At 44.2% G+C, this 71699-nt stretch overlaps 2 protein-coding genes across 2 annotated transcripts in view; both read right to left on the bottom strand.

Moving 5' to 3' along the window:
* Window positions 1-12090, bottom strand: part of LOC101116248 (short palate, lung and nasal epithelium carcinoma-associated protein 2B-like) — a 13394-nt gene extending 1304 nt beyond the window's left edge. Inside the window, exons 1-7 of the mRNA XM_027976447.3 lie at window positions 12062-12090; window positions 11105-11267; window positions 6078-6201; window positions 5165-5266; window positions 4063-4197; window positions 1829-1910; window positions 780-843 (exon numbers count right to left, since the gene is read on the bottom strand). Of these exons, the coding sequence (XP_027832248.1) occupies window positions 780-843; window positions 1829-1910; window positions 4063-4197; window positions 5165-5266; window positions 6078-6201; window positions 11105-11249 (652 nt within the window). The 5' untranslated portion in view covers window positions 11250-11267; window positions 12062-12090. The remainder of the gene's footprint in view (window positions 1-779; window positions 844-1828; window positions 1911-4062; window positions 4198-5164; window positions 5267-6077; window positions 6202-11104; window positions 11268-12061) is intronic.
* Window positions 12091-34287: 22197 nt separating this feature from the next.
* Window positions 34288-45749, bottom strand: LOC101107619 (short palate, lung and nasal epithelium carcinoma-associated protein 2B-like). Its single transcript, XM_027977082.2, has 9 exons — window positions 45721-45749; window positions 44762-44922; window positions 43041-43173; window positions 41670-41771; window positions 40526-40684; window positions 37103-37184; window positions 35990-36053; window positions 35038-35108; window positions 34288-34466 (listed from the first exon to the last, which is right to left on the bottom strand). Exons 2-8 carry the CDS (start codon window positions 44907-44909, stop codon window positions 35065-35067), a joined length of 732 nt encoding a protein of 243 aa, XP_027832883.2. The 5' UTR covers window positions 44910-44922; window positions 45721-45749; the 3' UTR covers window positions 34288-34466; window positions 35038-35064.
* Between the last annotated feature and the right edge of the window lie 25950 nt (window positions 45750-71699).

Here is a 71699-nt window from a genome sequence, read left to right as displayed (position 1 = left end):
GGACTCTGACACTGTCATTCACCCATTTCTGTTGCCCCACAGACCCAGCAACCCCAGTCATGCCAGAGACCCAAGTCAAGGAAAGCCCTCAGGGACTGGAGGTGAAGCCACAGCTCCTCATAAGAAGGGAGCAGGAAGGGGCCGTGTTTATTAGCAATGCCTACTAGGCGCTAGTGGTAAAGAACCTGCCTGCCTGTGCAGGAGATGTAAGAGACCCGGGTCGGGAAGATCCCCTGGAGGAGGGCATGGCAACCCACTCCAGTATTCTTGCCTGGAGAATCCCATGGACAGTGGAGCCTGGTGGGCTACAGTCTGTAGGGTCACAGAGAGTTGGACATAACTGAAGTGACTTTGCACGCATGCACTGAATATTAGGCTCTTTCTGATTTTTCTTTAAATCCACTCATCAGCTCAGCAGTGATTACAATCTCCTTTCACCTGGGAGGAAGCCGAGGCTCAGAGAGGTGGAGTCAGTTGACTGCAATCCCACAGTTGCTGAGAGCAGATCCAGGATTTGAACCCAGATCCGGCCTGTCCTCTCTCTCACATCATTCTGGGCAGCAGGGTCTGCCGGTCTGACAAAGGAGGGCAGTAGAGACCCCTCAGTCTGCAGGGACCCCTCCAGCCACACTCTCCAGATTTGCTCAGGACAAGGGGTCCTGAACTTCTCCAGGGTCTCCTGACCAGATCTGCAGGTGGGATATGCATAGAGCAGGGTACCTGACCCTTGGAAGGCTGCAGAGGGAGCCCTCTCACCTCTTTCCCAGGCTGTGACTTACCGATGACTTCCTTAATAAAACTCACGTCCAGGGAGCTGATGATGGTGTAGATTCGTGGGCACACCTGAGGCCACAGGGAATCAGGTAGAGAGAGACACAGTGAGAGATGGAGAGAGGAAGGCAGGAAAGAGGTTGGGATGGGGAGGAATGAGAGGAGAGATGGGAGAGGAAGAGGACCGATCATTATCCACAGGACATATCCTGCCTGCCTCCTGCGGAGATGCTCACTACTTGGGACCTTAGAATTTTTGAGTCTTAGGATTCTAGAGCAATGAAAACCAGAGGATGTTAGAATCCTAATAACTCAGAACATTAATATCCTAGGACCTTAAGAATCTAGATGGTGAATATCCCAGAACTCTTATGCTCTGGAAACCTTGACCTTTGGAACACTGGAATTTTAAATGACACTCTGGGAACCATAGAGCAGTGTTTCCCATGATTTTGTGTGCATACAATCCCCAGGAAATCTCATTAAAATGCAAATTCTTGGGTCAGCTGGTCTAGGGTAGGACCTGAGAGTTTGCAGTTATAGCAAGTGCCCAGATGAGGTCAGTGCTGCTGGTCTGAGGACCACAGTTTGAGCAGCGATCCTCCAGTTCAGTAAATCACAGAGCCACTTGGAGGATTTCTCTTCTATAACCTGAGATTCCCAGTTCCTTTCCAGAGTGACTAATCTTTAGGATTTTCTGGTACATGGTACATATGGGTATGTGTATGATGCACAGTAAATTTACTTAAGGTATGTATAGTTTTTTTATTTAAAAAAATTACATGAAATTGTGTTAAATAAAGACAAATAGTGCTAAAAGGCCTACTGGCCATACATGTATACGGCAAATTGTTTAAGTGTGGGACCCAGTGATTTTAGCTAATGTCAGGCCCCTGCTCACCTCCTCCACAGGCCAGGAGGGGAGGCAGCAGCTGACAGCCCAAAGTGAAGTAGGTCCCTCAGAAATGAAGATGCCCAGAGAGTATAGCCTGCCTAGGAATGTCACATCTGCCCCCCACCAGGCCTGGCTCTGGGTCCCCAGGAGTGGAGGACTCACCATGGACTGCACTACGAAGGTCTCCACCTCTTTCACAAATGTGACAGCGGTGTTGTTGATTTCCTTGAGTGATCCAAAGGGGCTAGAGGAGAAACTGATAAAGATGAGTGAAGCTGTCAGAGCAGCCAAGAAGAGGGAGTGGGAAGAGGGCGGGAGATAGAAGAACACCTTGAAGTCAGATGACTTGAGCCTCTACCCAGGGGCATCAGCACTTAGAACCCCATGGCTGACTAGTAGCTCATCCCAAGAGCTCCAGAGAATCTCATCACAACCTTGAGACTTGATACATCATCTCTCTATTCATCTGTTTGTCTATCCATCCTTCCATTCATTCATTCAACACATATTTATACAACATCAACTGTGTGCCAAGAACCAAGCCAGACTGTGAACACAGGGATGAGCAAAACATAAGCAGCTTCCAACCTGGTACCAAATATGAAACAAGTTTTCCTAAGGCTGGCTCCTTCCCATCTTCAGCCCCCAGCAAAACTGTCACCTCCTTAGGGCAGCCCTCCCTGACTGCTGCCTAATGGAAGGCTTTGTGTCATAGTCCCCTGTTAAGTGTGCTGCTCTGTCCAGGGATGATTGCCATCTGACATTTTCCTCATGGGCTGTTTATTGTTGGACCGAATGCTTGTCTTTTTGTCATTCCCTTAGGAGAATAAGCTCCATGAGAACAATTTCTTTGCCTGCAATCACCAATACATTCTCCAGAGCTCAGAATGGTGGCTGTCTAGCATGGAGGAGATGTTCAACATATTTTTGGCTGAAGGAATAAATGAAATAAACCTACAGTTAAATATATAATGACAATTGGTGGCAGGTATTCAGAAGGGCAAGAGCAGATTCTTACAAGAGAGAAGAGGAGGAACTTTGTTTTAGACCCTGAATGATGAGAGAGTCATTGATGTGGGATGGGGGAATAGATGTTCAAGGTGCCAGAGCAACACACGCACGGGTCTTGAGGTGGAAGGAGTTTGTCTGAGGCACAGAGCAAAAGCTAGTGTGTCTAGGGAAGGGCGGGCAAGGTGGAGAGCACAGTGATATGAGGGTGGATCCAGATCAGGCCAGAGCCTAGATGGCCCTGGGGAGGGCTTGGGATTTTACTCAAGGTGGAGAGAAAAGCCCCAAAAGGATTTGGAGCAGCAGAGTGGAATGCCATTTTACAGATACGGACACTGAGACCCAGAAGGCAAGATGATTTCCCTGGGACTATAGGCTAGGCAGTGTCCAGCAGGGCTCAGGCATTTGGATTTATGGCTCAGTCTTTCCAAGTGATGGTAGGCTGCATAAGCTTTGTTTGGTTCTAGGGTCTTTAGGCAACCTGTGATCAGATCCCTTGTTGGTGCAGGATGGATTGACTTCTGCTCATGTCTCAGCCTTGTTCCCTACCAAGACCAACCTGCCCCAGCCTTCAGCTTCCAGACCACTTGTCCTCTCCCAGCTGTGACCAGGGTCAGCCTTTCTCCTTCCACCCTCTTCCCTGGGCTAAACCTGCTCTTTCAAGCACACAGTTTCAGATGTAGATTTTGTGAGTTGCCAGGGATCAATGGTTTAAATGGAGAGGATTCAGTTTTCAAGATTTCATTTTGGGAATTTCTCAGTGGGTGGAGGGTGATTTGGGGACAATCTGAAATTAGAGCCCATGGTAGGCATTTGCTACTTCTCTTGCCCGTTCTCAACTGGAGACAAGAAGGTAAACACAGTGAATTATTATTACTATTGAGAGACATTATATAATAACAAAAAGGTCAGGTCCTCAAGAAGACATAACAATACTAAATGTGCATGCACTTTGAGACTCAAAAAGCATAAAGCAAAAACAGATAAAACAGAAAGGTGAGATGTGCAAATTCAGTTATGATTGGCGAGGTCAACATTCCTGTCTCAGAAAGAGGAAGAACCAAGAGACAGAAAGTCAGCATGGAAATTATTATTACTGAGAGCTTAGTATATGCCAGGCTGTATGCTAAACCACTTGCATTTTCTCATTTGGTCAACCCAGTAGTCTATGAATTAGATATTACTATCACCCTCAGTTTAAAGATATGAAAACCAGAGCTCTTAGAGCTAAAATGATTACAAAACCACAAGTTAGTGGCAAAGCTAATTTGACTTCAGAGTCTGCCCTCTTTACCATATTCTGCTCCCTCCCAGATAAGGAACAGGGCTGAATTTATGGTTCCCAACTCCTCTGGGATCTCCACTCTTTTGAGATCAATGGATCTGACCTTTTCAGTGAGGGGAGTATGATCCTGGCTGGTATGTGGGTGCATCCTTCAATAATAACAACACCAGTTTCAATGGTGACAGTTCTCTGGAGGACCAAGTTGAGGGTCAGGTCAATAATCGTGCCCCACGGAGGCCTGCAGGGAATAAAATTTACAATGAACAGAGGTGGAGAAGTCCCTTCACATTGCTCCTGAGTCCCTCTCTCTGTGGACATTATATAGGATATCTATGGGCAATGTCAATATTGTCTATATTCTTTATGGAATTGATATTCTTACATTAGGAGTTTCTTCTCCTGGCCACATGGGTTGGACTCATTTCAAATTTCATATAACACTGATGATTAAAATAAAAATAATAGTTAATATTTCTTGAGCACAAATTCTGTGTTAAGTATTTTAAAAAAGCATTTTACCTGGATTAACCCATTTAATCATGACAGCAATACCATGAAGGAAAAGTCTATTACTATATCTATTTTCAGAACATGGAAACACTTGGTATAGAGAGGTTAAATAACTATTTCAAGATCTCATAGCTAATGAATAACGAAATCATTCATTTATAGTGAGTGATTATAAATTCACTTATACTTAATGAATTTATAAAAATTATTACTTAATTTATAAAAACTCTTCTACACATCCTCATTTTCCTATCTCTTTGTATATGGGAGTAATTAAAATGCTTTAAAATTCTGTTTTCCATATGATATTCACATACCCTTTGTTACACACTATATGTTACTATATGATCCAAACTTGTCACTGCTATTTAAAGAGAATCTTGGGAGACAAAATAATGCTGCAGAAAACTTTGCCAAAGAGTTATAAATGTTCATGTCTTCTCAATTTTCAACTGTTATATTAGATAAGTGTTATGATTTTAGAAATGTATTTTATTGGGGATTTAAAAAAAATTGGTTGTCACCAATGTTTCTTAGAACATTTCAAAGCTAAGGATTTAGGAGTTGCAAAAGCCTCCTTATTGTACAGATTGGGAGACCAAGGCAACAGTGTGGAAAAGTGCCTGATTCCGATTGGAGATCTGTTGGCCATAATGCACTGCCTCTCCCAAACCCCAATTCTAATACATACTCACAGAGTCACGGTGACCTTAATGGTGATGGCGATCGTCACTTTAAAGCCGTTAGGAAGCACTTTGATTGTGATTGACTCAATTTTGATGCACCTGATTCTTAACCTGTGCAAAAATCACAATTAACCTTTGTCATTCCTCTTGGCAGCCATTGCTAGGCTCTTCTCTGTGCCAGCGTTATGCTGAACATTTGAGCCTCATAGACATTGACTGCTTTGGTCTGTATGAGAGCCCTGTTCAGGGGTTGGATTCTCTCCATTGGATGGCATGGCAGACTGAGGATCAGATAACTGTGATTTCTCTCGAGACTTCAAGGAAGAATATGTGCTAGAGATGAATTTGTTTTTTTTAAAAATTTTAATATAGTTGCTCTACAATGTTATGTTAGTTTCACATGTACAGCAGAGTGATTCAGATATATATACACATAAATAGAGATACAGATGTAGAGATACATTTTATTTCAGATTCTTTTACCCTATAGGTTATTACAAAATATTGAGTATAGTTCCCTGTGCTGTATAGTAGGTCCTTGTTGGCTATCTATTGTATGTATAGTATTATGTTTATGTTAATCCCAAACTCCTGATTTATCTTCCATACCACTTTCCTTTCTGATAACCATAAGCTTTTTATGTCCATGACTCTGTTTCTGCTTCGTATAATTTCATTTGTGTCACATTTTAGATTCCACATATAAATGGCATCATATGATATTTGTCTTTGTCTGACTTCTTTCACTTAGTATGGTGATCTCCACATCCATCCTTTCATTGCTGCATATGGCATTATTTCATTCTTTCGTATGCATTCTTTTTTTATTTGCTTTTCTGTCTTTGATCTTAAACTTACTTCCCCAAGGATATGTATTCTATTTTCTTGGAAGGAAGAACTCCAATATGAAGCATGAACTCACCAGAAACATGGGTATGCTACTTGAAAGTCTTTAGAAAACTCCTTGTCCACAATTGCTGCAGCCGTCTCTGAACACTTGGATTCCTCTAATGATGTGAAATCAACCTTCGATTCCTTAACAATAGCTGCAAAAACAGTCTCCATTTAGTGTGAACACAACTTATGAGTCAGTTCCTATGCTGCTGCTAAGTCACTTCAGTCATGTCCGACTCTGTGCGACCCCATAGACGGCAGCCCACCAGGCTCCACTGTCCCTGGGATTCTCCAGGCAAGAACACTGGAGTGGGTTGCCATTTCCTTCTCCAATGCATTAAAGTAAAAAGTGAAAGTGAAGTCGCTCAGTCGTGCCCGACTCTTAGCAACCCCATGGACTGCAGCCTAGCAGGCTCCTTCGTCCATGGGATTTTCATGCACCACATACTAAATGAGACTATTTGCCTATGTTATTTCATTCAATCTTTATAACAACTCCCTAAAGCAAGTATTATATTATCTGCACTTTCAGATGAGGAAATGAAGGATCAAAAGATGAAGGAATGGGCCAAAGTCACACAGCTAGGGAGAACTTTTTCTTTTCATGCTGCCTTTATACTTATATATATACTCATCATGCTTCAATAAAGCAATCAATCCACTTTGCAGACCATGTATATTGATTGTACTTCAGCTTCTATTAGTGAATCTCTAATGAGATAAACTTGGAATAGACTAAAATATGGAAAATCTAGAATCAAGGAAAAAACATAGCTCCAACTCATGAAAGTGGCAAATAAGATTCTCTGAATGACAGCTTTGCAACAGGCCTAGAAAGCCATAATTGATACAGAAGCAGGAGGACAGTGTCCTACTGGGGGGTCTTCAGAGAAAAGAGGGATTTGATAGAGTAAATGACATGGCAGATCTAGAATGGCACATGTGAAAAGAATTAAGAGTACATATTGTGAAAATAATTCAAATGAGAAACAAGGCAACATCTAGCTCAAGGAAAAACAAAAGGTATGTAACCATAGTAGTGCTGTTTGGCTCTGCAATGGACAGTATCCACCTAATTATAATGAGGCAAACAGAGATGGAAACCACATCTGCAAACTTCTGCTTCTGAGCTCGGTTTTATCAGCAATGAAATTGGAAACTGAGTCCCTTCTGTACCTTTGAAGGTTGCCTAAGCCTTGGCAAGATTTAAAGACAGTCATTTTCAGAAGTTAGTTTCTCCTATAAAGAATGTTTGTCAGTTTGCTGGTCATGCTTCCAGAAAATGAAAAGAAGGCCAAGTTCTCTTAAGAAATCAAAATTATAAAGAGATATGACTAACTAGAAGGTAGGTAGTTTTAAACCTACCTAGGCTTCAGTTCCATTCAGTCATTCAGTCGTGTCTGACTCTGTGCGAACCCATGAACCACAGCATGCCAGGCCTCCCTGTCCATCACCAACTCCCAGAATTTACCCAAATTCATGTCAGTTGAGTCGGGGTTGCCATCCAACCATCTCATCCTCTGTCATTCCCTTCTCCTCCTGCCCTCAATCTTTCCCAGCATTAGGGTCTTTTCAAATGAGTCAGCTCTTCACATCAGGTGGCCAAAGTATTGGAGTTTCAGCTTCAAAATCAGTCCTTCCAATGAACACCCAGGACTGGTCTCCTTTAGGATGGAATGGTTGGATCTCCTTGCAGTCCAAGGGACTCTCAAGAGTTTTCTCCAATACCACAGTTCAAAAGCACCAATTCTTCTGCGCTCAGCTTTCTTTATAGTCCAACTCTCACATCCATACATGACTACTAGAAAAACCATAGCCTTGACTAGATGGACCTTTGTTGGCAAAATAATGTCTCTCCTTTTCAATATGCTGTCTAGGTTGGTCATAAATTTCCTAAGTAAGCGTCTTTTAATTTCATGGTTGCAATCACCATCTGCAGTGATTTTGGAGCCCCAAAAATAAAGTCAGCCACTGTTTCCACTGTTTCCCCATCTGTTTGCCATGAAGTGATGGGACTGGATGCCATGATCTTCGTTTTCTGAATGTTGAGCTTTAAGCCAACTTTTTCACTCTCCACTTTCATCAAGAGGCTTTTTAGTTTTTCTTCACTTTCTGCTATAAAGGTGGTGTCATCTGCATATCTGAGGTTATTGATATTTCTCCTGGTAATCTTGATTCCAGTTTGTGTTTCCTCCAGCCCAGCATTTCTCATAATGTACTCTGCATAGAAGTTAAATAAGCAGGGTGACAATATACAGCCTTGATGTACTCCTTTTCCTATTTGGAACCAGTCTGTTGTTCCATGTCCAGTTCTAACTTGTTGTTTCCTGACCTGATTTCTCAAGAGGCAGGTCAGGTGGTCTGGTGTTTCCATCTCTTTCAGAATTTCCCATAGTTTATTGTGATCCACACAGTCAAAGACTTTGGCATAGTCAATAAAGCAGAAATATATATTTTTATGGAACTCTCTTGCTTTTTTGATGATCCAGTGGATGTGGCAATTTGATCTCTGGTTCCTCTGACTTTTCTAAAACCAGCTTGAACATCAGGAAGTTCACAGTTCATGTAATGCTGAAGCCTGGCTTGGAGAATTTTGAGCATTACTTTACTAGCGTGTGAGATGAGTGCCATTGTGCGGTGAGCACAATGTTTGAGCATTCTTTGGCATTGCCTTTCTTTGGGATTGGAATGAAAACTGACCTTTTCCAGTCCTGTGGCCACTGCTGAGTTTTCCAAGTTTGCTGACATATTGAGTGCAGCCCTTTCATAGCATCATCTTTGAGGATTTGAAATAGCTCAACTGGAATTCCATCACCTCCACTAGTTTTATTTGTAGTGATGCTTCCTAAGGCCCACTTGACTTGGTAAGGGTTAATTTCCAATTAGGTAATACAAATGACTAAGAAAATTGAATAACCCAACAGAAGAATACGCTACAAATATAAATAAAATATTTGATTTACTTAAAATATGTAAATGACTAATAAAATATGAAGAACTGTACAAAAAAGGTCTTAATGACCAGGATAACCACAATGGTGTGACCACTCACCTAGAGCCAGACATCCTGTATGCAAAGTCAAGTGGGCTTTAGGAAGCATTACTACGAACAAAGCTAGTGGAGATGATGGAATTCTAGCTGAGCTATTTCAAATCCTAAAAAGTCATGCTCTTAAAGTGCTGCACTCAGTATGCCAGCAAATTGGAAAACTCAGTAGTGGCCACAGGACTCGAAAAGGTCATTTTCATTTCAGTCCCAAAGAAGGGCAATGCCAGAGAATGTTCAAACTACCACACCATTGCACTCATTTCACATGCAAGGTAATGCTCAAAATCCTTCAAACTAGGCTTCAACAATACGTGAACCAAGAACTTCCCAATGTACAAGCTGGATTTAGAAAAGGCAGAGGAACAGAGATCAAATTGCAAACATCCATTGGATCATAAGAAAAGCAAGGGAATTCCAGAAAAATATCTGCTTCTGCTTCATTGACTATACTAAAGTCTTTGCCTGTGTGGATCACAGCAAACTCTGGAAAATTCTTCAAGATATGGGAATACCAGACCATCTTAATTGCCTCTTTAGAAACCTTTATGCAGGTCAAAAACAATAGTTAAAACCAGACATGAAACAATGGATTTGTTCAAAATTGGGAAAAGAGTACATCAAGGGTGTATATTGTCACCCTGCTTATTTAACTTATATGCAGAGTACTTCATGTGAAATGCTGGGCTGGATTAAGCTTAAGCTGGAATCAAGATTACCAGGAGAAATATCAGTCACCTCAGATAGGCAGATGATACCACCTAATGGCAGAAGTGAAGAGGAACTAAAGAGCCTCTTAATGAAGGTGAAAGAGAAGAGTGAAAAAGCTGGTTTAAAACTCAACATTCAAAAAATGAAGTTCATGGCATCTGGCCCCATCACTTCATGGCAAATAGATGGGGGGAAAATGAAAATAGTGACAGACTTTCTCTTCTTGGGCTCCAAAATTGTTGCAGACAGTGACTGCAGCCATGAAATTAAAAGATGCTTGCTCCTTGGAAGAAAAGCTATGACCAACCTAGACAGCATATTAAAAAGCAGAGACATCACTTTGCTGACAAATGTCCACATAGTCAAAGCTATGGTTTTTCCAGTAGTCATGTATGGATGTGAGAATTGGACCGTAAAGAAGGCTGAGCACTGAAGAACTGATACTTTGAAACTTTGGTGCTAGAGAAGACTGTTGAGAGTCCCTTGGACAGTGAGGAGATAAAAAAAGCCAATCCTAAAGGAAATAAACCCTGAATATTCACTGGAAAGACTGATGCTGAAGCTAAAGCTCCAATACTTTGGCCATCTGATGCAAAGGGCTAACTCACTGGAAAAGATCCCTGATGCTGGGGAAGATTGAGGGCAAGAAGTGAAGGGGGTGACAGAGGATGAGATGGTTGGATGGCATCATCAACTCAATGGACATGAGTTTGAGTAAATTCCCAGGAGACAGTAAAGGACAGAGGAGCCTAGTGTGCTGCAGTCCATGGGAGCGCAAACAGTCAGACACGACTGAGCAACTAAACAACAAAAATGATAAAATGCAAAAACAATGGGTGAATTATTTCTTAATTAGTGAAATGTTGAGATGAATTATAACTTTTCATCTGTGGAACTGTCAAAACATTTCAATTGTCCATACAGTGCTGTCAAGAAAGTAGAAGAAATGGTACTCTCACGTGTGACTGTGTTAACATAGGGGATTATTTGTCAATATCTCCTATAATTTAAAATGTGCATACGTTTTGAACTTTTGAAATGCCACTTTTAGGAAGTTATCTTATACATATATTACAAAAGTTTGCCATGATGATAATATAAGATGTAAAGTCATATTTAGTTAAGCACTGCTTACTTCTAGGAAAATAATAAACAAATAAAGCGGGAACCGATAGCCGCCTCTATCAGAATATCTCCCATAAAGAGCAGCCCCTAGTGGCAGTCTTTGGTAATACAGGCACAGTATATATAGGAGTCAAGCTCCTAGGTGCCCCTGATCATTCCTCTTGCTGACTTACATTCAAACATAGTGTCATCAGTCACAAGTCCTTCTTCAAGAGCAGATTTTAGCTTGTTCACAGCATTCTTGTCAGCATAAGACTGAGACGCTGCAGTCCCAGCGAGCAGACCGCAAAAGAGAACAAGTTTCCAAAGCTGAAACATCTTGTCCTGACACCGAGACTGTCATGGGAGGAACAGGAGTGAGAATTACCCATAGGGAAACGGGATCTTTAATGAACACCTATCACTTACACTCAACAGTGCTTGAAAGTAGATGTGGCTGTCTTCTCTCTTACAGACGGGCAGCCCAGGTCAGGAAGCTGGAGCAACTTGTACAAAGATACACAGCCACTGAGTAGAGGAGATACTATTTGGAAAGTCATGCTTGACTCCAGGTCGATGCTCTTTACACAGAGGTCATTTGCATATTCTGGCTTCTTTGCCTGGAACATTTCCCTCTTCTTTGCATTTTTACATAAATCACTTCTTACTGAGTCTCCAGCTTCAATAAGACATCATATCCTCTATAAAGCCCTCTCTAGACCCCTTCCCAGGTCAGGGGCCCCCACTCCACCATCTTGCTGCCTTCATTCTCTGATCAGAATTCTTGGTACCAATTAGTGATGACTCGCCTCCTTTCTCACTGGGCTGTGAGCTCCTTAAATAGGGGCTGTGACTAGTTGAATTCCCAACTCCTAGTAAAAAGCCTCTACCTAATACAGTACAACAAAATTAAGGTTTGAAGAATAAGAGCATGAAAAATAAATGGGCACCACATCTTGACCCCATATTGCTCACCAGTTTGAAACTTCTTCTAATATAATTGATTTTTAAATTTGCGATACTGACAATATTAGCTAATTTAAATGGCCCCATCCCTCTGCCTCTTGACTCCAGAGCCTTCTGAAGGTCTCCATGTGGGTTGACCTTTAGGGGGAAGCCCATCCTCCACAGGATTGAAGGAAAATACTTACAAAATCCTTGTTCCCCTGCACAGTCCCCTGAAATTTTGCTGGGTGGTGATGGCCCTTATATAATGGCAATGGGGTGGGAGGCTGCCCATGGACATAAGCCCCGGGTTCAGAGCCATCATGGAGACTCCAAAGAAAATAATCCCTGTCCAGAGGTATTTCCAAAACAAAGGTCATCCTGGATGCTTGAATTGGAATGGATGGATATGGAGAGGACTTTGTGCCAAGACTAAGAGCAGGTTCTCATGGAACCTCCAACTGCCAAGATAGTGGCCATTGTAGGTAGGAGGGCTGGGGTAAAGACAGAGAATGGACAAATTGGAGAATGTTATGGTAGGAGGACCCATAGTGATCATCCAGTCTAATTTTGTCATCATTCGAAAACTCAGTCCAAGAGAAGGAGAGCAACGAGCTTGAGGTCACCCAGTAAGACATGGACAGAGAACGTTCTAGAATTATGCCCCATGGAGTCAGGGTCAGGGACTAGTGAGGTCAGTTTTTCCAACTCTTCTCTGATTTTTGAGTACTCTCCACCACATCCCTCACAGTGGAGCCAGCCTCAGGGCAGATGTTTGTAATGATGCATTGCTCAATGCCACCCTCCAAAGTCTACCCAATCATTTAATTGGTAGAGTTCCCTCTGAGAGACAACAATATCTGCCTGCATAATATCTTCTGCTAAAGCATTTGGGGGACTCCCTAGTCTGTGATCTCCCTCTGCACGCTTGCCTCCAGTCCCTCTTCTCTCAATGCAGCAGCCAGAGGGGTCTCATTCGATATAAACCCAAAGTCCTCATCATGGTCCCTGTGTCATCTGCTCAATGCCACTCCAAACCATCTACCTCTCCCTCCATGGCCCCTACTGTCTTCCTTCTATTCTAGAAAGATTCGAGCTTCTTTGCTGCTTTGGGACTCTGTACAGACCATTTCCTCTTCCCAGAACTCTCCCTAGCTGTCACTGGCTCTCGACATCACTTCAAAAACTCTGTGACTGTCCACCTAAGGTGGTGCCTCCCTTTCCCTTTGACTCATCTTCTGGTTGGCTTCTTTCACAACAAATTATCATCATTTGACCTTTTCCCCTTGTTCTCTGCCCTCAGTAACTTGTTACCATCCTTTGTTCTGGGGCTTTCCTTTCATGTGGGTCCCCAAGAGCCTGATCTGGCTCTAGAATGCTCCAAGCCTCTCTGAAGCATCCTATAAAGCTGTCCACTCTCTAGGAAGAAAAGAGTCTTATCACCAGAAATGCTCAGGAACTTGACCAATGACTGCCAAGATCCTGTGTGGCTTGATATGACTCTTAGCTGTGATTCTAAACTACCTTAGTCTCTAAAAAAACCACTGTTGTACATTCGTATGACTCTTCTTCCCAGATTTTCTTTCTCCCTGAGTCTGGCTGCCACATGGACACATGGTTCCCCCAGGCTTCCTGCCTCTTCCCTTTTCTCAGCCTCCCTGCCTGCCAAGATCCCACCTCCATCTGGCCATGGCCTCCTGGAGTGACAGTGGCTGGTGCTGTTTCTCATCAGGGACCACACCTAGGACAAAGCCAGCCTCTTGTACTGATGTCAGCCTCCTCTCATGCCTGAGCTTTGAGGTGAAATTAACTAGATGTGCTTGATCACTGGTGGTGGGCCTGGGGCTGTCACACAAGTTTCTACTTTCTAAGGAACCATGTTCTCAGGGTGACTCACTCCTTTAGAGGTTCACTGGCTCTGATTCACATGAAGACAGAACTTCACCACATGATCAATGTCCCCCATCTGCTAAAGCCTTTGAGGGACTCCCCAGTCTAATGCACACTAGACTAAACCTACCAAAGTGGAGAGAAGCCGTGTCTCCCTTCTATCTGAGGTCCTCTGTCCTCTGCTCTCTACAGTGTGTGTGGAACTCTTGAACAAGCATATTAATACTTACGCATATGGAGACAGGCACATTCAACATGCATGCATGCACACCTGCAAGAACAAGCCGTATACACCAGATTCATGAAGAAAACACCTACAATTACCCCCTGACATTAGGAGTACTTTTACAGAATCATGGAAACCATGTTCCCAGAATTCTGGTGAGAAGAACTCACTACCCACAAAAGGGGCTTCCCTGGGGGCTCAGATGGTAAAGAATCCATCTGCAAGGCGGGAGACCTGGGCTGTGGGTCTCCACAGATTGCCTAGGTTTGCTTTTGTCCTCAAAGATACAATTAAGATACAATTATGTGGCAAAGTTCACTAGAAAATGAAGCCATACGAAGGGAAACAAGACACTGTACCCTTTCAATGCCTGGATCCAGCTGTGCCTGATGTCCTCTGTGCCCTAGCCTTTCCAGTTCAAATACATTTCTCCCCCCCTATCTTTTATTTTTGTTGAAGGCAGTGTGATTTGGGTCCTGCTTTTCAAACCCACAGTAAGTCCTGACTCAGCACGCTTGTAGACTCACATCTGCTTCCTCCCTTCTGATGACTACTCGAGGGTCACACGACCACACTGGAAACAGAGAGACATCAAAACCTCAGAAGATCTTAGAATTCATCAGTTTAACCTCCTTGCTGAAAAGTCTTGGGAGCTTGTGGCCCTGAGAAGGAGAAAGACTCATCCAAGACTACATCCAAGGGTTCAAAGTGATTTGAGCCCTATTTGCTTTTCTCTTTCATCTTTTTTTTTTTCGGTTTTGTTGACATCTTCTACTTTGGGCAATAGCCTTAGAGGAAAGGAAAAAAAAAGACTAACCAAAACCACCTACTAAGTTTCCTTAAATTATAGATGCCTGAGCCCTTCCCTAGGTACTTACAGTCAGGGGCTCCAGGGTGGCTGACAGAAATGGAAGTGTCTGGACTAGATGGCTCAAAGGTACTTCCGCTCTTGAGTTCTATGAGCTGTGACCCCCATGTCATCCTCTGGAACTTCAGCTCTGCCTAGACATGATCCTCACGACCCAATGTACTTATCCTGCTTCTTGTTTCATCTTTTCAGAAACCACACAGTAGGTGTTCAGTTCAGTTCAGTTGCTCAGTCATGTCGGACTCTTTGCGACCCCATGGATCGCAGCATGCCAGGCCTCCCTGTCTATCACCAACTCCCGGAGTTCACTCAGACTCACGTCCATTGAGTTGGTGATGCCATCCAGCCATCTCATCCTCTGTCATCCCCTTCTCCTCCTACCCCCAATCCCTCCCAGTATCAGAGTCTTTTCCAATGAGTCAACTCTTCACATGAGATGGCCAAAGTACTGGAGTTTCAGCTTTAGCATCATTCCTTCCAAAGAAATCCCAGGGCTGATCTCTTTAAGAATAGACTGGTTGGATCTCCTTGCAGTCCAGGGGACTCTCAAGAGTCTTCTCCAACACCACAGTTCAAAAGCATCAATTCTTCGGCACTCAGCCTTCTTCACAGTCCAACTCTCACATCCATACACTACTACTGGAAAAACCATAGCCTTGACTAGACGGACCAGTAGGTGTTACTACCCTCATTTCCCAGCTGAGGAACGTGAGGCTCAGAAGGGCAGGATGGCGTGCTCAAGGTCACACACATGGGAAGGGGCAGAGCTGGAGAGTGCACCCAGTTCTGCATCCTCTCCCACTGAGACTGGCTGTTCCAGCTTCCATCCTCTGGGGGCAGCAGTGAGTCACACTCTTTGGCCCCACTGTCCAGCACCCAGGACGGGCAGGCAGATGGCTGGCCCGGGGCTTGGCACTGAATGTCCACTTTCGCCACTGGGGCTCACAACAACCCCTTGAGGAGATTTGAAGCCCCATTTTCCAGTTGAGGAAACTGAGGTTCAGGGAAGAGAGCTGACTCACCCTGGTGTCATAAGGACAAGGCACAGCATTTGAGTCACCAGGGAAAGATCTTTCACCCAAATCACATCGAGGGCAACTGGTTTGACAGGAGCGTCTTTGGGCTTGAATACCCTGTTTATTCCTTGACCTCTGCTGTTTGATTTGGTTGTAACGCCGGGTGCATTGGGCCTGTGTCAAGCCGGAACACCCGGTCGAGGAAGCACAGATGGGTGCCCGCTGACATCAGACTGGGGGCACCGGCAGAGATCTCTGGGTCATCCAGGGTTTTTCCTCCCTTCTTCCACCTGCTTCTCAGTAAGAACCTGTAAGCCTGTCCTGGATATGGATGTGGCCAGGGCAGAGTAGGGGTAGGGCTGGAGGCTTGGGGAGCTAGTGTTCCTCATGCTGACTGTGGTCCTGCCATCAGAGCACAGAGCAGGTGCCAAAGACTGGGGCTTGGATTGTTGAGGGACCCATCCAGCAAAGCCTTGGACCCATCAGTAGACCACCCTCCCAGACTGTCTGTGCCCAGTTCTGCAAACATCTAAGGCCCCCTCTTCCCCCTGGTTGTGGTCACAGAGCTGAGGACTGTGCCAAAATCTTGTGAGGAGAGTTTTCCCAACTCAGGAACACAGTCCAGGGGACTGATTGTGATGTAGTGAGTTCAGACCTGCTGTTGGCCCCAGGCTTCAGCTGTCTCATTGTAAAATGGTGAGACAAGCCATACTTGGATCCCGGTGACTAAATGGAAATGAAAAGGGAACTGAGGAGGTGGTGCTCATACCCCAGCTTCATTGCTGGGCCAGCTGTGTTCGAATCCTTTCTCTTCTCTTGTTACAGGATGTGCAGTCTGGTCAAGGAGCTTCATCTCCCTGAGCCTCAGGTCCTCTGTGTGTGAAATGGGACTAAAGATGGGATTCTCCTCCAGGTGTGTGGTGAGGATGCGGTGGGATAATGTGTGTGAAGGGCTGAGTATGAGGTAGGCCCCTAATATGCAGTAACACCAATGATGAAATGATGATCACAGTTGTTTCTATTGTCTGGTCACTTCACCCCCTCTACCTCAGGTCTCCCATCTATACGCGGTCCCACCCTAGAGGGTTATGGAGAAGACTGAGTAATACGCTTAATGCTTAAGCAATGGCTCCTGTATTTCTTATTTTTGTGTGCAGTAAAGACTGAATAAGGTAAAAAGGGCTCAGACCTCCAGCATACCAGTAACCACAAATTCTGGCTCCCTTGGGTGATGGTACATAGCCCTTGGCAGGTATGGTTCCTCATAAGCCTCAGTTTCCCTTGCAGGGCTGAGTTAGTGACGACAGTACTGTGATATCAAATACGATCTGATTGAATATAGGGATTGGATGGAGTTTTCTGGTAAGAAGCCCTCAAAGGCTGCTCCTGGACTTGGAAGGATTGATTAGTGGTGTCTGCCACAAGTTCAGGAGGGGAGAGTGGAGGCACTGTGTGTTCGCCACTGTTGGCCCAGGTCATATCTAATTTGGACTCAGTCATATCTAAAGGGCCTCCAGCCAGCTATGGGCACATCAACACCACACGTTCATGGAGGGTGTGACTCTGGGACCTGCCTGGAGCTGCAGGAATGAGAAGGAGACCCCTATCTAGGTTCCAGTCTTGGCTCTGTTAGTAACCTGCTTTGTGACTGGCTAAGATGTTTGTTTTCCCTTAGGGTCTCTGTTTTCTCTAACTGCAAAATGAACAGAGGTTTCCTGCTAGATGGCTGATCCCTCAGGGCTTTGAGAGGTGGTCAGGAACATCTGAAGGCTGTTTTCTACATTCCCACTAGCTGGGGCACCCCACACTCTTGCTTTGAGCATGAATTACACCAGTTCCTTGGGCATAATGATAACCACGCCCTTTCTGAAGCCATAAGGGCCAAGACCACAGTCTTCCTGCTCAAGGCCCGACAGAGTAGACACTCAAATGATTATTATAGCTTGCATAAACATTTTTATTTAATGCTGAGTAATTAAAATGTACACATTTAGAAACCCATGCATTTTATTTATAACAACACAGAGGGTTTGGCTAGAGTCAGCCTTGGGTGGGATGGAGGAGGGACTTCCGTTGGCCTCTCCTTAGACACTGGGCACTTTTGTTGCATTAAGACCCATCTCTCCCTTCTCTTTGGTCCCTCCCTGTTCTGGTGACCACAGGTTTGTGTAGTGGTCAGGGGTGTGGGTGGAGAAGGCAACGGCGACCCACTCCAGTACTCTTGCCTGGAAAATCTCATGGATGGAGGAACCTGGTAGGCTGCAGTCCATGGGGTTGAGAAGAGTCGGACGCGACTGAGTGACTTCACTTTCACTTTTTACTTTCATGCATTGGAGAAGGAAATGGCAACCCACTCCAGTGTTCTTGCCTGGAAAATCCCAGGGATGGGGGAGCCTGGTGGGCTGCTGTCTATGGGGTCGCACAGAGTTGGACACAACTGAAGTGACTTAGCAGCAGCAGCAGCAGCAAGGGTGTGGGCTTGGCTGCCTGAGATTTCTCCCCTACACATGTTGCTCCTGCGGGTGTGAATGTAACCAGTAGTCCCCAGATGTTCCTGACCATCTCTCAAAGCCCCGAGGGTTCAGTTGTGTATCAGGGAACCTCTGTTCATTTTGTCATTAGAGGAAATGGAGTCCCTAGAGAAAATGAACATCTTACTCAAAGTCACAAAGCAGGTTATAAACTGAGCAAAGACTGGAACCAGATCAGAGTCCTCCTTCATCCCGCATCACTAGGCAGGTCCCAGAGTTCCAACCTCCATGAACATGTGATGTTCACATACCCATTACCAGCTGGAGGAACCATTAGAGATGACCTGGTCCTGCCTCAGCAAACATGCAGTCATTCCACTCTCGCCTCCTGAACTTGTGGCAGACATTACTAATCAATCCTGCCTTCCAAGCCCAGGAGCTGCCTGGGAGGGCTTCTCTGCAGAAAATTCCGTCTAATCCCTACAATCAATGAGGTATACTTGACATCATAGTTCTTAGAGTCTCTAACATGGTCCTGACAGGAAGCTGAGGCTTAGTGAGGAAGCACACCTTCCAAAGACTATACAGAAGCTACCAAGGGAGCCAGAATTTGTAGACAGAGGTCTACTGGAAGTCTGAGCTCATCTAGCTCATGTGATCTTTATAGCTCACAAAACAGGAAATGTAATTGCTGTTGATTAAGCATAAAATATATTGGATGTTCAATCTTCTCACTTCATTCTCTCCATAACCCTGTGCAGTGAGGTAGGAAACCTGAGGTGGAGGGGAGTGGAGTGATCAGATAACCAGGAATAATTATAATATCATCATCACTGTTGTATCTGTGTATCAGGGGCCTACCCACATTATCCAACCTCATCCTCACAGACAACCAGGAAAGAAAGTCCCATCGTTAGTTCCATTTCAGGCTAGGGGACCTGAGGTTCAGGGAGTTGAAGTCCCCTGTCCAGGTCCCACAGTCAGCAACAGGCAAAGAGAGAGGATTCAAACCCACTCTGCTTGATCCCAAAGCTGGGTCTGACTACCACTCCCTCAGTAAGCTTTTAATTTACATTTTGCCATGGGGATCCAGGCACTGGGTTGTTTACCCATTTTGCAATGGGGCAGCTGAAACCTGGGGCCACACCAGGTCTGAGGTCACCATATCACTCTCAACCCCTGGGCTGTGTTCCTGAGGTGAGGAAAACTCTCTTCACAAGATTTTGGCACAGCTCTCAGCTCTGGCCACAACAAGGGGAAGAGGGATCTTGGATGTTTGCAGAACTGGGCACAGACAGTGGGGAGGGTGGTCTGCTGATGGGTCCAAGGCTCTGCTGGATGTGGTCCTCCAGGTCCCAGCCCCAGGCTTGGGCACCTGGGCTGCCGCTTTGTCTCTGCTCTGTGCTCTGTTGGCGGGACCACAGTCAGGGTGAGGAAGGCTAACTCCTCAAGCTCCCAGCACTTCACCTCCTCTGCCCTAGCTGCATTCATCAGGTTTCCACTGAGATGCCTCTGGGGGACCAGAGGAAATGGACACCGGTGACCTGGAACTCTCTACCGGTGTTCCCAGCCTGATGCCAAGTGGGCACTTGTCTGGGCTTCCTGGATCAAGTGTTCCGGGTTGGCAGGGGCCCAAGGCACCAGGCATAACCACCAACTCAAATAGCAGTGGTCGAGAAATAAACAGGATATTCAAGTCCAAGGACTCTCCTGCCCCACCAGCTGGCCTCAATGTGATCTGACCTTCTCTTCAGAGGCAAGTGCTGGCTTCCTGTCCTTGTGAGACCTGGGCCAGTCATCTCCCTCCCTTGAACCTCAGTTTCCTCAATTGGAAAATGGGATTTTCCAAACTTCCTTTTAAGGTTGTGGTGAGTATCAGTGGTGAAAATGGACCAGAAGTGTCAAACCTAGGGCCATGCATTCACCTGCCCCTCCTGGGTGCTGGACAGTGGGGCCAAAGAGTGTGACTCACTGCTGCCCCCAGAGGATGGAAGCTGGAACAGCCAATCTCAGTGGGAGAGGATGCAGAACTGGGTGCACTCTCCAGCTCTGCCCCTTCCCATGTGTGTGACCTTGAGCACGCCATCCTGCCCTTCTGAGCCTCATGTTATTCAGCTGGAAAATAGAGGCAGTAACACCCTCTGTGTGGTTGCTGAGAAGATGAAACAAGATGAAGCAGGATAAGCATGTAGAGTTGTGAGGGTCATGTCTAGACAGAGATGAGGCTCCAGAGGATGGCGTGGGGGTCACAGCTCTTAGAACTCAAGGCAGAAAGAACCTTCTGCCATCTAGTCCTATTGTTTCCATTTCTGGCCAGACATCCCAGGGCAGTTTACCGGAGCCAGTGACCCTAAGTATCTAGGAAGGGGCTCAAGCAACTATAGTTTAAGCAAACTTATTAAGTAACATTGTTAATCTTTAAAAAAAATTAATTTATTTATTTTAATTGGAGGCTAATTACTTTACAATATTGTGGTGGTTTTTCCATACATTGACACGAATCAGCCACAGGTGTACATGTGTTCCCCCGTCCTGAACCCTCCTCCACCTCCCTCCTCATCCCATCCCCCTGGGTTGTACCAGAGCATGGGCTGTGGGTGCCCTGCTTCATGCATCAAACTTGGACTGGTCATCAGTTTCACAGGTGGTAATATATATGTTTCAATGCTATTCTCTCAAATCATGCTACCCTCACCTTCTCCCGCAGAGTCCAAAAGTCTGTTCTTTACATCTATGTCTCTTTTGTTGTCTTGCATATAGGGTCATCGTTACCATCTTTCTAAATTCCATATATATGCATGGATATACTGTATTGGTGTTTTAAAAAAGCAAAACTTAACATATGTGAAGAGAAGAGAAAAAAACAAGTGGGGTTCAAGTCACATGTACTTGGAACCCTTCTCTGCACCACAGTTTCCCTAGACTTTTCATCAAAGAGGTTAAAATGACGATCTCTAAGCTCTCCTGTGGCTTTGAAGTCTGTTATGTTTTCAATATGGTTGTGTGACCCTTGAGTAGGCATCAGAATGGAGGAGACAGATGTGAGTCTATAAATGTAAGTCAGGACTTACATTGGATTTGAATGGCAGGCTCCAACACACACTGGCATCAACAAAAATTAAAAATAGAGAGGGAGAAATGTATTTTAACTGGAAAGTTTGGGGCTTGGAGGACTTCAGTCACACTTGGATCAAGGCACTAAGAGAATACATTCTCTCATGCCCTTAGTATAGCTACTTTTTCTAGTGAGCTTTGCCAGGCGATTGTATCTAAACTGTATCTTTGAGGATAAAAGCAGACCAAGGCATAATGTGAAGACCTCAAGTCCCCCTTTGTGGGTCATGAGATCTAGCTAAGAGCTTTTCAATTTCTTTTACATTTTCAAAGGACCAGCTATTTGTTTGTTAAAGATTTTCTATTATTTTTCTCCTCTTTATTTCATTTATTCTTGCTGTAATCTTTATTGTATTATTTCATTGATAACTTTGGATTTAATTTATTCTTCTTTTTCTAGTTCCTTAAGGCACAGAACTAAGTTGTTTATTTGGGATCTTTCTTGTTTCTTAATGTGGCATTTATTGCTATGAACTTCCCTTTTAGAATTGCTTCTCCTGAATCCCTTCTGTTTTGATATATGTTTCCATTTTCATTTGCTTCAAGAAACTTTATATTCTTCTTTATTCATTTTTTTGGTTGCTCAAGTGTTGAACAATTGCTGAAATGGAAATGTTGTTTAATTTCCATGTGTTTGTGAATTTTCCAGTTTTCCTCTTACTGATTCCAGTTTTATGTCATTGTTTTCAGAGATTATACTTGATATGATTTCAGTCTTTTTGAGTTTGCTCCAACTTGTTTCCAGTCTTCCTAGAAAGTGTTCCGTGTGTGCTTGATAAGAACATGTATTCTGCTGTTGTTGAATAGAATGTTCTACACACGTATGCTAGGTCCATTTTGCCTATGTGCTTAGTCGCTCGGTCATTTCTGATTCTGTGCAACCCCATGGACTGTAGCCTGCCAGGCTCCTCTGTCTATGAGGATTCTCCAGGCAGGAATACTAGAATGGATTGCCATGCCCTCCTCTAGGGATTGAACCCAGGTCTCCCACATTGCAGGTGGATTCTTTACTGTCTGAGCCACTAGGGAAGGCCAAGAATACTAGAGTGGGTAGACGATCCCTTCTACAGGGTGTCTTCCTGACCCAAGAATACAACCTGGTCTGCATTGCAGGAAGATTCTTTAGTAGTTGAGTTACCAGGGAAGTCCCCATTTGGCCTACAGCGTTGTTCAAATCCTGTTTCCTTATCGATTCTCTATCTGAATGATCTATTCCGTTTTGAGAGTGGGATAGTGAAGTCCCCAACTACCACTGCACTGCTGTTTATTTCTCCTTGTAGTTGTTTACTTTTGCTTCATATAGTCAGGTGTTCTAATGTTAAGCACACTAACATTTGCTATTGTTATATCTTCATGCTGTATTGACCCCTTTATCACTCTATAATGAGTCTCTTTGTTTCTTCTTACCACTTTTAGTTTGAAGTTTATTTTGTCTGTTTTAAGTACAGCTAACCCTGCTGTTGATTGTTTATTTGCTAATGTTTTCTTGAAATGTCTTTTTCTATTCCTTTTACACTCAGTCTATGTATGTACTTAATGTTAAAGTGAATCTCTTGTGAGTAGTAGATTCTTGGATCTTGTTTTCTTTTTTGGGGGGGTTAGAAAATTTCTTTTCTGGATATGACTTTATTTTTTTAATATAAATTTATTTATTTTAATTGGATCTTGTTTTTTATTTATTTAACCATATTATGCATTTTACTTAGATAATTCAATCCATTTACATTTAAAGTAATTACTGACTGGTAAAGACTTTCTGTTGCCATTTTGTTAATTGTTTTGTGTTTTTTTTTGGTGGATTTATTGCTTCTTATTTCTTATCCTGCTGTCTTTTTGTGTGTGTGGGTTTTGGTAACTTTTTGTTTCAGTATGCTTTCAATTCTTTTTGTGTTCTTTTATGTAATAGCTACAGAGCTTTGTCTTGTGGTTGCTGTTGTTCAGTTGCTCAGTTGTGTCTGACTCTTTGCCCCAGGGACTGCAGCCTGCCAGGAGATGGTGAAGGACAGGGAAGCCTGGTGTGCTGCAGAATTCTATAACTGAAGTACAAGCTGTCCCTCAGAAACAAAGAAGGGATAAAGACTTTTCTGAACAAGAAAAAGCTGAGAGAGTTCATTCTCTGATTGACAGTTCATATATCTCCATTTCTTGAGGGTCATTTATTGGACTTCATTAGTTTCATTTGGTGGTACCATAGTTCACTTATGTTGTATGATCCTTCATTCCTTACACTGGAATCTGTACATTTGAATAGTCAGGCTCCTCTTCCAGATTTACAGGTCTGCTCTGGCAGAGACAGTTTTTCAACAGTCAGCTCAGCTTTGTTTTCTGAGTGTGTCTGCTGGTGATGTACTTGGCCAGAAGGAACCTGCTATTTCAGTCTATTTGGGGGTGAGGCAATGGTTTGAGCTCTGAGAATGAGGATAGGGGTGTGCCTCTGCCTGAAGACATTTGGATCCAACTGCTGGCTTGAGCTCCTACTTAGGTGAGGCTGTCGAATGAGCTCTGCAGTGGCCTGGATTCTCTGGCCAGACTTACTAGACGTTCAGGGACGTGATGTTATATGCAGTACAATATGCTGCAGGACCGGACCCACAACCTTTAGAATTTATTCTTTGAAAGCTTGAGTATGCTGAATTCCATGCCATGAAGCCATCAGTTTTCCTCTGCAAACAAGCAAAGTTGCTGACTGTGCTGTCTTCAAGGGCTACAGTACTTCGGACTGTTGAATGGGCTACACAGCTTCCCATGTGCTCTGGTTAAGTTCTGTAGTTGAACAGGCTACAGGCTGCACTCAGCAATTAGCTTTCCTGTTCCAGCACTGTGGGGGAAGTTGCTCTAATGCTGATAAAGCTTTCTCTTTATTGTTTTAATTGAAACCAACTCACACCCCATGTTTCCTGGGTGAGCAGTCACTAGCTTTGCTTTGTGAACTATGGGCTCTGCCTGCCTTTTTCTTCTTTTGTGCTTGGTAAACACAGTCTCCAATGGTTGCCACCAGCCCTTCTGGTCAGATGGAACCACAGGACATTCTTCTCAGGGGATGGAGCTGGGACTCCTCTCCCTGACTGTGCATGGACCAGCTGAGCCCAAAGGCCAGCAAAACTTCTTGTTTGAAGATGTGAACAGGCAGACTTGCTTCCCACCAAGTTCCCTGCTCAGTGTGTACCCCAAGTTTGGTTCTGCAAATGGGCGAAGCCACTGGTTGTGATTAACTTGATTGCTGCAGGTATGAACGTGGTCTGCCAAGATCCACATGTTGGTTGTTGCAAGCCCCTCCTTCCTTCTCTGTCATTGTCAGTATCCCAGTGGTGAGCCCTCATAGGTTCCCTGGCAGTCCCCATGTTGTGTGATCATAATCAGGGCATCCCACAAATTGACCACAATGCCAAAGGTGCTCTGATTGTCCCCAGTGTTCTCTTTTCTCCCTGGAGGCTCAGAGGAAGCCTCTCTATATGGTGCTGTGCTGGCCTAGAGGAGGGACATGTGGAGCTGCTTCTTACCTTTTTAAGATGGTGTCCTGGTTTTCTGTGTTGCGAGGGATGCTTCAGTTTCACCATTGCATTCTAGGATCTTCTCTGTGGTGTTCTGTTCTTAAATAATTATTAGCTGTTCTTACAAGGGGAGCAAAGTCAGGAAGGATCTTAGTCTCCATCTTGGTCACAGCAGTCCCTTACTTTTTCTATCATCTCTGCCCCACCAGCTTGTGAGGTCCTTGAGGGCTGGCACCTCCTTCTTCTAAGAAGCCCCATTACCAAGCAAAGGACGAGATGCAATACAGTCACTAACTGGTGTTGAATGGATGAATGCACTTCTTTTTGACTGTACACAGTGAGACAGTATTCTCAGGACAGTTGAGTGGGTGCTGAACAGCAAAATGCTGGCAAGGAGATTCCTTGTACCCTGGAAATGAAGGAAGAGTTGGGAGGCCCAAGGAGGAGGGATGAGGGGCTGGGGAGCTGTGATTGCTTCTATTTCTGGGATGATATGCACAGACCAGCCTGAAACTCAGTTAGCCACAGAGTGTACTAACTGCGCCACACAATGCAAGCACCCTCTGTGTGCCTCTTGTACCCAGGCCCTGCAGGGTTTGAAGAGTTGGATCACTCAGCAATGTGCTGGGCCCAGGCCAGCTTCTTCTTACCCAATGTTACAGCATAACAGAGGAGCCTGAGACTGGCATTAGCACCCAGAGTGGCTGTGTAGGGGCTGTGAGTGTGGCCTTGGCAGGCTGAGGGCTTTTCTCCTCAGCTGTGGGCCACTCTGAGCCAGTTGCTTCTCTGCTCTGGATGCTAATGCCTTGCTCAGTGCACATGGGGTGCATCAATACCCCTGCTTGTCCGAACCCTCTCCAAATCTTGCAGAATCTGGGTTTGAGGGACATACAAAGGGCAAGGAAGTTGGCACCCTCGGAAGTTATCTGAGGTCCAGGTAAGTTTGTCAAGGTCACCCCATAGTTTAGTGAACTACAAGAAAACACAGACAAGTAAAATAAAATTAGGAAAAAAAATGCATGAATAAAAAAATTAGGAAAACAATCAATGCATGAATGCCAAGAAATAGCACTCATAAAAAAAGCAAACAGAAATCTTACATTGAAACTACAATGATTGAAATGAAGAACTAAATGGAATATTTTGAAAGTATTAATAGACTTGACCACAGAAGAAAGAATTAGCACCCTGGAGGATAGGACATTAGAAATTAGCTAGTCAGAAGAGCAGAAACAAAAAGAGTAAAGAAAGCCTATAGGAATTATGGGACAGGATGAAAAGAAATAATATTCATTATGAGAATTCCAGAATGAGAAAAGGACAGAAAGTGTAATTAAATCAATGATGGCTAAACACATCCCAAACCTGGGGAAAAATGTACATCCAGATCCATGAGGTCCAAAAACCCCCAAATAGATTGAATCTGAATAGGTCTGCACCAAGACACATTATTATTATCTTCTAAAAAGTCAAAGAAAAAGAAAGAATTTTAAGAGCAGCAAAAGAAAAAAGGGGAATTGCATACAAGGGGACCCTGTATGATGATTGGTGGATTTCTCAATGGAAACTGCTCTGATCAGCAGAGAATGGGATGAGATATTCAAAATACTGAAAGAAAATAACTATCAACCAAGAATTCTATAGCTGGTGAAGCACAAGCAGTCCTTCAGAAACAAAGAAGAGATAAAGATGTTTCTGCAGAATCAGGAAAGAGTTCATCACCATGAGACCTCCCTTATAAGAAATGCTAAAGGGAGTTCCTGATGAACTATGGATGGCGGTTCGTGACACTGTACAGGAGACAGGAATCAAGACCATCCCCAAGAAAAAGAAATGCAAAAAAGCAAAATGGTTGTCTGAGGAGGTCTTACACATAGCTGTGAAAAGAAGAGAAGAAAAAAGCAAAGGAGAAAAGAAAGATATACCTATTTGAGTGCAGAATTCCAAAGAATAGCAAGGAGAGATAAGAAAGCCTTCCTCAGCAATCAGTGCAAAGAAATAGACGAAAACAACAGAATGGGAAAGACTAGAGATCTCTTCAAGAAAATTAGAGATACCAAGGGAACATTTCATGCAAAGGTGGGCTCGATAAAGGACAGAAATGGTATGGACCTAACAGTGAAAGTGAAGTCGCTCAGTCATGTCCGACTCTTTGCGACCCCATGGATTGTAGCCTCCCAGGCTCCTCTGTCCATGGGATTCTCCAGGCAAGAGTACTGGAGTGGGTTGCCATTTCCTTCTCCAGGACCTAACAGAAGCAGAAGATATTAAGAAGAGGTGGCAAGAATACACGGAAGAACTGTACAAAAAAGATCTTCACAACCCAGATAATCATGATGGTGTGATCACTCACACTCACCTAGAGCCAGACATCCTGGAATGTGAAGTTAAGTGAGCCTTAGGAAGCATCACTACGAACAAAGCTAGTGGAAGTGATGGAATTCCAGTTGAGCTATTTCAAATCCTCAAAGATGATGCTATGAAAGGGCTGCACTCAACATGCCAGCAAATTTGGAAAGCTCAGCAGTGGCCACAGGACTGGAAAAGGTCCATTTTCATTCCAATCCCAAAGAAAGGCAATGCCAAAGAATGCTCAAATTACCGCACAGTTGCACTCATCTCATACACTAGTAAAGTAGTGCTCAAAATTCTCCAAGCCAGGCTTCAGCAATACTTGAACCATGAACTTCCAGATGTTCAAGCTGGTTTTAGAAAAGGCAGAGGAACCAGAAATCAAATTGCCAACATCCACTGGACCATGGAAAAAGCAAGAGAGTTCCAGAAAAACATCTATTTCTGCTTTATTGACTATACCAAAGCTTTTGACTGTGTGGATCACAATAAACTGTGCGAAATTCTGGAAGAGATGGGAATACCAGACCACCTGACCTGCCTCTTGAGAAGCCTCTATGTAGGTCAGGAAGCAACAGATAGAACTGGACATGGAACAACAGACTGGTTCCAAATAGGAAAAGGAGTATGTCAAGGCTGTATATTGTCACCCTGCTTATTTAACTTCTATGCAGAGTACATCATGAGAAACGCTGGGCTGAGGAAGCACAAGCTGGAATCAAGACTGCCTGGAGAAATATCAATAACCTCAGATATGCAGATGACACCACCCTTATGGCAGAAAGCAAAGAGGAACTAAAGAGCCTCTTGATGAAAGTGAAAGAGGAGAGTGAAAAAGTTGGCTTAAAGCTCAACATTCAGAAAACGAAGATCATGGCATCTGGTCCCATCAGTTCATGGGAAATAGATGGGGAAACAGTGGAAACAGTGGCTGACTATTTTTTGGGGCTCCAAAATCACTGCTGATGGTAATTGCAGTCATGAAATTAAAAAATGCTTACTCCTTGGAAGAAAAGTTATGACTAACCTAGACAGCATATTAAAAAGAAGAGACGTTACTTGGCCAACAAAGGTCCATCTAGTCAAGGCTATGGCTTTTCTAGTAGTCATGTATGGATGTGAGAGTTGGACTATAAAGAAAGCTGAGCGCAGAAGAATTGGTGCTTTTGAACTGTGGTATTGGAGAAGACTCTTGAGAGTCCCTTGGTCTGCAAGGAGATCCAACCAGTCCATCCTAAAGGAGATCAGTCCTGGGTGTTCATTGGAAGGACTGATTTTGAAGCTGAAACTCCAATACTTTGGCCACCTGATGTGAAGAGCTGACTCATTTGAAAAGACCCTGATTCTGGGAAAGATTGAGGGCAGGAGGAGAAGGGAATGACAGAGGATGAGATGGTTGGATGGCATCACCAACTCAATGGACAGGAGTTTGGGTAGACTCCGGCAGTTGGTGATGGACAGGGAGGCCTGGTGTGTTGCGGTTCATAGGATCACAAAGAGTTGGACATGACTGAGCGACTGAACTGAACTTAAAGGAAGTTTTTTGAGTGGAAGTAAAGTTAGGCTAATTAATAGCATAAGAACATTAAAAATAGCATATATGTCAGCGATAGTGGTATTTATATAGTCATAGATTCAAAAAGGCAATATTGGTGCATAACTCACACAACTTTAATTAAAAGTTAAAAAAGAAGGCAGAAAGATAAGCATAACTGTAATAATTTGTTACTAGTTTTACAATATGAAAACATGTAAGTTATAAAAATAGTAACCTAAAATGTGAGGAAAGGAGAAGAAAAGCATAAAATTTATTAATCCTACTGATGCTGAGTTGTGATCAGTGTAAAATAGGACGTTTCAAGCATAAACTATTTTATGTTATCCTTATGGTAACTACAAGAGGAAGCACTGTAGTTATTCCATGAAAGAACACGGAAAGAATTCAAAACATACTGCAACCAAAAGACACCAAAACACACGCAGAAAAGATAGCAGGATAAGAAATAAGGAACATTGGATCTATGGAGGAGCAGAAAACAATTCACACGATGGGGATAGTAAGTTCTTTCCAATCAGTAATTGCTTTCAATGTAAATGGCTCAAATTCTCCAATTAAAATACTTAGAATGGCTAAATAAATAAATAAACAAATCCAACAATACATTTCCCAGGGAATGGATCAAGATGGTGGAAGATTAGGACAAATTCTTACCTTTTCCCACAAATTCATCAAAATACATCTACATGTGGAACAGTTCTTGCAGAAAATCTACTGATCTCTAGGGGAAGACCTCAGAGTTCAAAAAGGAGAAGAAAATCTCTATATATCTGGGTAGGACAAAGCAAAAAAGAAAAAGAGAGAGAGAGAGAAAGTAGTGGGGATGCAACATGTGCCCCCTGGAGGGAGCTGTGAAAGAGGAGAGGTTTCTACACACTGGGAAGTCCCATCATTGGCAGGAAGATCAGCCAGGACAGCGTGGGAGCCTTAAAGCCTCAGAGGAGAACACAGCCACTGGTTTCTGAAGGGCCAGTTGGAGAGAGACCTGCACAGGTGGTTGGCGTTGCTGCCAGACTGTTGGGGTCCTTTGATGGAATGGAACCTGGTGGTCCGGAGTCGACGATAAGAAAGTGAAAGAGAGAGCTGGAGGGAGGGAGAGAGAGAGAAAGAAGGAAAGACATGGAGATCCAAGCTCTGATGGAGCAAAGGTATTTTATTAGCAGAAATGCAGGCTTATATATCTTTAGTAAGATGATTACTCAGGATGAAATTTTATCAATAGCCACAATATGGATAGTCTAATACATACAAAGTCGCTGATGCTGAAAAGAGTCACTGAAGGGAGTTACTGAAAGGAATCCAAGCAGATACCTTTTCTCATGATCTCAGTCCTGAGAGCTGCGTGCCGCTCTACTCGTACTCGGAATAGGAACTGATAAGGAACAGAGAATTTATGAGAAATAACATGTAGGAATCTTCCTGTTAAACATTCCCTGACACCAGATTCCCCAGCCTGAGATACTCATCTGTCAGAGTGAGCGAGGGCTAGCTGCTGAGATTTGGGCTTCAGAAGTCAGCTTGGAGAATGGACATAGGTTAGTTACATGGAGACAGCCTGAGGGGACAAGGGGGAGGCGTGGTTCTTCACAACTGAGGGAGTACAGGAAGAAGCCTGGGCCTGAATGAGGCGAGGCACCATTGTTGGGAGGCCCATGAGGAGGGCGGTGGGATTGCCTTAGGAGCTTCTTTCTCCATGAGTGTGCGCTCTCAGGCAGCAGGCACCAGCCGCATGAATTCCAGGGGTAGGTGCAAGCCACTGCTTCCATCTCAGTCTCCAGAGGTGGATGTGGACTGCTGATGCCATGAGGGTCCCACGATTGGGCACCAGCTACGGCCCTCACCTCCCCAGGCACTCACCCTGTCAAGGGAATAATGGCCAACATACACTGAGGAAAGAGACAGCAAGCATCCAGCACCCGAACAGGCCTCGGACCAAGGAAAATAAGGCTACCCAAGCTACACAGGGACACTCCCATATATAAACAGCATGGGAGTGTATAGAAACATATTCAAAGTCTTGCAACCTAGAATACTCTACCCAATAAGATTATCATTTAGAATAAGAGAGAAATAAATAATATCTCAGAGAAGCAAAAACTAAAAGAACACAGCAATACTAAACCTATCCTAAAAGAAATATTGAAAGATCTTCTCAAAGTAGAAAAGAAGCAAGAAGGTACAGGAGGTAGGAAATCAAAATTGGAAGTTAAAATACTTTAGAAAGCCTGTATACAGATCTCTCCCCCTCCACCACCCCCCGCCAAAAGAAACCATTTGTGAATGTCAAGAATAGACTAAGCCCAAAGGTAACAGAAGAAAGAATCTAATAAAGATCAACTGGAGTAAAGGAAACAGTGAAGAGAAAAATTATAGAAAATATTAACCAAACTGGTAGTTGGTTCTTTGAAAAGGTAAATGAAATTGATAAACTCTTAGCTAGACTAATCAAGAAAAAAGAGAAATGAAACAAATGAACAAAATTATGAATGAAAAAGGAGACATTCCAAGAGATTCTATAGAAATTCAAAGAATCCTATGAAGCTACTATGAACAACTATAATGTTAACAAACCAGAAAACTAAAAGAAATGGAAAAATTCTTAGAAACATGCAATTTGCCATGATTGAATCAGGGAGGGATAGAAAATGTGAGTAAACTGATTACTAGTAAGGAGATTGAATCAGCAATAAGAACTCTCCCAACTAAGAGCCCAGAGCCATATGATCCAGCAATTCTGTCAATACTTCTGCAAATACTTCCAAAAGAAATGAAATCACAGACTCAGAAAGATCTCTGCACCCCTATGTTTATAGCAGTGTCCTTGGGAACACTTAAATATTTCAATAATGGATGAATGGTTAAAGAAATTATGATATATATAAATATGTATTATATATACACACAGAGTATTATTCAGCCATTAAAAATGATGAAGTCCTACTATTTGTGACTACATGGCTGGGTCTTAAAGGCATTATCCTAAATGAAATAAGTTAGAAAAAGACCTATACTATGTGATATCATTTATAACTGGAAACTAAAAACAAAATACCCAACTGATAGAAAAAGAAATCAGATGTGTGATTACCAGAGGTGGAGAGTAGGAGGAGAGGGAATTGGAAGAAGATGGTCAAAAATACAAACTTGCAATTCTGAACAGATGAATACTGGGGATGTAATGTACAACACGATGACTAGAGCTAACAGTGATGCATGATATACAGGAATGTTGTTGAGAGCAAATCCTAGGAGTTCTCATCACAATGACAAAACGTTTTTCTTTTTTTCTGAATTTTTTATTGTACCTATATGAGAAGATGAATGTTAGCTGAACCTGTTGTCATAATCATTTCATAGTACACAGAAATCAAACTGTTGCCTTCAACTTATACAGTGAAGTGAAGTCGCTTAGTCATGTCTGACTCTTTGCAACCCAGTGCACTGTGGCCTACCAGGCTTCTCAGTCCATAGGATTTTCCAGGCAAGGGTACTGGAGTGGGTTGCCATTTCCTTCTCCAGGGGATCTTACTGACCCAGGGATCGAACCCGGGTCTTCCATGTTGCAGACAGACGCTTTACCATCTGAGCCACCAGAATGTATACAGTGATGAATGTCAATTATTTCTCACAAAAAAATGGGAAAAAAGATTATTAACATGTATCAACCATTATTATGAGAGCTTACACTTCCTGAACCCTCTGTCTGTATGGGACAATGATGCCAAGGTAGCTTGGGTAGAACTAGCAGCTGGAAAACATGCTTTTAGTTGGGGAAACATCAAGGAGTGGTCCCTGCTTACCAGGAGACAGCTCCTGAGCAGAGTGGTAGGGCTGAGGATTGAAACAGATGGAGGGAGAGAAGGAATGATGTTCCAGGTAGTGGAACAGCCTGGACAAAGGCTCAGCACTGACCCAAGTGGGCTACTGCTCAAGAGAAGCCCTGAACTGTGAGACCTCCTTGTGCACTTTTGTGGGAATTGGGATTGTCACAAAATACAGATTGAGAGAAAAACTCTCATCCCTTTGCTATGGCCAGCAGGGAAGGAACCAGCTCTGGAGACTTCCAATAGAACCCAGCTTTACCTGCGACCAGCTGTGTGGTCCGGGGTAAGTCACTTCATCTCTCTGAGACTCAGCTGCCACACCTCCTCCAAGAACCATTCACTGAATCACTCAGTAGAAATCAGAACTGAGTGAGATACAGTGTATAAAGATTGAATATGGGACTTCTCAACACAGTTTGACAGTAATTCCAGTGTGTTGAGGCTGATATTCATCTTGTGCTCACCAGGTCTCAGACTATGTTTAAGCATTTTCCACACATTGACTCATTCAATTGTGCAACAGGGAGGTTTTACTGTTAAGTCCACTGGGGAGGTGAGAGATGTGTGGTTCTAGTAGGTTGCCTGAGATCACATAGCTAGCAATGGGCAGAGGCCAGGTGAAGCTCAGCTCTGTCCTACCTCTCACCTCACGCTGTGTCAGGAGCCCCAGCACAGACTGAACTGAAGTCCTTAGCTCAGGAGAGCTGGTCCAAGGCCCCCTAGCTGTCCCAGGGGCTCAAGGGCCCCCTGGGATGACTCGACCTCGTGAGGCAGCCTTCAGACAGAAGGCCCTGGAGTGAAGCAGCCACTGTGTGACCCTGGCCTCCATTAACCCAAGTCTACGGTGAGGACAACAGTGGTTCTTCCCCACAGAATTGCACACAGTGCTGAGATGGCTCCTTGGCAAAATGGGCAAATGTTTCCTGGGCCTCTTGGCAGGAAGTTAGATGGCCTCCTGGAAAGGAGAAGCCCGGGGTCCCTGAGGTGATAACCTGGGTCAGTCCTCTGCAGAGGTGATGCAGCAGTAAGTAAGGGGCACTGTATTCCCCACTCCAGGGCAAAGGGGAAACTGAGGGCATGCATGTTGGGGAGGAAGAAGGGCCAAAAAAGGACCTCAGCAGTCCTGGGTGGAAGAGACCAAGGCCAGGACAGCGGGACCTGCAGGGGCTGGGGAGAGGTGGCTGAGTACTGGGAGATGGGACATCACCTCTCTGAGCAAGTGATCCCATAGCCACGGCTTTAAATACTAGTCCGGCCGCTTGCTACCCTGTAACCTTAATATGTCTCTTGTCCTTTATGAGCCTCAGTTTCCTCATCTGTACAATGGGGACAAGAGCAGAAGGGTGTTGTGAGGAGGTCATGAGGTCAGGTGTGCTGGGGAAGGCAGCCCTCCATCATGGTGGTGCTGTAGGGAAGCAGAGTGAGGCTGTCTCTATGACACCTCAGGTCACTTTCTTGCCCATCCTGGGCCTCAGTGTTCCTGCTTGTAAGACAAGGAGCTGAGGCTGGATAATCCCCAAACTCCTTTCCTGCTTCGGATCCAGGTCTCTGCTTACCTGGTTGCACATATTCCACATTCCCCAAAATCCCAATGGAAGGAATGCAACAGGGCACACAGGAGGTGCTGAAAAGGCTTTTTATTGCTGGGGGTGGAGGGTGATAAGCATAGGATGTCCTGACTGTGAGCACGAGTGTCTGAGAGGTGTCCTTTGACTGGGCTCAGTTGTCACTCCTGGGGGATGGTGGCAGCACTGACTGTCCCAGAGGGAGACGGTACAGAGATTCACTTAAGTCCTGGAGTCTGGAAGGAGACCCCGGTGTAAGGCATGGATGCTCCAGGGCCCTTATCAGCTCCTGCATTCAGCAGGCACAGCTCCTGGAGTACTTCCTCACAAACCGTGGGAGCTCTGAGGCTTGGGGAGGGACTGGCACCTGTAGTTTGGGGTCTTTCTCTGGCACCTGGCACTGACCCCTCCTCATCCCTTCACCCTCCCAACCCCTCACCTTAGCAAAATAGCCAATGTGAAAAGACTGATCAGGGCCCAGGGGAGCCAGGGCTCAGGGCTCAGTGTATGATCAGGATCAGGGATCAGACTGAGATACGATCTGGTCTCTATCTGTGACCAGTGTCAGGGCTGAGTCAACAACTGGAGTCAAAGCTCAGTCTGACTATCTCGGGCTCTGTCAGGGAGCAGAATCGAGCACAATCCGGGTGTCTGACTAAGGCTCAGGAGGTGGTCTGTGACCGAGATCAGGGCTGAGTCTGCCACTAGAGAAAGAGGAGAAGCCAAGCTTGTTTCTGCTTCTCCACGGGACCCTGTGGGGGGCGGTCTCATCCTCTCTCAGCCCGGGGCCCTGGACCCAGTCCTCACCAGCAGGCGGGCATCCCAGTGGTTTCCTCATCTGCCCTGTCCAGTTTCCACTTGGGTGTCCTGAGGTTCACCTGAAGGAACACAATGAATAGCAGTTCTCAGGCTCCAGCACTGGAAAGCCGAACACAAATCAGACAGTGACTGCCACCCTGCAGCAGGTCAGACTTGACAGCCACGGGACTGCTTGTGTGTCACTCCATCTATCTGAGCCTCAGCTAGTCCATCTGTGAAATAAGTATCATGACACTACCCATCCCCACAGGGTCTTTGCAAGGATCCAATGAGATAGTATGTAAGAAGCACAGATCGATGGCCCAACGTACTGTGTCTGTGGCTATTTTCTAGAACTGCCTCCAGGACCCTGATGCTTCTCTCATCCCATTTTTGTTGCTCACAGCCCCAGCAACCCCAGCCATACCAGAGACCCAGATCAAGGAAAGCTCCCGCGGGCTGGGGGTGAAACCACACCTCCTCATAAGAAGGGAAAGGGAAGGGGCGGTTTTTATCATCAATGCCTACTGGATATTAGGCTTTTTCTGCTTTTTCTTTAAATCCATTCATCAGCTAAGCCATGTTTACAATCTCCTTTCACCTGGGAGGAACCTGAGGCTCAGAGAGGCGGAGCCAGTTGACCAGGACTGCACAGTTGCTAAGTAGCAGATCCAGGGTTTGAATCCAGATCTGGCCCGTCCTCTTTCTCACATCATTCTGGGCATCAGTTTCTGCCAGTGGGACAAAGGAAGGCAGTAGAAGCTCTCAAAGGCTGACAGAGACCCTCAGTCTGCAGGGATCCCTCCAACCACACTCTCCTGACTTGCTCAGGGTGAAGGGTCCTCAGCTTCACCAGGATCCCCTGACCAGACCTGCTGGTGCTGTATGCATAGAGTGGCATACCATCCCTCGTGAGGCTGCAGAGGGAGCCCCCTCCTCGCTTCCCCAGGCTGTGACTTACCGATGAGTTTCTCAACACACTCTGCATCCAGGCTTTCAAGGAGCTTGAGGAATCGTGGGCACAGCTGAGGGTCATACAGAGCCAGGGAAAGAGAGAGAGACACATGCAGAGAGAATTGGAAAGAGGGAAGGAAAGAAAGAGGTGAGGAGGTGAGGAGGGAGAGGAGAGATGGGAGAAGGAAGAGGACTGGTTATTACCTGCTATGAGCACCCTGCCGCCACCCACAGAGATGCTCACTACTTGGGGCCTCAGAACTTCTGACCCTTAGGATTCTAGCACAGTGGAAACCTAGAAGGCCCATATCTGAGATCCAGAGGACACTAGAACCCTAAAACCCTCAGAACATTATAATCCCAGTACCTTAAGTATCTAGACTGTAAGTATCCCATATCCCTGTGCTCTTAGAAACCTTGTCCTTTGACTCTGAAACCTCAAGGGTCAAATGGGGCCCTGGGAATCACAGAGAAGTGTTTCTCACAATTTTGTGTGCATACAACTCCTCGAGGATCTCGTTAAAAGGCAACTTAATGAGCAGCAGGTCTGGAGTGGCACCTAAGGGTCTGCATTCTAAAAAATGCCCAGGGAAGGTCAGTGCTGCTGGTCTGGCAACCATAGTTTTAGCAGTGACCCTCCAGTTCAGTAAATCTCAGGGCCTCCTGGAGGATTAAAAAAAAAAAAAACACAAAACCCAGATTGCAAGCCCCCTTCCAGAGTAACTAATTTAGAATCTTTGGAATTTAGGGCACATGGTACATACAGTTTTGTATACGATACATAGGAATCTGACCTATGGTGTACGTAGTTTTGGTGTTTAAATAAATAAAGTAAAGTTGTATTGAAATAAGAAAAATATTAGCTAAAAGGCCAATTGGCAGTCCATGGGTATGGCAAATGGTTCAAGTGTGGGACCCAGTGATTTCAGCTCATGTTGGGCCCCTCTTCTCCTCTCCAGGCCAGGCTGAGTGAAGTGGGGCAAAGGGAGTAGCAACTGACAACTCAAAGGGAAGTTGGCCCTTCAGAAAGGAAGGTGCCCAGAGAGTACAGCCCACCCACGGAATGACACACCTGCCCCCACCAGGTGTGGCTTTACACCCCCAGGAGTGGGTGACTCACCTCATCCTGCACTACAGAGGACACCACCCTCCTCGCAAGGTTGACTCCAAAGTCCACAACACTGTTGAGCAATCCAAAGCGTCTGGAGAAGAGAGGAAATTGATAAAGGTCAGTGAAGTTGGCAGAGCGGCCAAGGAGGAGCAGTGGGAAAGAGGGTGGAATATGGTGGAGCTCCCTGAAGTCAGGCGACTTGAGCCTCTACCCAGGGGGATCATCACTTAGAACCCTATGGTTGACCAGCAGCCCACCCCAGTAGCTCATGAGCATCTCATCACAATCCTGAGACCTCATCCATCCATCCATCCATTCTTTATCCATCCATCCATCTAGCCATCCACTCATTTATTCGTCAGTACATATTTATAGATCACCAACTATATGCTGGGAACCAAGCCTGACTTAGGACACAGTGATGAACAAAGCACAAGCAGCTCCTAATATGTTACCTAAATATTAGATTGGTTAAAATGTTCATTTAGTGCTTTCTGTAACATCTTATGGAAAAACCCAAATAAATTTTTTGGCTAACCCTGCATTAAACAAGTTTTCCTAAGGCTTGCTCCTTCCCACTATCGGCTCTCAGCATAACTCTCACCACCTCAGGGCAGCCCTCTCTGACTGCTTGTCTAAGGTAGGACTTTGTATCAGTTTGTATCACAGCACTCTGTTAAGTGTGCTGCACTGCTCAGGGATCTTTGCCATCTGACATTTCCCGAGTGAGTTCTTTATTACTGGACTGAATGCTCTCCTGTCTGCCTTCCCCTCAAGAGCATAAGCTCCATGAGAGCACGGTCCTTGCTTGCAGTCACCATAAATTCTCCAGAGCTCAGAAAGGCAGCTGCTTGGCATAGAACAGATGCTCAACATGTTTTTGGCTGAAGGAGGACATGAAATAAACATACAACTAAATACATAATGACAACTTATGACAAGTATTGAGAAAGGTATGAGTAGATTTTCCAAGAGAGAAGAGGAGGAACCTTGTTTTAGACTCTGAAGGATGAGATGTACAATAAGACGGAATGTGGGAAAGGTGTTCGAGACTAGGTTCCAGAGCAGCCTGTGCACAGGCCTTGAGTGGAAGGAGTTTTTCTGAGACTCAGAGCAAATGCTAGTATGTCTAGAGCAGAGTGAGCAAGGGAGAGATCACAGTGATATGAGGGTGGATTCAGATCAGGCAGAGCCTCAGTGGCCTTGGGGAGAGCTTGAGATTCCACCCATGGCGGAGAGAAAACCCCCAAAAGGATTTGGAGCAGCAGAGTGGAATGCCATTTCACAGATATGGACACAGAGACCCAGAAGGCTGGATGATTTCCCTGGGGCTATAGGCCAGGCAGTATCTAGCAGGGCTCAGGCATTTGGGCTTATATTAGTCTTTCCAAGTGATGATAGGCTGCAGGGCCTATCTTTGGTTTTGGGGGGTCCCTATGCAACCTGTGATCAGATCCCTTGTTGGAGCAGGATGGACTGACCTCTACTCATGGCTCAGCCTTGATACCTGTCAAAGCCAACCTGGCCTGTCTTCAGCTTCCAGACCACTCCTCCTCTCCCAGCCAGGAGCAGGGTCAGCCTTTTTCTCTCTACCATCTTCCCTGGGCAAAACCTGCTTTTTCAACCACACAGTTTAAGATCTAGATTTTGTAGGTTACTGGAGATCAGTGACTTAAATGGAGAAAACATTTCAAGGTGTCATTTTTGGAATCCTCATTGAGTGGAAGATGATTAAGGTACAATCTGAATTTTCCCTGCTAGAACCTGTAGCAGGGAAAATTCTTAAAGATATGGGAATACCAGACCACCTGACCTGCCTCTTGAGAAACCTATATGCAGGTCAGGAAGCAACAGTTAGAACCGAACATGGAACAACAGACTGGTTTCAAATAGGAAAAGGAGTACGTCAAGGCTGTATATTGTCACCCTGCTTATTTAACTTATATGCAGAGTACATCATGAGAAATGCTGGGCTGGAAGAAGCACAAGCTGGAATCAAGATTGCCAGGAGAAATATCAATAACCTCAGATATGCAGATGACACCACCCTTATGGCAGAAAGCAAAGAGGAACTAAAAAGCCTCTTGATGAAAGTGAAAGAGTAGAGTGAAAAAGTTGGCTTAAAGCTCAACATTCAGAAAATGAAGATCATGGCATCTGGTCCCATCACTTCATGAGAAATAGATGGAGAAACAGTGGGAAACAGTGGAAAACAGTGTCAGACTTTATCTTGGGGTGCTCCAAAATCATTGCAGATGGTGATTGCAGCCATGAAATTTAAAGACACTTACTCTTTGGAAGGAAAGTTATGACCAACCTAGATAGCATATTGAAAAGCAGAGACATTACTTTGCCAACAAAGGTCCGTCTAGTCAAGGCTATGGTTTTTCCAGTGGTCATGTATGGATGTGAGAGTTGGACTATAAAGAAAGCTGAGCGCCGAAGAATTGATGCTTTTGAACTGTGGTGTTGGAGAAGACTCTTGAGAGTCCCTTGGACTGCAAAGAGATCCAACCAGTCCATCCTAAAGGAGATCAGTCCTGGGTGTTCATTGGAAGGACTGATGCTGAAGCTGAAACTCCTATACTTTGGCCTCCTCATGTGAAGAGTTGACTCATTGGAAAAGACCCTGATGCTGGGAAAGATTGAAGGCAGGAGGAGGAGGGGATGACAGAGGATGAGATGGCTGGATGGCGTCACCGACTCGATGGACATGAGTTTGGGTAAACTCTGGGAGTTGGTGATGGACAGGGAGGCCTGGTGTGCTGCGATTCATGGGGTCGCAAAGAGTCGGACATGACCGAGCAACTGAACTGAACTGAACTGAGCAGGGTTTACTCTTTTTGCCTGTTCCTAACTAGAGGCAAGAAGGTAAACACAATATATTATTATTATTATTATCATTATTTGAGGGACATTATATAATAAGAGAAGGGTCAGTTCTTCAAGTAGATGTAACAATGCTAAATGTGCATGTAACAGAGCTTCAAAAACCATGAAGCAAAAACAAATAAAGATTAAAGGTGAAATACACAAATTCACGGTTATGGTTTGAGAGGTCAACACTCAGGTCTTAGTAATGAGAAGACTCGAGAGACAGAAAATAAGGATAGATATTACTATTACTGAAAGCTTAGTATGTGCTTGGCCAAATATTCTCTAAGTATGCTATGCATTTTCTCATTTGGTCAACATAGTAGCCTATGAGTTAGGTAATGTTACCAACCTTAGTATACAGATATGATAGCTAAAGCTTCTATAGGCTAAATTGATTACAAGACCCAAGTGAGTGGCAAAGCTAGCTTGACTCCAGAGTCTGAACTTTTTTTTTTTTAGCCATACTCTGCTCCCTCCCAGGTAAGGAATAGGGCTGAAATTATGGGTCCCAGCTCCTCTGGAATTCCTTGCTCTGCTGAGATGTGTTGGCCTGACCTGTGCAGCACCGTGAGTGAGATGCTTTCTGGGTTGTTGGTGCATTCTCCCACGACCACCCTGGAGCCACCAGTCTCGGTATCAGTGTCAGTTTCAATGCTGACAGTAGTTTGGATGTCCACATTGAGGGCCAGGTCGACAATCTCACCCAACAGAGGCCTACAGGGAATAAGATTCACAGTGAACAGAGGTGGAGAAGTCTCTTCATGTTGCTTACACGAGTCTCTCTCTCTAGATGGCCATTGCATGGGATATCTATGGATAAAGTCAATAGTGCATAAATTTTTTATGAAATCTACATTCTTACATTAGGTATTACTTTTCTGGCCCCATGGGTTTGGCTCGTATGAAATTTTTATACAGTATCTCACCGATAAATAAAATAAAAATAATAGTTAACATTTCTTGAGCACAAACTGTGTTAAGTATTTCACAAAAGTCTTTTACTTGAATTAAGTGATTTAATCTTAACAGCAGTACCGTGAGGGGAAAAACACTATCATTATCTGTATTTTCGGAGTGAGGAAATGTTTGGTATAGAGAGGTTAAGTAACTATCCCAAGATCTCATATCCAATAAATGATGAAATCGCAGTACACTTGATTTATAAAGACTCTTCTACACATCTGCATTTTCCTTTTCTTCGTAGTTAAAAAGTAATTAAAATACTTAGGAATTATTGTTTCTAATATAACTTCTATAATTAATGAATTAATAAAATTCCTAATATAATTATAGTTTCCATATAATTTCACATACCTTTCATTACATACTGTACACTACTATATGGGCATACTGGTGACTGCTATTTAAAGAGAATCTTGAGAGACACAATGATGCTGGAGGAAACTTTGCCTAAGAGTTATAAATGTTCATGTCTTCTCAATTTTCAGCCATTATGATTAGATAAGTTTTATGATTTTGGAAATATATTTCATGGAGGATTTAAAAAAAGAGAGATTTAGTTCTGGGCAGTGTTTCTTAGAACATGTTAAATGTTAGGATTTAGGAGTTGCAAAGGCCTCCTTGTTTTACTGATTGGGAGACCAAGGCAGCAGGGTGGAAAAGTGCCTGATTCCAGACTGGAGACCTATTGGCCATACCTCACTGCCTCTCCCAACCCTCAGATGCTAAGGCTACTCACAGGTTCACGGTGATGTTAGCAGTGATGGGGATCTTCACGTCAGCACCGTTGTCAGAAGCTTCGAATGTGATATCCGGGACTTGGACATTCCTGATTCTCACCCTGTGTAAAAACCACAATTCACCATTGTCACTCCTGACAGCCATTGCTTGGCTCTTCTCTATGCCAGCTTTGTGCTGAGTTTTGAGCCTCATGGACTTTGCCTGCTTTGGTCTTCATGAGAGCCCTGCTCAGAGGCTGAATTCTCTCCATTGGATGGCATGGCAGACTGAGGATCAGACAGCTGTGATTTCCTCAAGACGCCAAGGGTGAATATGTGCCAGAGCCAGTATTTGCTTTTTTGTTTTTGCTTTTAGCTGAAGTGTAGCTGCTTTACAATGTTGTGTTAGTTTCAGGTGGACAGCAGAGTGATCCAGGTAGACATATGTATGTTTATAGAGGTATCTTTATTTCAGATTCTTCTACCTTACAGGCTATTACAGAATATTGAGTATAGTTCCCTGTGCTATATAGTAGGTCCTTGCTGGTTGTTTACTGTATATATAGTAGTGTGTATATGTTAATGCCTGGAGTAGGAAATGGCAGCCCATTTCAGTATTCTTGCCTGCACAGTCCCATGGACAGAGGAGCCTGTTGGGCTACGGTCCATAGGGTTGTAAGGAGTTGGACATGACTGAAGCAACTTAGCATATGTTAATGCCAAACTCCTAATTTCTCCCCCACATTGCTTTCCCTTCTGGTAACCATGAGTTTGTTTCTATGTCTACAAGTCTGTTTTGTATAAGATCTTTTGTATCATATTTTAGATTCCATATATGAGTGGTATCATATGGTATATGTTTTTCTTCTGCCTGACTTACTTCATCTAGTATGATAACCTCTATGCCCATCCTTTCGTTGCTGCAGACAGCATTATTTCATTCTTTTTATGCAGAGACAGAATTTGAACCCAGAACTGCTGACTCCCAAATGTTATGTGTGGAGCCACCTATGTGGTATGAATTCTAATTTTCTCTCTCCTGAGGCCATTCAGACTCTTATACTCAGCTATATTCAGAGAAGAAAAGTCTTATTCCTTAGAAAAGGGACTTTAGGCATCAGCAAACAGATAGAGGTGAGGGAGAAGAGAATCTTCATCGTGACCCTGAAATCACAGAATGGGAGGGTCCAGACCCATGAGATGCTCACAGGCCCTGCAGCCCTGACTCTAATTTCCCCAAGATCTGGCAGAGCTGGCCTCAGACCACTTCTGCTCTGCAAAAACACACAAGGTTTGTTCATCTTTCTTTCTCTTATATTAAACTTATCTCCCCAAAGATATGTATTCTCTTTTCTGGGAGCAAAGATCTCCAACATGAAGCATCAACTCACCCTGTAAGGCTGTACACTACTTGAAAAATTCTAGAAATGAGTTGTTCCAACAAATTCTCTGTTTCCTGGGTCTCCTCCACCACCTCGTCTGAACACCTGGATTCCAATTCAGTCTTCAAATTCTGAAAGATAGCTGCAAAAACAATCTCCGTTCAGTGTAGTACACAACTTAAGAAGCAGTTCCTAGGCACCAGGTACTAATGAGACTACTTTCCTAGATTATTTTATTTCATTTCATAACACCTTCATAAAGTAGATATTACTATTACCTGTGATTTCAAATGAGGAAATAAAGGATCAAAAGATTAAGAAATGGGCCAAAGTTGCACAGCTAGGAGACCTTGTTCCTAGTATGCTGCCTTCATGCTAATATATGCTCATCATTTCAACAAAGCGATCAATCCGCTATTGAGCAGGGAATAGATATTGATTGCACATCAGATTCTAGTAGTGAAGATAAAGGAGATGCTGATACAAACTGAGCATAAAATAAGAAATGGAAAATGTAGAATCAAAGAAAAAATATGGCTCCAAATTATTAAAGTGGCAAGTAGGAGTCCTGGATAGCAGGCCTAGAAAGCAGTGATTCATTCAGGAGCATGAGGACAGACAGTCCTAACAGAGGGTCTTTCAGAGAAAAGAGGGATTTGATAGAGGAAGTGGCATGGCAGATGTAGAATGGCACAGTTGAAAAGAGTTCAGAATATACGTGTAGAAAAGAATTCAAATGAGAAACAGGAAGGCAACAACGAGCTCAGAAAAAACCACACAAAAGGCTACAGGAAAAGATATGCAATCAGAGTACTCCAATTTGGCTCTGTAATAGACAATATCTACCTAATTATAACAGAGGCGGAAACTCCGTCTGGTCCTATAGATAATCCAGACACTTCTGCTTCTGAGCTCAGTTTTGTCAGCACTGAAACTGGAAAGTGGGTCCCTTTGAAGTTTGCCCAAGCCCTGGCAAGGTTTGAAAGGCCGTCATATACAGAAATTAGTTTCTCCTATAAAGAATGTTTCTCAGGGTGCCGGTAATATTTCCGGAAATTGAAAAGAAGGCCAAGTTCTTTCAAGAAATCAGAATTACAAGGACGTATGATTAACTAGAAAGGTAGGTAATTTTAAAGCTACCTAGGCTAGGTAGGAATTCTTTTCTAGTTAGTTAATACAAAGTACTAAGAAAATTGAATAGCCCAGCAAGAGAATATGCCACAAATATAAATAAAACATTTAAGTTAAACCTGTAAATGACTAATAAAATATGAAAAATATGAGTGAATTTTTCATAATTAGAAAAAAGGAAAGTGACATGAATTATAACCTTTCTTCTGTGAGATTGGCAAAAAATTCAGCTGTCCAAAACAGTGCTGTCAGGGAAGCGGAATAAAAGGTAATCTCACAGACTCTTGGAGAAAATATTAGCATAGGGTATTATTTGTCAATATCTACTGTAATTTCAAATATGCATACTTTTGAACTTTTGAAATGTCACTTTGAGGAATTAATCCTACGAATATATTAGCAAAGTTTACCACGATATAAGATGTAAAGTGATATTCAGTTAAGTGTTGTTTGTTTCTAGAAAAATAGTAAACAATTAGTCACCTCTCTTAGTAAACAACCCATAAAGAGGGCCCCTGCTATATAGCCTCTGGTAATACAGGCACAGTATTCGGCAGGAAGCTCCCAGGTGCCACTGACCATCACGATTGTTGACTCACTTTCAAGTGCACTGTCGAAGGTGTCAAGTCCTCTCTCAAGGCCAGATTGCAGCTTCCTCAGAACATCATTTCCACGAATGTCAAGAAGAGATGCTGAGGTCCCAGCAAGCAGGCCGCACAAGAGAACAAGTTTCCAAAGCTGAAACATCTTGTCCTGACACCTGGACAGTCATGGGAGGATCAGGAGTGAGAATTAGCCACGGGGAAACGGTATCTTTGATGAGCACCTATCACACTGACACTCAGCAGTCCTTGACGATAGACGTGGTTATCGCCTCTGTTTCAGATGGGCAGCCCAGGTCAGGAAGTTAGAGCAACTTGCCCAGAGATAAACAACTAGTGAAAGAAGGAGATACTATTTGAAAAGTCATGCCTGACTCCAGGTCAGAGCTCTTTACCACATGCCGGCTTCTCTGCCTGGAACATATGTCTCTTCTTTTCATTTTAACCTGAGTCACTTCCTACTGACTCCAAATTCAGTAAGATATCATGTCCTCTAGGAAGATCACTCTAGACTCCCCAGAGTCTAGGTTAGGGGGCCCCACTCCACCATCTTGCTGCATTCATTGTATGACCACAGTCCTGGGTACCAGTTAGGGAAGACTTGGCTGCCTTTCCCATCATGCTGTGCACCCCTTAGGGGAGGGATTGTGATGTATCTCACTATTGAATTCATTACACATAGTAAAAAACCCTGATCCTTGCTCAGTACAACAAAATAAAGTTTGCTGAATAAAAGTATGAGTAAATAAATGGGCACCACATCATGAGCCTGCTTTGCTTGTCAGTTTGGCACTTGTCCTAATTGAATCTATTTCTTAATTTGCTCTAATCAAGATAGAAATGAACTGAATTAGACCAATCCCTCTGCCTCAAGCCCCACAGCCTTCTGAAGGCCTTAGGTGGGGTGACATTAGGTGGAAAGCCCGCCGGTCATGGGTTTGGAGGAAAATACTTACGGAGTCCTTGCTCGCCTGCACAGCCTCCTGAATTCCGCTGGGTGTTGAGGCCCTTATATCTTCCAGAGAGCGATGGGCAGGGAGGCTGCCCCCGGAAACAAGCCCTGTGTCCAGAGCCATCCAAGGAGACTCCAATGAAAATAACCCCTGTCCAGAGTGAATGCAGAGAGACTTCCGAAGCAAAGGTCACCCAGGATGATTGAATTGGAATCGGTGGATATGGAGAGGACTTTGTGCCAAGACTAAAAGCAGGTTCTCATGCTGCCAAGACAGCGGCCATTGCAAGTGGGGGCTGGGATAAAGACTGAGAATGGATGAAGTGGAGAATATTCTGGTAGAAGAACTCATGGTGATCATCCAGCTAAATTCCATCAGGATTTGGAAACGCAGGCTCAGAGGGAAATTATGATACTATTCGATCAGTATTTGGAAATCAGCTTGAGGTCTTCCAGAAAGACAGGGACAGATATGGGGCTAGAATTGTGGCCCACAAAGTCAGGGTCAGTGACCAGTGAGGTCATTCTTTCCAAACCTTCTCTTATGTCTGAGTGCTCACCATAAAATCCCTCACAGTAGAGCTGGCCTTAGGGCAAATGTTTTCAATTGTTCAGGACCACCCTCTTCCCTGTCTACCTACATCATTTAGCCAGTAGAGTTACTTCTGTGAGTGAGCAAAATCTGCCTCTATAGGTACCCTCATGTATGCAAATTCCTATGCACACATGCCACTAACCCCTCTACTATCAATGCAGCGGCCAGAGGTTGAAGCATTCAGCTTCAAAACAGCAGCCCCAAAAAGGCCTTGTGGTACTGTTCACTGCCACCCCAAACTCATCTACCTCTTCTTCCATAGCCCTACTAAATTACTTGTGTTCCAGAAAGATATCAGCCCTTTTGCTGCCTTTGACCTCCACACAGACTGTTCCCTTTTCCCAGAATTCACCTGCCAAGTTGTCCCTGGCTCTTGACATCACCTTGCAACCTCTGTGCCGGCTCTCCTGAGGTGGTCCCTCCCCATCTTCCCCGAGCTCAGCTTCTTGCTGGCCTCTGTCACAGAAGATCATTATCATTTGACTTTTCCCCTTCTTCTCTGCCCTCAGGAAGCTGTTACCACCCTTTCCTCTAGGGCTTTCCTCTCATGTGGGTCCCAAGACCCTGACCTGGTTCTAGAATGCTCCAAGCATCTCTGTGGCATCTGATAAGGCCGTCCACTCCCTGATAATGTGGTGAGGGTCCCATCCTTAGAGATGCTTGGGAATTTGACCAGATGACTGCTAATGTCCTGTGTGACTTGTGACTGTGAGCCATGATTCAAAATTTCCTTGGTCTCTCATTTGAAGATTATTGTGGCACATTTGTATAACTCTTGCTCCCAGGTTTTTTTCCTCCCTGAGTCTGGCTGCCCCATGGGGATATGGTTCCCTCAGGCTTCCTGCCTCTTTCCTTTCTCACCGGCCTGTCCTCCCAAGACCCACACCCACCTGGCCATGGCCTCCTGGAGTCACATTGGCTGGTGCTGGCTAGTGTCTCATCATGGACCACACCCAGGACAAAGCCAGCTTCTTTTTTGTCCTCTGGGGGCAGCAGTGAGTGGCATTCATCAGCCATGATGATCAGCTCCCAGTAGGGGCAGGTGAGTGCCAGGGCCTGGGCTTGGCACTGCAGGTCCACTTTCCCAACTGGTGCTCAGGACAGCTCTGTGAGGAGGTTCAGAAAGGCCCACTTTCTGGTTGAGGAAACAGAGGTTTAGGGAAAAGAGGTGACTGGCCCAGTTCTCACAAGGACAAGGCCCAACCTTTGGGTCCCCAGGGAAGGACATTTCACTCAGATCACCTTGAGGCCAGCTGGTGGGGCAAGAGAGTCCTTGGACTTGAATACCCTGTTTATTCCTTGACCTCTGCTGTTTGAGTTGGTTGTAATGCCTGGTGCACTGGGCCCCTGTCAACCCGGAACACCCGGTCCAGAAAGTGCAAAGGCACGCCCAGTTGGCATTAGGTTGGGAGCACCCACTAGTCACCCAGGGTTGTCTCCTCCATTTGCCCACCTGCATCTCAGTAGAAACCTGGAACCCTGTCCTGGACATGATAGCAGCCAGGAAATGTAGGGGTATGTGTGGAGGTTTCGGGAGTTAGCCTTCCTCACCCTGACTCTGTTCCCACCATCAAAGCACAGGGCAGGTGCCCAGCCTAAGCCTGGGTCATGGAGAACCCAGTCCACCAGAGCCTTGGGCCTGTCAGTAGATGACCCACCCAGACTGTCTGTGCCCAGTTCTGCAAATATCTGAGGCCCTTCTTCCCCTGGTTGTGGGCACAGAGCTGAGGGCTATGCAGAAACCTTGTGCAGAGAATTGTCCCTACTCAGGACACAGCCCAGGGGACTGAGTGTGATATAGTGAGCTCAGACCTGGTGTTGGCCCCAGGCTTCAGCTGGTAAAATAGGTAGTCAAGCTGTGTTTGGATCCTGGTGGCAAATGGAAATTAAAATGGTATTGAGGTGCTGGTGATCATACCCTGGGTCTAGAGCTGGGCCAGCTGAGTGTGAATCCCCTCCTCCTGTTACTGGCTGTGCAGCCTGGACAAGGAGCTTCATCTCCCGGAGCCTGAGGTCCCCTGTGTGTGAAATGGGACTAAAGATGGGATTCTGCTCCAGGTGTGTGGTGAGGATGTGGTGGGATAATGTGTATGAAGGGCTGAGCATGAAGTAGGTCCCTGATATGCAGTGACACCAATGATGAAATGATGATGTCAGTTGTTTCTATTGTCAGGCCATTTCACTCCCCTCTACCTCAGGTCTCCCATCTATTCGTGGTCCCACCCCAGAGGGCTACGGAGAAGACTGAGAACATAAAGCACTCAACATGCTTAATGCTTAAGCAATGGCTACTGCATTTCTTACTTTTGTGTGCAGTAAAGACTGAATGAGATAAAATGGGCTCAGGCACCCAGTATACCAGTGTCCACAAATTCTGGCTCCCTTGGGTGATGCTGTATAGACGGCCTGTGACAGGTGTGCTCCTTGTGTGCTTCCTCATAAGCCTGTTTCCCTTCTAGGGCTGAGTTAGTGAAGACAGTACCATGGTCTCAAATATGATCTGATTGAATGTAGGGATTCAATAGAGCTTTCTGGTAAGACGCTCTCTCAGGCAGCTCCTGAACTTGGAGGGTTCAGGACCTGATTAGTGATGTCTGCCGCAAGTTCAGGAGGGGAGTGTGGAGGCACTGTGTGTGTGCCACTGTGGGACCAGGTCATATCCAAGAGCCCTGTAGCCAGCGATGGGCACACCAACACCACACATTCATGGACAGTGGGACTCTGGGACCTGCCTGGTGCTGGGAGAAGGTAATGGAGACCCTTATCTAGATTCCAGTCTTGGCCAGTAAATAACCTGCTTTGTCACTCTGAGTAACATGTTCATTTTCTCCCAAGGTCTCTGTTGCCTCTAACTACAAGATGAACAGAGGTCCCCTGCTAGATGGTTGACTCCGCAGGGCTCTGAGAGGTGGTCAGGAACATCTAAGGGATACTTGCTACATTCCCATCTGCTGGGCCACCCCACACTCTTGCTTTGAGCATGAATCCCATCAGCTCCTTAGGTACAGTGATAACCGCCCCCTCTCTGAAGCCATAAGGGCCAAAACCACGGGCTTCGTGCCCAGGTGCTGACACAGAGCGGATTTTCAATAAATATGTTTTAGAGCTTGCATAAGCATTTTTAATGCTGATTAATTAAAATGTACTCATCCAGTAATCCATGTGTTTTATTTGTAACAGTACAATAAGCTTGCTCTTAGGTCATCCTTGGGTGTACATCCCAGAAGTTTTCCTTGTTGGTGGTGTGACAGCAGGTAAATGTCATAACCTCTCTGAGCCCTGTTTTTTTCCTTTCAACCATGAAAATGAGCACTAGGATATCCTCTACCTTAGAAGAGCTGCTGGGGGCACTAAATGAGGAAATGTCAGTAGAAAGCCCAAACCAGCCCTGGCTGAGGAAGGTGATCCATGAATAATAGAGCTCATCATAATTACTATTGTTGCAATACATAGTAGTGAGTGGTGACCTAAGGCAGCATTCAGGAGCCCTGGAAAACAGGGAGAGAGACAAGGGGCCGTGTGTGCAGTTCTTGAAAGTATGAGGAGGCTGTAAGCAAATCAGAGTGCTGCCACTTACTAGCCTTATGATCTTTCCCTCTTAGAGACTCAGTTTTCTCACCTGTAAATAGGGCAAATGGGTGTACCTACATCACTGAACTGGTCTGAAGGGTACACAGTTAGCATGTATAAATCTGGACACATGGTCCCTAAAGATTAGCTTGCTTCCTCGTCCACTGGAGAGGGAGCCCCGCTAGGCAGGGATCTCATCTGTTTTGTTCCCTGACATGTCTCCTATGTCATAACAATGCCTTGTGATCGTAGCTGATGAACACATGCTCCCTGACGTGTTGTTGTCACTGTTACTGTAACACACAGATCGGGGACCCTGCCCCTGGGTGACCCTGAGGGAGAGCATGTTGCTGTGTTTCCAAGTACTTTCTGTGCACGTCTGCCTCTCCCCAGACACTGGGCGCTTCTGCTGCATTAGAACCCCCCTCCCTTCTCTCTGGCCACAGGTATGTGTAGTGACTAAGGGTGTGGGCAGGGCTGGCCCGAGGTTTCTCCCCTACGTACGTTGCTCCAGCTGGTGGGAATGTAGCAAGTAGCCCCCAGACATTCCTGACCACCTCTCAGAACACCAAGGGGTCAACTGTGTAGCAGGAAGCCTCTATTCATTTTGTAGTTAGAGGAAGTGGAGACCCCGGAGAAAATGAACGTCTTCCTGAGAGTCACAAAACAGGTTATAAACTGAACCAAGCCTAGAACCCAAATCAGGGCCTCTCCTCCACCGGACAGCACTAGGCAGGTCCCAGAGTCCCAACCTCTGTGAACATGTGGTGTTCATGCCCCCATCACTGCCTGGAGGGGCCACTAGAGATGACCTGGTCCTGATCTGGCGAACATGCAATTGTTCCACTCTCCCCTCCTGAACTTGGGGCAGACATCACTAATCAATCCAGCCCTCCATGCCCAGGAGTGCCTGGGAGGGTTTCTTTGCAGAAAGCTACATCCAGTCCCTACAATTAATGAGGTGTACTTGTACTTGACATCATATTTCTTGGAATCTGTAACATGGTCCTGACAGGAAGCTGAGGCTTAGTGAGGAACTGCACCTCCCAAAGCTTATACACTAGTCACCAGGGAGCCAGAATTTATAGACACAGGTGTACCGGAAGTCTGAGCCCATCTAGGTCATGTGGTCTTTATAGCGCACAAAATAAGAAATCTGGTTTTCATTGATTAAGCATAAAGCATATTGGATGCTTAATCTCCTCCCTTCATCCTCTCCATAACCCTGTACAGTGAGGTCATGTACAGATGGGACACCTGAGGTGGAGGGGAGTGAAGTGACCAGACACCAGCAATAACTATAATATCTTCATCACTGTTGTATTAGGAGCCTACACACATTATCCCTCCACATCCTCACAGCACACCTGGGAGGAGACTCCCATACTTAGTCTCATTCTGCACACTAGGGTCCTGAGGTTCAGGAAGATGAAGTTCCTTGTCCAGGCCACAAGCCAGCAACAGGGAAAGAGAGGACTAGAAAGCAGTCTGCCTGAATCCAGAACTGAGGTCTGACCACCATCCCCTTGGTACCCTTTTAATTTCCATTTCGCCATGGGGATCCAGGTACCAGGTCATTTGCCCACTTTGCAATGAGGCAGCAGAAGGCTGGGGCCAACTCCAGGTCTGAGTTCATCACATCACTCTTCACCCCCTGGGTTGCAGTCTTGAGGTGAGAACAAGTCTGTCCACAAGATTTTCCTCACATCCCTCAGCTCTGTGCCCACAACCAGGGGAAGAGGGACCGCAGATGTGTATAAAGCAGGCTCAGACAGTGTGGAGGGTGGTTGCTGATGGATCCAAGGCTCTGCTGGATGGGGTCCTCCATGTCCCAGCACCAGGCTTGGGCACCTGGGCTGCTACCTTTAACCTACTCTGAGCTCTGATGGTGGGACCACAGTTCCCGTGAGGAAGGCTAGCTCCTCAAGCCTCTAGCCCTACTTGTACTTTGTCAGAGCTGAGTTCATCAGGTTCCTACTGAGATGCAGGTGCGGGAGTGGAGAAGATGGACACAGGTGACCCAGAGGTCTCTGCTGGTGCTATAAGCCTGTTGCCAAGTGGGCAGCCATCTGGGCTTCCTGGACCAAGTGTTCCGGGTTGACATGGGCCCAATGCACCAGGCGTAACAACCAACTCAAACAGCAGATGTCGAGGAATAACATATTCAAGTCCAAGGACTCTCCTGCCCCACTAGCTGGCCTCAATGTGACCTGACCTTTCCTGCAGATGCAAATGCTGCTTTTCTGTGCTTGTGAGACCTAGGCCAGTCACCTCCCTTCCCTGAACCTCAGTATCCTCAACTGGAAAATGAGGTTTGCCATGCCTACTATGTGGGTTGTCGTGAGGACCAATGGTGAAGTGCACCTGCAGTGCCAAGCCATTCGCCCGGGCCACCGTCTCCCTAGACTTTTCAGCAAAGAGGTGAAAATGATGACCTCTAAGCTCTCCTGTGGCTTTGATATTTGTTGTTTCCAGTTTGGTTGTGTGACACTTGAGTAGGCGTCAGATTGGAGGAGGAAGACACGGTCTACAAATGTGTTGCTAGCTTTGGATCCAGGTGTCCACTGCCCTGATTGCCCGTACCTCACCTTCTCTGAAATCTCAATGGAAGGAATGCAACGGACCACACTGGATGTACAGAAATGGTTTTTTTATTGCTGGGGTGAGGGTGACAAGCATAGGGTGTCCTGACTACAAGGAGTAGTATCTGAGGGTGTCCTTTGACTGGGCTCAGTTGTCAATCCTGGGGGATGGTGGCAGCACTGACTGTCCCAGAGGGAGACGGTACAGAGATTCAGTCAAGTCCCTGGGAACCAGTCTGGAAGACAACCCCGGTGTGAGCCATGGACACCCCGGGGCCCCTACTGGCTCCTGAATTCACGAGGCACGGCTGCAGGAGTGTTTCCCCCCAAACCCTGCGAGCTCTGAGGCTCAGGGAGGGACTGGCACCTGTGGTTTGGGGTTTTTCTCTGGCACCTGGCACTGACCCCTCCGCATGCCCGCACCTTAGCAACAATGGCTAATGTGAAAAGAATGATCAAGGACCATGATGAGTCATGGTTTGGGGCTCAGCGTTTGATCAGGTTCATGGATCAGACTGAGACACAGATCAGGTCACTATCCATGACCAGTGTCAGAGCTCAGTCAACAGTGGAGCCAAAGCTCAGTCCGACTATTCTGGGCTTAGGTAGGGGCAGAACCAAGTGCCAACTGGGGGTGTGATTAAGGATCAGGACCCAGTCTGCCACTAGAGACACAAGAGGAGCCAAGCTAGACTGCTTATCTGCAGACCCCTGTGTGTGTTTCTGGAGGGTCTCATCCTCCGTCAGCCCAGGGCTCAGAGCCTACCTTCACCAGCAGGTAGGCATCACAGAGGTTTTCCTCATCTGTTCTATGGAGTTTCCAGTTGGAGTTTATAAACTTCTTCGGAAGGGACAAACAAGTAGCAGTTCTCAGGCTCCAGCACTGAAAGCTGAATAGAAATCAGACACCAGTGGCTGAAAGTCCCCAGTGGGTCAGACTTGACAGCCAGGGGACCTCTTGCATATCACTTGATCTCTCTGAGCCTCAGTTAGTTCATCTGTAAAATGGGTGTGATAACACTACCTATCCCCACAGGGTCATTGCAAGGAGCCAATGAGAGAGTATATGAGAAGAACAGAGTGATCGCCCAAGGAACTGGGTCTGTGGATATTTTCTAGAACTGCCTCCAGGACCCTGACACTGTTACTCACCCCATTCTGTTGGCCCCAGCCTCATCAACCCCAGTCTTTCCAGGGACCCAGGTCAAGGAGAGTCTCCGGGGATTGGAGGTCAAACCACAGCTCCTCATAAGAAGGGGCCGTGTTTATTAACAATGCCTACTGGGTATTAAGCTCTTTCTGCTCTTTCTTTAAATCCACTCATCAGATCTGCCGCATTTATGATTTCCTTTCCAAGGCTCAGAGAGGTAGAGCCAGTTGACCCCAAATTCACAGTTGCTAAGAGAACATTCAAGATTTGAGCCCAGACCAGGCCCGTCCTCTTTGTCACATCATTCTGGGCAGCAGGTTCTGCCATGTGACAAAGGAGGGCAGGAGAAGCTCTCAGAGGCCCACAGAGGCCATCAGTCTGCAGGGGCCCCTCTGGCCACAGTTTTCTGACCTGCTCACAAGGAAGGGTCTGCAGCTTCTCCAGGATCCCCTGCCCAGACCTGCCTGTGCTGCAGGCTAGAGTGGGGTGCCCTCTCCTATAAGGCTGCAGAGGAAGCCCCCTCACTGCTTTTCCAGGCTGTGGTTCTTAACATAATCCACATCCAGGCTTTCAAGGTAACTGCAGACTCATGGGCACAGCTGAGAGTCACAAGGAGCCAGGGAAAGAGAGCGACACATAGAGAGAAATGCACAGAGGGAAGGAAGGAAACAGTTCAGCAGCTGAGGAGAGAGAGGAGAGATGGGAGAAGGAAGAGGACTGATGAGCACCTGCTGTGAGCATCCTGTTTGCCACCCACAGAGATGCTCAGTACTGGGGCCCTCAGAACTTCTGACTCAGGATTCTAGAACAGTGGAAGCCTAGAGTCCAAATCTGAGAGCCAGAGGTCACTAGGATCCTAAAACCTCAGACTATTAGAATCCTAGAACCTTAAAGAATCTGGACTTTTAACATTCCAGAGCACTATTCCCTTAGAAACCTTGACCTCTTGAACCTGAAACTTTATAGAGTGAAATGGGGCCCTGGGAACCATAGAGAAGTGTTATTGTGTTTTTTACAGTTTTGTGCATCTACAGTTCCCTGAAGATGCTGTTAAAATACAAATTATTGAGCAGGTCTGGGGTAGGACCTAAGAGTCTGCATTTCTAATGAGTGTCCATGGGAGGTCAGTGCTGCTGGTCTGAGGAACACACTTTGAGCAGTGACTCAAGTTCAGTAAATCACAGAACAACATGGAGGATTTTAAAAAATGTAAATCCATATTCCCAGCCTCCTTCCAGAATGACTAATATAGAATATTTGGAATTTGGGGCACATGGTACATATGGTTTTTTTATATGATACATGTGAATCTGAACTATGATGTGTATAGTTTTTGTATTTAAATGAATTAAAATTGTGTTGAATGAAGGAATGACTGGCAATCCATGGTTATGGTAAATGTTTCAAGTGTGGGACCATTGATTTCAGCTAATGTCAGTCCCCTGCTCATCTCCCAGGCCATGCTGAGTGAAGGGGGCCAGGGAGCAACTGACCACCCCAAGGAAGATGATCCCTCGGAAAGGAAGGTCCTCGAGAGTACAGCCCATCCAGGAAAAGTCACACCACCCTTCACCAGGCCTGGCTCTGCACCCCCAGGAGTGGACAGTTCACCTTGTAGTGCATTACCAGGGACAGCAGCTCATTCATGACGTTGATTGCAAAGGCCACAACCCCAATGAGCAGTCCAATGCACCTGGAGAAGAAAGGAAATTGATAAAGGTCAGTGATTTCGTTGGTGCTATAGGTTAGGCAGGGTCCAGCGTGGCTCAGGCATTTGGACTCACATGTCAGTCTTTCCAAGTGCTGGTAGGCTGCAGAGCCAATCTTTTGCTTTGCAGTTCTGTAGGCAAACCTATGGTCAGATCCCTTGTTGAGGCAGGATGCTCTGACCTCTGCTCACGGCTCAGCTTTGTTCGTTGCCAAGGCCAACCTGCTCCAGCCTTCAGCTTCCAGACCATTTCTCCTCCCCCAGCCAGGAGCAGGATCAGCCTTTCTCCTTCCATCCTCTTCCCTGGGCTAAACATGTTCATTCAAGCACACAGTTTAAGATGTAGATTTGGTGGGTTACTGAAGATCAGCAGTTTAAATGGAGAGGATTCAGTTTTCAAGATCTCATTTGTAGAATTTCCCAGTGGGTGGATGATGATTTGGGGACAATCTGCAGGACCTGATCTACCCAGCAGAGTGAAAGAGATGCTGTGTTGATCGTTCCCGCATTCTTCCATGACCACTTTGGCGATATCAGGTTCTTTATCAGGTTCAATGCTGACGCTAGACTGGAGGACCAATTTGAGGGCCAAGACGACATTCTCACCCAAAACAGGCCTGCAGGGAAATCGGTTCACAGTGAACAGAGGTGGAGAAGTCTCTTCACATTTTCCACTTTAGCCTCTCTCTTGTGTGGACGTTATATGGAATGTGTATGGACAAGGACAGGCCTGGTGTGCTGCGGGCCATGGGGTCACAAAGAGTTGGGTAAGACTTAGTGGCTGAACAACAAATGGACAATGTCAATGCTATCTGTTTTCTTTATGGAATTTACATTCTTACATTAGGAATTTCTTCTCCTGGCCTCAAGGGTTTGGCTCATGTGACATTTCTATAGATTATCACAGTGATGATTAAAAAAATAATAAGAACACTTAAGGTATTTTTCCTGGATTAATCCACTTAATCTCTACAGGAAGACCATTTGAATAAAGTACTATCATTATCTCTGTTTTCAGAATGAAGAAACATGTGGTACAGAGAAGTTAATTAGCTATCTCAAAATCTCATAACTAAAGTGATAACGTCATAGTGCACTTTAATTAATAAATACTCTTCTACACATCCTCATTTTTCTATCTTTGTGTATTTCCTTTTTTAAGATGTAAATGTAGTTATTTTAATTGGAGGCCAATTACTTTACAATATTGTATTTTTTTTTTTGCCGTACATTGACATGAGTCAGCCACGGGTGTAAATGAGTTCCCCATCCTGAATCCCCCTCCCACCTCGCTCCCCATACCATCCCTCTGGGTCATCCCAGTGCACCAGCCCCAAGCATCCTGTATCATGCATCGAACCTGGACTGGCAATTCATTTCACATATGATAATATACATGTTTCAGTGCCATCCTCCCTAATCATCCCACCCTTGCCCTCTCCCACAGAGTCCAAAAGACTGTTCTATACATCTGTGTCTCTTTTGCTGTCTTGCATACAGGGTTATCATTACCATCTTTCTAAATTCCATATATATGTGTTAGTATATACTGTATTGGTGTTTTTCTTTCTGGCTTACTTCACTCTGTATTATCAGCTCCAGTTTCATCCATCTCATTAGAACTGATTCGAATGTATTCTTTTTAATGGCAGAGTAATACTCCATTGTGTATATGTACCACAGCTTTCTTACCCATTCATCTGCTGATGGACATCTAGATTGCTTCCCTGTCCTGGCTATTATAAACAGTGCTGCGATGAACATTGGGGTACACGTGTCTCTTTCAATTCTGGTTTCCTCAGTGTGTATGCCCAGTAGTGGGATTGCTGGGTTGTATGGCAATTCTATTTCCAGTGTTTTAAGGAATCTCCACACTGTTTTCCATAGTGGCTGTACTAGTTTGCATTCCCACCAACAGTGTAAGAGGGTTCCCTTTCTCCACACCCTCTCCAGCATTTATTGCTTGTAGACTTTTGGATAGCAGCCATTTTGACTGGAGTGAAATGGTACCTTATTGTGGTTTTGATTTGCATTTCTCTGATAATGAGTAATGTTGAGCATCTTTTCATGTGTTTGTTAGCCACCTGTATGTCTTCTTTGGAGAAATGTCTGTTTAGTTCTTTGGCCCATTTTTTGATTGGGTCGTTTATTTTTCTGGAATTGAGCTGCAGGAGTTGCTTGTATATTTTTGCAATTAATTCTTTGTCAGTTGCTTCATTTGCTATTATTTCCTCCCATTCTGAAGGCTGTCTTTTCACCTTGCTTAGAGTTTCCTTTATTGTGCAGAAGCTTTTAATTTTAATAAGGTCCCATTTGTTTATTTTTGCTTTTATTTCCATTACTCTGGGAGGTGGGTCATAGAGGATCCTGCTGGGATTTATGTCGGAGAGTGTTTTGCTTATGTTCTCCTCTAGGAGTTTTATAGTTTCTGGTCTTACATTTAGATCTTTAATCCATTTTGAGTTTATCTTTGTGTATGGTGTTAGAAAGTATTCTAGTTTCATTCTTTTACAAGTGGTTGACCAGTTTTCCCAGCACGACTTGTTAAAGAGATTGTCTTTTCTCCATTGTATACTCTTGCCTCCTTTGTCAAAGATAAGGTGTCCATAGGTGTTTGGGTTTATCTCTGGGCTTTCTGTTTTGTTCCATTGATCTATATTTCTGTCTTTGTGCCAGTACCATAGTGTCTTGATGACTGTGGCTTTGTAGCAGAGCCTGAAGTGAGGCAGGTTGATTCCTCCAGTTCCATTCTTCTTTCTCAAGATTGCTTTGGCTATTCGAGATTTTTGTATTTCCATACAAATTGTGAAATTATATGTTCTAGCTCTGTGAAAAATATCATTGGTAGCTTGATAGGGATTGCTTTGGATCTATAGATTGCTTTGTGTAGTATTCTCATTTTCACTATATTGATTCTTCCAATTCATGAACATGGTATATTTCTCCATCTATTAATGTCCTCTTTGATTTCTTTCACCAGTGTTTTATAGTTTTCTATATATAGATATTTTGTTTCTTTAGGTAAATATATTCCTAAGTATTTTATTCTTTTCATTGCAATGGTGAATGGAATTGTTTCCTTAATTTCTCTTTCTATTTTCTCATTATAGTACATAGGAAGGCAAGGGATTTCTGTGTGTTGATTTTATATCCTGCAACTTTACTATATTCATTGACTAGCTCTAGTAATTTTATGGTGGAGTCTTTAGGGTTTTCTACGTAGAGGATCATGTCATCTGCCAACAGTGAAAGTTTTACTTCTTCTTTTCCAATTTGGATTCCTTTTATTTCTTTTTCTGCTCTGATTGCTGTGACCAAAACTTCCAAAACTCTGTTGAATAGTAGTGGTGAGAGTGGGCACCCTTGTCTTGTTCCTGACTTTAGGGGAAGTGCTTTCAAATTTTCACAATTGAAGATAATGTTTGTTGTGGGTTTGTCATATATAGCTTTTATTATGTTGAGGTATGTTCCTTCTATGCCTGCTTTCTGGAGGGTTTTTTTTTTTTTAATCATAAATGGATGTTGAATTTTGTCAAAGGCTTTCTCTGCATCTATTGAGATAATCATATGGCTTTTATTTTTCAATTTCTTACTGTGGTGTATTACCTTGATTGATTTGTGGATATTGAGGAATCCTTGCATCCCTGGGATAAAGCCCACTTGGTGATAATGCATGATCTTTTTAATGTGTTGTTGGATTCTGATTGCTAGAATTTTGTTAAGGATTTTTGCATCTATGTTCATCAGTGATATTGGCCTGTAGTTTTCTTTGTGTGTGGCATCTTTGTCAGGTTTTGGTATTAGGGTGATGGTGGCCTCATAGAATTAATTTGGAAGTTTACCTTCCTCTGCAATTTTCTGGGAGAGTTTGAGTAGGATAGGTGTTAGCTCTTCTCTAAACTTTTGGTAGAATTCAGCTGTGAAGCCGTCTGGGCCTGGGCTTTTGCTTGCTGGAAGATTTCTGATTACAGTTTCTATTTCCATGCTTGTGATAGGTCTGTTAAGATTTTCTATTTCTTCCTAGTTCAGGTTTGGAAAGTTGTGCTTTTCTAAGAAGTTGTCCATTTCTTCCAAGTTGTCCACTTTATTGGCATATAATTGCTGATAGTAGTCTCTTATGTATTTCTGTGTTGTCTGTTGTGATCTCTCCACTTTCATTTCTAATTTTATTGATTTGCTTTTTCTCCCTTTGTTTCTTGATGAGTCTAGCTAATGGTTTGTCAGTTTTATTTATCCTCTCAAACAACCAGCTTTTGGCTTTGTTGATTTTTGCTATGGTCTTATGGTTTTGTTTCCTTTGCATTTATTTCTGCCCTAATTTTAAAGATTTCTTTCTTTCTACTAACCCTGGGGTTCTTCATTTCTTCCTTTTCTAGTTGTTTTAGGTGTAGGGTTAGGTTATTTATTTGACTTTTTTTCTTGTTTCTTGAGGTATGCCTGTATTGCTATGAACCTTCCCCTTAGCACTGCTTTTACAGTGTCCCACAGGTTTTCGGTTGTTGTGTTTTCATTCTCATTTGTTTCTATGCATATTTTGATTTCTTTTTTGATTTCTTCTGTGATTTATTGGTTATTCAGCAGCGTGTTGTTCAGTCTCCATATGTTGGAATTTTTAATAGTTTTTCTCCTGTAATTGAGATCTAATCTTAATGCATTGTGGTCAGAAAAGATGCTTGGAGTGATTTCAATTTTTTTAAAATTTACCGAGGCTAGATTTATGGCCCAGGATGTGATCTATCCTAGAGAAGTTTCTGTGTGTGCTTGAGGAAAAATGTGAAATTCATTGTTTTGGGGTAAAATGTCCTATAGATATCAATTAGGTCTAACTGGTCTATTGTATCATTTAAAGTTTGTGTTTCCTTGTTAATTTTCTGTTTAGTTGATCTATCCATAGGTGTGAGTCAGGTATTAAAGTCTCCACTATTATTGTGTTATTGTTAATTTCCCCTTCATACTTGTTAGCATTTGTCTTACATATTGCAGTGCTCCTTTGTTGGGTGCATATATATTTATAATAGTTATATCTTCTTCTTGGATTGACCCTTTGATCATTATGTAGTGTCCTTCTTTGTCTCTTTTCACAGCCTTTGTTTTAAAGTCTATTTTATTTGGTATGAGTATTGCTACTCCTGCTTTCTTTTGGTCTCTATTTGCATGGAATATCTTTTCCAGCCCTTCACTTTCACGCTGTATGCGTCCCTTGTTTCGAGGTGGGTCTCTTGTAGACAATATACATAGGGGTCTTGTTTTTTTATCCATTCAGCCAGTCTTTGCCTTTTGGTTGGGGCATTCAACCCATTTACATTTAAGGTAGTTCTTGATAGGTATGATCCCATTGCCATTTACTTTATTTGTTTTGGGATTGAGTTTATCCTGTGTTTCCTGTCTAGAGATGATCCTTTAGCTTTTGTTGGAGAGCTGGTTTGGTGGTGCTGAATTCTCTCAGCTTTTGCTTGTCTGTAAAGCTTTTGATTTCTCCTTCATATTTGAATGAGATCCTTGCTGGATATAGTAATCTGGGCTGTAGGTTATTTTCTTTCATCATTTTAAGTATGTCCTGCCATTCCTTCCTGACTTGAAGAGTTTCTGTTGAAAGATCAGCTGTTATCCTTATGGGAGTCCCCTTGTGTGTTTGTTGTTTTTCCCTTGCTGCTTGTAACATTTGTTCTTTGTGTTTGATCTTAACAAAGATTAAGATTAACAAAGATCTTAACAAATTAACAAATTTGATTAATATGTGTCTTGGGGTGTTTTGCCTTGGGTTTATCCTGTTTGGGACTCTCTGGGTTTCTTGGGCTTGTGTGATTATTTCCTTCCCCATTTTAGTGAAGTTTTCAACTATTATTTCCTCAAGTATTTTCTCATGGTCTTTCTTTTTGTCTTCTTCTTCTGGGGCTCCTATGATTTGAATGTTGGGGTGTTTAACATTGTCCCAGAGGTCTCTGAGATTGTCCTCATTTCTTTTAATTCATCTTTCTTTTTTCCTCTCTGTTTCATTTATTTCTACCATTCTATCTTCTACCTCACTTATCCTATCTTCTGCCTCCATTATTCTACTGCTGGTTCCCTCCAGAGTGTTTTTTTAATCTCATTTATTGCATTATTCATTATATATTGACTCTTTTTTATTTATTCTGAAGTGATGTGAAGTCGCCCAGTTGTGTCCGACTCTTTGCGACCCCATCGACTGTAGCCTATCCGGCTCCATCCATGAGATTTTCCAGGCAAGAATACTGGAGTGGGTTGCCATTTCCTTCTCCAGGGGATCTTTCTGACCCCTTGTTAAACATTTCTTGCATTTTCTCAATCCTTGTCTCCAGGCTACTTATTGTAACTCCATTTTGTTTTCAAGATTTTGGATCATTTTCACTATCATTCAGAATTCTTTATCAGGTAGATTCCCTGTCTTTTGTTTGGTTTGGTGGGCATTTATCCTGTTCCTTTACCTGCTGGGTATATCTCTGCCTCTCCATCTTGTTTATATTGCTGTGTTTGGGGTGGCCTTTCTGTATTCTGGCAGTTTGTGGAGTTTCCTTGCTGTGGGTGGGGTTGGACGGGTGGCTTGTCAAGGTATCCTGGTTAGGGAAGCTTGTGTTGGTGTTCTGGTGGATGAAACTGGATTTCTTCTTTCTGGAGTGCAATGAAGTGTCCAGTAGTGAGTTATGAGATGTCAGTGGGTTTGGAGTGAGTTTGGGCAGCCAGTATATTGGAGCTCAGGGCTATGTTCCTGTGTTGTTGGAGAATTTGCATGGTATGTCTTGCTCTGAAATTTTTTGTCCCTTGGGTGTTGCTTGGTTTCAGTGTAGGTATGGAGGCATTTGATGAGCTCCTAATAATTAATGTTCCCTGGAGCCAGGATTTGATTTAGGTCATACCTGAATGGTCTAGTGGTTTTCCCTACTTTCTTCAATTTGAGTCTGAATTTGGTAATAAGGAGTTCATGATCTGAGCCACAGTCAGCTCCTGTTCTTGTTTTTGTTGACAGTATAGAACTTCTCCATCTTTGGCTGCAAAGAATATAATCAATCTGATTTCTGTGTTGACCATCTGGTGATGTCCATGTGTAGAGTCTTCTCTTGTGTTGTTGGAAGAGGGTGTTTGCTATGACCAGTGCGTTTTCTTGGCAAAACTCTATTAGTCTTTGTCCTGCTTCATTCCGCATTCCAAGGCCAAATTTGCCTGTTACTCCAGGTGTTTCTTGACTTCCTACTTTTGCATTCCAGTCCCCTATAATGAAAAGGACATCTTTTTTGGGTGTTAGTTCTAAAAGGTCTGGTAGGTCTTCATAAAACCGTTCAACTTCAGCTTCTTCAGCATTACTGGTTGTGGCATAGACTTGGATAACTGTAATATTGAATGGTTTGCCTTGGAGACGAACAGAGATCATTCTGTCTTTTTTGAGATTGCATCCAAGTACTGCATTTCAGACTCTTTTGTTGACCATGATGGCTACTCCGTTTCTTCTGAGGGATTCCTGCCCGCAGTAGTAGATATAATGGTCATCTGAGTTAAATTCACCCATACCAGTCCATTTTAGTTCGCTGATTCCTAGAATGTTGACATTTACCCTTGCCATCTCTTGTCTGACCACTTCCAATTTGCCTTGATTCATGGACCTGACATTCCAGGTTCCTATGCAATATTGCTCTTTACAGCATCAGATCTTGCTTCTATCACCAGTCGCATGCACAACTGGGTATTGTTTTTGTTTTGGCTCCATCACTTCATTCTTTGTGGAGTTACTTCTCCACTGATCTCCAGTAGCATATTGGGCACCTAATGACCTGGGGAGTTCCTCTTTTGGTATCCTATCATTTTGCCTTTTCATACTGTTCATGGGGTTCTCAAGGCAAGAATACTGAAGTGGCTTTCCATTCCCTTCTCCAGTGGACCATGTTCTGTCAGATTTAAGGGCCTAGATCTGATCGATAGAGTGCCTGATGAACTATGGAATGAGGTTCATGACATTGTACAGGAGACAGGGATCAAGACCATCCCCATGGAAAAGAAATGCAAAAAAGCAAAATGGCTGTCTGGGGAGGGCTTACAAATAGCTGTGAAAAGGAGAGAGGCAAAAAGCAAAGGAGAAAAGGAAAGATACAAGCATCTGAATGCAGAGTTCCAAAGAATAGCAAGAAGAGATAAGAAAGACTTCTTCAGCTATCAATGCAAAGAAATAGAAGAAAACAACAGAATGGGAAAGACTAGAGATCTTTTCAAGAAAATTAGAGATACCAAGGGAACATTTCATGCAAAGATGGGCTCGATAAAGGACAGAAATGGTATGGACCTAACAGAAGCAGAAGATATTAAGAAGAGGTGGCAAGAATACATGGAAGAACTATACAAAAGAGATCTTCATGACCCAGATAATCATGATGATGTGATCACTCACCTAGAGCCAGACATCTTGGAATGTGAAGTCAAGTGGGCCTTAGAAAGCATCACTACGAACAAAGCTAGTGGAGGCGATGGAATTCCAGTTGAGCTGTTTCAAATCCTGAAAGATGATGCTGTGAAAGTGCTGCATTCAATACGCCAGCAAATTTGGAAAACTCAGCAGTGGCCACAGGACTGGAAAAGGTCCGTTTTCATTCCAATCCCAAAGAAAGGCAATGCCAAAGAATGCTCAAACTACTGCACAACTGCACTCATCTCACATGCTAGTAAAGTAATGCTCAAAATTCTATAAGCCAGGCTTCAGCAATACGTGAACTGTGAACTCCCTGATGTTCAAGCTGGATTTAGAAAAGGCAGAGGAACCAGAGATCAAATAGCCAACATCCGCTGGATCATGGAAAAAGCAAGAGAGTTCCAGAAAAACATCTATTTCTGCTTTATTGACTATGCCAAAGCCTTTGACTGTGTGGATCACAATAAACTGTGGAAAATCCTGAAAGAGATGGGAATACCAGACCACCTGACCAGCCTCTTGAGAAATCTGTATGCAGATCAGGAAGCAACAGTTAGAACTGGACATGGAACAACAGACCGGTTCCAAATAGGAAAAGGAGTATGTCAAGGCTGTATATTGTCACCTTGCTTATTTAACTTCTATGCAGAGTACATCATGAGAAACGCTGGGCTGGAAGAAACACAAGCTGGACTCAAGATTGCCGGAAGAAATATCAATAACCTCAGATATGCAGATGATACCGCCCTTATGGCACAAAGTGAAGAGGAACTAAAAGCCTCTTGATGAAAGTGAAAGAGGAGAGTGAAAAAGTTGGCTTAAAGCTCAACATTCAGAAAACAAAGGTCGTGGCATCCGGCCCCAACACTTCATGGGAAATAGATGGAGAAACAGTGGAAACAGTGTCAGACTTTATTTTTTGGGGCTCCAGAATCACTGCAGATAGTGACTGCAGCCATGAAATTAAAAGACGCTTACTCCTTGGAAGAAAAGTTTTGACCAACCTAGATAGCATATTGAAAAGCAGAGACATTACTTTGCCAACAAAGGTCCGTCTAGTCAAGGCTATGGTTTTTCCAGTGGTCATGTATGGATGTGAGAGTTGGACTGTGAAGAAGGCTGAGCACCGAACAATTGATGCTTTTGAACTGTGGTGTTGGAGAAGACTCTTGAGAGTCCCTTGGACTGCAAGGAGATCCAACCAGTCCATTCTGAAGGAGATCAGCCCTGGGATTTCTTTGGAAGGAATGATGCTGAAGCTGAAACTAGAGTGTTTTGGCCACCTCATGAGAAAAGCTGACTCATTGGAAAAGACTCTGATGCTGGGAGGGATTGGGGGCCGGAGGAGAAACGACGACCGAGGATGAGATGGCTGGATGGCATCACTGACTCGATGGACATGAGTCTGAGTGAACTCTGGGAGATGGTGATGAACAGGGAGGACTGGCATGCTGCGATTCATGGGGTCGCAAAGAGTCGGACAAGACTGAGTGACTGAACTGAACTGAACTGGAGCCAGGAGTTCTCTGGTGTTCTCAGGATTTGGACTTAAGCCTCTTGCCTCTGGTTTTCAGTCTTATTCTTACAGTAGCCTCAAGACTTCTTCATCTATACAGCACTAATGATAAAACATCTAGGTTAATGATGAAAAGTTTCTCCACAGTGAGGAACACCCCCAAGAGGTTCACAGAGTTACATGGAGAAGAGAAAAGGGAGGAGGGAGTTAGAGGTGACCCGAATGAGATGAGGGGGAATCAAAAGGCGAGAGAGCAAGCTAGCCAGTAATCACTTCCTTATGTGCACTCCATAGTCTGGACTGCTCAGAGATGTTCATGGAGTTACACAGAGAAGAGAAGAGGGAGGAAGGAGACGGAGGTGTCCAGGGGGAATCCAAAGGTGAGAGGCAGATCCAGCCAGAGATCAGTTCCCTAAGTGTTGCCCACAGTCTGGAACACACAAAGAGATTCACAGAGTTGGGTAGAGAAGAAAAGGGGGAGGGGGAGATAGAGGCGACCTGGTGGAGAGAAAGGAGAGTCCAAAGGGGAGACAGCAGTCAAGCCAATAATCTCGCTCCCAAGTCAAAATGGGTACTGAAGATTGGGTTCTTAAAGGTACAAAATTGATAACAAATACCAAAAAGCAAAGCTTAAAAATCTAGAGTAGAGGTTGGATTCTCAAAAATACAATATTAAAGAAAAACAAAAAAGTCACAAAAGTTATATAAAAATATATATATATATGAAGTTTGCTTTAAAAATAGGGTCTTTTTTTGGTAAACTAATAGTATGTTATAAAAATTAAAATTAAAACAGTAATAGAGGACTTAAAAATAAAAAATTTAAAGAATGACAATAGTAAAAATATATCTAGGACTTTCTCTGGTGTTGTTGTGGACAGTGTGGGGTCAGTTCGTTTTTGGATAGTTCCTTGATCCGGCTTATACGTCTCAAGATCTATAGGCCCTGTCCTATGTAGTCAGTGCTAACTACAGGGTTTTAATCTATTGCACCTGTCACTTCCAAGGAACTACCCTGTTTTACCTTCTGTTTGCTGCTCTCTTCAGTGTCTAATTTCTGCCCTGACACAAGGGGGCGGTGGTGGACACTTTTTTAGCCTCACTTGTTCAGTGGTGCTGTGGGGAGGGAGGGATGCTGCAAATAAATAACACTGGCGTGTGTGAGAATGCTCGCAGTGTCTCGGCCACACTGGGTTGGCTCCCACTCACGGCATGTGTGCTTTCCCCATCTACACTGCTTAGGCTCTAGGTTGCTCTGCTGGGAACTGTCTGAGGCCGGCCCTGGGTTGTATGCACTTCCCAGGTCTAAGCTGCTCAGGTTCAGGTACTCAGGTACTCCTCAGAGGCACAGACTTGGTTGGGCCTGCGTTTTGTGCCCTTCCCAGGTCCGAGCAGCTCAGGTGACCAGGTGTTTGGCAAATGCGGTTTCTACGACTTATTGCCTCCCCCGTCCCTGCCGCTCATTTTTCTGGGTGTACAACCGGCGCACCTTCTCGGGAAGACGTTGACTGTCCAGAATCCCCGGAAGTCTTGGTTAGCAATGAAGCCTGCTTGCAGTTTGGTAGATGATGCCTCTCTGGGGCCGTGATTGCCCCCTTCCGGCTCTGGCTGCCCTCACCTTCCTGTTTCTGGCGGGTGATAGGCCGTTCTGCAGCCGGCTAGCTCTGCTCAGTCCCTTGTTCTGTGAGCCGGCCTGATGGTGTCTTAGGTTAGGGCTTTTCATATGGTAGCTATCCCACAGTCTGGTTTGCTATCTCAAGTTAATTTCCTCAGATTGCCCTCGGGGCATTCAGGCCGGGTCCTTACAATGCAGCCCAGCCCTCCCTGCCCAGCCCCCCGCTTGCTAGTGGTGGATGCAGGTGTCTGCGTTGCTTCTCTGCTGGGAGTTACCATTGGGCATGTAATCTGTGGGTTTTAATTAATTATTTATTTTTCCTCCTGGTTATGTTGCCCTCTGAGGTTCCAAGGCTCACCACAGACTTGCCAATGAGAGTGTTTTCTGGTGTTTGGAAATTTCTCTCTCTTTTAAGACTCCCTTCCCAGGATGGATCTCTGTCCCTACCTCTTTTGTCTCTCTTTTTATCTTTTATATTTTTTTCCTACTTCCTTTTGAAAACAATGGGATGCTTTTCTAGGTGCCTGATGTCCTCTGTCAGCATTCAGAAGTTGTTTTGTGAAATTTACTCAGCGTTCAAATGTTCTTTTGATGAATTTGTGGGGGAGAAAGTGATCTCCCCATCCTTTTCCTCCGCCATCTTAGAACCACCTCGGAGACTAATACTTTCAACGCTGCTCTTTGATTCAACTTGGGGTGAGCATACGTGCTTCCAGATTTTCATTATACAATATCATTAGCCCCTTATGCCACCTGCCCCCAGGGGATGTTCCTGAAGGAAGACTAGAGAGACTGGAATTAAAAAAGTGTAACCAATCCTCTGAGCCTGACCAGCCTGCAGAGTAACTCACCACAGAGAAAGGATCTTTTTTTGTATATTCAACTTAATTAAAATACCTCAGATTGTATTTTCCATATAATTTTCACATGTTTTTCATTAAATACTGTACACTGCTATATGGCCCATTCTGGTCACTGTTATTTTAAGAGAATCTGGAGAGAAAAAATGATGCTGGAATAAGTGTTCATGTCTTCTCACTTCTCAAGTTTTATAATTACATGTGTTATTATTTTAAATATGGAGGATTTTTTAAATGAGAGACTTGGTTATGGGGAATGTTTCTTAGAACGTTTTAAAGGTGAGGATTCTAGGGTTGCAAAGTCTTCCTTATGTTACAGATTGGGAGTCTAAGGTAGCAGGGTAGAAAAGTGCCTGATTTCAGGTTGGAGACCTATTGACCATACCACACTGTGCCTCCCAAACCTGATTCTAAGGCTACTCACAGGTTCATGATGCCTTCAGAAGTGATGGGGATCCTCACATTAGCCCTGTTTTCAGAATTCGCTTTGAATGTGATACCCAGAATGTGGAGGTTACTGATATTCACCTTGTACAAAAGCCAGAATTCACCCTTGTCATTCCTCTTGACAGCCATTGCTGGGCTCTTCTCTATTCCAGCCTCATGCTGAGCATTTGGGCCTCATGGACCTTGCCTGCTGTGGTCTCATGAGAGCCACGTTCAGGGGTTGGATTCTTTCCATTGGATGGCATGGCAGACTGAGGATCAGATAGCTGTGATTTCCCTCAAGACTCCAAGGGTGAATATGTGCCAGAAGCAGAATTTTTTTTTAATTGATTTATCGTTGCTTGACAATGTTACGTAGGTTCAGGTGTGGGGCTACCATGGTGGCTCAGAGGGTAAAGAGTCTGCTTGCAATGCAGGAGACCTGGGTTTGATCCCTGGTTTGGGAAGATCCCTGGAGAAGGAAATGGCAACCCACTGCAGTATTCTTGCCTAGAGAATTCATGGACAGAGGAGCCTGGTGGACTACAGTCTGTGGGGTCGTAAAGAGTCAGGTCAATAAGTGACTAACACTTCCACTTTTCATTAGGTTCAGGTGTATAGCAAAGTGATTCAGATACATACATATACATACATACATACATATATATATATATATATATATATATATATATATATGGAGAGAGAGAAAGAGAGAGAGAGATTTTTATTTCAGATTCTTTTCCTTTATAAGTTATTACAAAATATTGAGTATAGTTCCCTGTACTATATAGTAGGTCCTTGTTGGTTGTCTATTGTATATATAGTTGAATGTGTATAGTATATTTATGTCAAACTCCTAATTTATCCTCCACACTGCTTTCCCTTCTGGTAACCATGAGTTTTTTTTTTTTTTTTAATGTCCATGAGTCTTTTGGTGTAAGTTCTTTAGTATCATATTTTAGATTCTATAAATTAGTGCTATCTCTGATATTTGTCTTTCTCTGTCTGACCTACTTCATTTAGTATGATTATCTCTACATCTATCCACTTGTTGCTGCAAATATTATTGTTTCATTCTTTTTCATGCAGAGCCAGAATTAGAACCCAGAACTGCTTGATTGCCAGACTTCACATGTGGGCCACCTACATGGTGTGAATTCTAGTTTCCTCTTTCCTGAGGCCATTCAGAGTTTTATACTCAGTTATATTTAGAGAAGAAAATTCTTACGCTTTGGGAAAGGGATTTTAGGCACCAGCAAACAGGTAGAAGTGGAGTTGAAGAGAACTTTCTTTCTGACCCTGATGTCATAGAAGAGAAAGCCTAAACCCATGAGATACCTGGACAGCCCCTGTGGCCCTCTAATTTTCCCAAGCTCTGGTGGAGTTGGCCTCAGACCACTTCAGTTCTGCAAGAACACACGAGGTTTATTCATCTTCCCTGGGGGCTCAGTCAGTAAAGAATCTGCTTGCAATATGGGAGACCTGGGTTGCATCCCTGGGTTGGGAAGATCTCTTGGAAGAGGGTGTGGCAGCCCCCTCCAGTACTCTTGCCTGGAGAATCCCCATGGACAGAGGAGGCTGGCAGGCTACAGGCCATGGGTGTGCAAAAAGTTGGACATGATGAGCAACTCAGCACAGCAGAGCACAGCACTCTAAGATGAATCCTTTGTCTTCATGAGTGACTCAGTCAACTATGGGCTTTCCTGGTGGCTCATCTGGTAAAGAATCTGCCTGCAATGCAGGAGACCTGGGTTCAGTCCCCATGTTAGGAAGATCCTGTGGGGAAGGGAACGGCTATGCACTGCAGTATTCTGGCCTGGAGAATTCCATGATCTGTATGGTCTGTGGGGTCTCAAAAAGTTGGACTCAACTGAGTGATTTTCACTTTCACTTTTTTGTCTTTGATATTAAACTTATGTCCCCAAAGAGATGTATTCTCTTTTTTGGGGAACAAATATCTCCAAATGAAGCATCAACTCACCCTATAAGCCTGTTTCACTATTTTAAAAATTCCAGAAATGAGATGCAGTTGGGGGACCAGAGGAGATGGATATAGGTGAATCAGAGGTCTCTGCTGGTGCCAAGTGGGCACCCATTCGGGCTTCCTGGACCCGGTGTTCCGGGTTGACAAGGGCCCAATGCACCAGGCGTAACAACCAACTCAAACAGCAGTAGTTGAGGAATAAACATACTCAAGTCCAAGGAATATCTTACCCCATCAGCTGGCCTCAATGTGACCTGACCTTCCCTGTGGATGCAAAGGCTGGGTTCTTGTCCTTGTGAGACCTAGGCCAGTCACTGTCCTTCCCTGAACCTCAATATCCTCAACTGGAAAATGAGGTTTTCTATACCTAGTAAGTGTGTTGTCGTGAGCACCAATGGTGAGGTGCACCTGCAGTGCCAAGCCATTTGCCTGGGCCACAATCTCCCTAGACTTTCCAGCAAAGAGGTGAAAATGACGACCTCTAAGCTCTCCTGTGGCTTTGATATCTGTTGTGTTTCCAATGTGGTTATGTGACCCTCGAATAGGCATCAGAATGGGGAAGGAAGATATGAGTCTACCAATGTGTTGTCAGGACTTCCTGTGGATTTGAATGGCATGAGCTGACTCACACTGGCTTCAATAAAGATAAAAAATAAGAAGCGAGAAATGTATTACAACTGGAATTTTTGTGGCAAGGAGGACTTCAGGTACACTTGAATCAAGGCACTATAACGATACATTGTCTCATCTCCTTTGTACAGCTTCTTTTTCTAGTGAGTTTTGCCAAAATATTTGTATATAAATACTATCTTGAGACAAATCAGACCCAGGCAACATGTGAAGACCTAAAGCCCCCTTGTGAGTCATGAGATCTAGCCAAGGGTTTTTTGTTTCTTTTACATTTTCAAAGAACTAATATTAGTTTGGTTAATATTTTGAATTATTTTTCTCTTTGTATTTAATTTACTCCTGCTGTAATATTTATTGTACTCTTTCAGTGGTAACTTAGGGCTTAGTTATTCTTCTTTTTCTAATCCCTTAATGTATAGAGGAGGGTTATTTATTTGGGTTTTTATTCCTTCTTTATGTAGGCATTTATTGCTACTCTTCCTCTCATTTTATTTTATTTTTTTTAATTTTTTTTGTGTAATAAAGTTTTATTAAAGTATAAAGGAGATAGAGAAAGCTTCTGACATAGACATCAGAAGTGGGCAGAAAGAATACCTGCCTGCTAGTCTTTAGCTGGATGTTATATAGTTACTAAGTAAAAAGTAAAAGTAAAAAGTCGCTCAGTCGTGTCCGACTCTTTGCGACCCCATGGACTGTAGCCTACCAGGCTCCTCCACCCATGGGATTCTCCAGGCAAGGATACTGGAGTGGGTTGCCATTTCCTTCTCCATCTTCCTCTCATTTTAATACTAGGGATATAATGTACAACATGATGACTACAGCTAATGGTGATGTATGATCTATAGAAACTTTGTTAAGAGAGCGAATTCTAAGAGTTCTCATCATAAGGAAAAACTGTTGTTCTTTTTTCTTTATTTTTTTATTGTATCTATAT

The sequence above is a fragment of the Ovis aries genome, chromosome 13 (genome assembly GCF_016772045.2).
Source record: "Ovis aries strain OAR_USU_Benz2616 breed Rambouillet chromosome 13, ARS-UI_Ramb_v3.0, whole genome shotgun sequence".
NCBI lineage: Eukaryota > Metazoa > Chordata > Mammalia > Artiodactyla > Bovidae > Ovis > Ovis aries.
This window is presented reverse-complemented; position numbering and strand designations above follow the sequence as displayed.

Coding starts and splice junctions, on each gene's coding strand:
- LOC101107619 (XM_027977082.2), bottom strand. CDS start 44,909: ATGTTTCAGCTTTGGAAACTTGTTCTCTTGTGCGGCCTGCTTGCTGGG. Junction 40,685..41,669: donor GCTAACATCACCGTGAACCT/GTGAGTAGCCTT, acceptor TATTCCCTGTAG/GCCTCTGTTGGGTGAGATTG. Junction 37,185..40,525: donor TCACTCACGGTGCTGCACAG/GTCAGGCCAACA, acceptor TCTCTTCTCCAG/ACGCTTTGGATTGCTCAACA.